Genomic DNA, 72,089 nt, shown 5'->3' on the forward strand with positions numbered 1-72,089 from the left:
GACTCAGAAAGAGGGAAGGGTGTAAATGAAGACAGAGAGGTAGTGTCGCGGGGAAGTAGTGGTGTAAAGGAGAGAGAGAGAGAGAGAGAGAGAGAGAGAAAAGAACTTAGCTGGTGGGGATTGTTACCTGGGACCCACGCTGTTACCTTGCGTGTGGTCTTGCTGGCGTGTGTGTGGGGTGTAAGAGATTGTGAGGGCTGTGGTGTGAGGAGAGGTAGGGTGTGTGTGTGAGGAGTAAGGGGTGTGTGTGTGTGAGGGGTGTAAGGGTGTGGGGCTGTGGTGTGAGGTGGGGTGTGTGTGTGGGGGGTGTGTGGGGTGTGAGGGGCTGTGGTGTGGGGAGTGTGGGGTGTGAGTGGGGTGTGTGTGTGAGGGGGTGTGGGGTGTGGGGCCTGTGGTGTGGGGTGTAACTGTGGGGAGCCAGGGTGTGAGGGGCTGTGTGGTGTGAGGGTAGGGTGTGAGAGTAGGGGTGTGTGTGTGAGGCCTGTGGTGTGAGGGGTGTAAGGGTGTGAGGGCTGTGGTGTGAGGGTAAGGGTGTGAGGGCTGTGGTGTGAGGGTAAGGGTGTGAGAGTAAGGGTGTGTGTGTGAGGGGTGTAAAGGTGTGTGTGCGGGGCTGGTAACATTGGTACACTGCCTCGTGTATTATTTACTACGAACAGTAATATTGGAGGTTCTACTGCTGCTGTTGACTACTGCTGCTGCCTGTACTGCTGCTGGGGGGAGCGTTGGCAAAAATAACCCTACATGTGCCACTAGTCAATACACACACACACACACACACACACACACACACACACACACACACACACCTTAAAGCTAGCAAGTATAAATATATCCAGTACTTGAGTGGGTCAGTAAAGACAGGAAGACCAGCAGTCAGTCACTCACTCACCTAATTTAGCAGCAGGCGCCCATCCCCGCCCCTCCCTCCCTTAGTGACCACACCGTGCCTGGGTGAAGCTCTTCATTCCCAGCTGACAGTGTGTCGGAGATATTATTGCTTGTTCTAGTGCAGCTGTTTTACTGACACGTGTCTGTTATGACCAGGAGATAAATATGTAATTTGTTTCTGAGTTCTAGCATCTTGAACGTCACTCATTTTTTATAAACAACTTATTTTATTTATACTCTGGGTATTCTTAAATTATACAGTAAAATATCTTATAATGTTATCGTACCTAAGTCCTTATATTTGCTTAATTCCGCTTCATTAGTCCCCCTCATGTGAAGGCTGGAGATATTTTACCAGCATATTATTTTCGTTTTCTCCGTCAAGTTTGTCTAAAATACATCTTTGAAATCGTCGCCTGATGCTCATGATATTTTCTCTACTTCTGCATCTTTATGACATAGTGTTCTGATTGTTGGCTATTTTTCTCTACGTTTTACAATGTTTTCAGCACAATGTGATTAGTGGACCAAACTTTATTATTTCGTTAACAGATGAGGAACAGACGAGGATAATTTTTTTTATACTGTACGCTTACAAATACGGTTTATATTATATTATGATTCATCTTTGAAACGTATACTGATGAATGCTAAACTATTTGCAATTTATTTATTTTTTTTTTAAATCTTTGTTTGGACAGTCATGTGCCAAAACATTCAGTACAGTATTGGCAAACGGTCCTCACTGTTGTGCTACCCGTTCAGTGTCAGTGACTCAAAGCTTTTTTCTATAATTTTTGGGTCAAAGGTCAGGAGTGACATGGAACAATCGAGACTGAAGAATGAGTGAAACAAGACTGGCAATGACTACAATTACCTAACCTCAAAGACAATTTCTACGGTATATTCCTATTTTTCATCCCTTTACACAACTTTTGATATTTTCTGTATTTTAGAAACTTATACAAATTTTAAAAGCTAACAAAGGACAATGGTAAATTTTAATTCTGCGTTTCTTGCATCACTTTCTAAGCCACAGAAATAACTCAGTGACCCCCATATGTGTGTTAATTATACCTCCCAAGACAGACTGAAAAAAAATATCCCATCTTATTTTACTAAGTTTTTTACCTAATAATATATTTTACTGTTTAATTTACATATTGGTATATTTTACAGTATAATCACTGGTATATATATTTTCCGTGTTAGCGCGAGTGTTATATTTATACCCGAGTCGCGTTGAATAGAGATTATTATTGTTTGTAAAGCTTGAACGACAATGGCTCCTAATTTAGCTTTCTATTGAGGAAAATAAAATTAGGGGGTGTGAATAAAGATGATTCACACGAGCTGTTGACAGAATATTAGTACATGTCACAACCCTACACGTCACAGTACACAACACTACACGTCACAGTACATATCACACTGCATATCACAGTACACGTCACAGCACTACACGTCATAGTACGTCACAACACCACACGTCATAGCACACGTCACAGCACTACACGTCATAGTACACAGCACAACACTACACGTCATAGTACACAGCACAATACTACACGTCACAGTACACATCACAACCCTACACGTCACAGTACACATCACAACCCTACACGTCACAGTACACATCACAACACTACACGTCACAGTACAGTTCACAACCCTACACGTCACAGTACACATCACAACCCTACACGTCACAGTACAGTTCACAACCCTACACGTCACAGTACACATCACAACCCTACACGTCACAGTACACATCACAACCCTACACGTCACAGTACACATCACAACCCTACACGTCACAGTACACATCACAACACTACACGTCACAGTACACATCACTACACGTCACAGTACACATCACAACACTACACGTCACAGTACACGTCACCTATCACATAATTTCATCACTAAGAAATGAATACGACAAAGCCATTATGAAAACAACTAAAATTTGATTAATTTATTATATAAAATTAAGGAACTAGAATCTATTCAATAGCGTAATTCTTGCCGATAATATATGATAAATACCCATAAATAAGCCGGTATATCGGTTTATACGGAATTTGATTTTTTTAGATTTGTAAAGTAATTTCATTGTGGTTATATATCTTTTCTGATTATAGGCGCCGTTATATAATGTTCATATAGGCAGTGAGGAGATTGACTAGCACTACCTGGAAACACGATCGTAGAGAGATTAAAGGAATTGATAAAAATACAACAAAATAACTATAAAATTATTTAATGCATATCCTTATACATAATACAAAAACAGAGGTACAGTAATTGGAATAAAGTACAAAAAAGTACGGTAATTTTCTTGGTATGTTTCCTGCTAAAAGATATTTAAATTATCCTAGTGACAATTGCATCGTTTGGTCACTATGCTAGACCAGAAGAAATGTATATGTGATTTTTTTTTATGGTAGATAATAATAGCCATAAATGATGCATATGTCATGGATTAGTTATTGAGAAAAAAATCTGGTTTCAGTTTTTAGAAATATGGAGTACACAAAAGGTTCATAAATTAGTGTGGTAATTAAACCTGACTACCTACCACACTTTACGTTATTCTGGAAACATATCTTGTAATTATCACCTTTTCTCTATTTTTATTTTCATGAATATTATGTATTTTGCCTATTTCCCATCATGTATTCTCTATGTTAGTTATACTTGTTAAGGTAATAAGTGTCCTCTCCACACAGTGATATGTCTGAAGGGTGAATGTGGTGTTGATAGTTGGTCTAATTGTTTCCTAAATAAACGCTTTAGAGTAATACTAACTGATATGGTATGTTGTTAGCATAATCATTTAATTAATATGATTTAAATTGGAGTATTTTTATATGGAAGTAATTCATTAACAGCGCTACTAATTGGCTCTTGAGCAGTAGTAAACATTAACATTATATATATATTTTTTTTAATATTAGGATGTCACTATATATATGATATATATTAATAAAGGTGTCAATTAACTTACGTGGATTATTAAAAACAATGTTCACTTGCGATGACTTCCACAATTTGTTTCCAATTTATGAATAAAATAAGATATTATTAAGCTTTAAAATTTATATACCATCATTATTTATGTATATATTGATAAGATATGTTTATTATATGGAATGTAGTTTATTGTGGGATGAATATATAAAGAGGAAACGAGGAATAAAGTAGTGACCTGTCATCCCCCGTTGACCCCTGGTAACCCAACGCGCACCTCTTGCCACGCGCATTTCCCACAAGAGAAAATAACTATTCTCTTTTTCCTATTTCTAGTTAATTTTAATCTTATAATACAAAATAATATTATTAATATTTATAAAATGTAATAAATATACTAACAAGAAAAAAAAATATATTGTGTTATATCAGTATCTCTTAAGAAATTCAATCCAAACAAAATTAATGGTTAAGAAGAGAGTCAGAAGGTCCCGTTAGAAGATGTTTGTGGAATAATCGATAACTTACTAGTATTAACCACCATTTACAGTATGTCGACACTAAAATTCACCTTTTAAATACTCCTTGCATACATAGAAGAAAAATAAAAGTTGGTTTTTCGGGGATGAATGTACAGAAATCAGTGAAGAGTTAGGGAGGGCGATCAGCAACGGGAAATGACAATTGACCGCCCGCATCATCATTGTCCCCTCGTCTTGTGATTTCTCTGGCTCCTGCCCCCTACTAACTCTACCAAAGATGGACAACAGTGAGTACCTGTTTTATACTTGTTGTTTCTCGTTGTCAGTACCAGGTGAGGACTGTCAATGTACCTCCTGCCATCTGTGCTGTCAATCAGGTACTTAGCGGGTCTGGTTCATCAATCAGGACCGCCCTAGTTAGGATGGTAGTTAGGGATGTAGGTGTACTGATCCATTCAGGTGAGGGAGAGTAATGATAGGAGGTTCATATAGAATTATTTCACTCAGATTTATTCCCGAGAAGGTTGACATAAGGGTCTTATTGTATAACATGATAAGCCACTGTTAACTATTTGTTCCTTATTGAGTTTTAAGCTGTAACTAAATTCTGTATGAAAAGTGATGTAAGAAATGTTACTTTAATCATCTTGTATCACAGGTAACAGGTTGTGTGCCATTATTATTATTTATTATTATAGTTTGAAAAAATTACTGACCAGGACTTAAGACTTAAAGTTGCTGGATGCAGCTCAGTGTTAATAATACATTTTACATTAAAGGAAAATATTGAATAAATTTATGGTAAAGGTATATTTCACGTCTGGTCCTTTTTTTTTTTTTAATTTGATCTTTACTGATACATTAGTTTTAACGTATAAAATGTAACTCGAGTGAAAGAACAAATGCAAAAAGGAGTGTTAGAAGATAAATTGGTTAAACTTTTTAAATTTGACATAATTGGTGATAAAAAAAATTACTTGGCAGTCGTACACGCAAAATATGCAAGTCACACTTCAGGTATTAATAGTTAGTAATACAAAGATTATATAGATCTGATATTAACAAAAATATTTCCCAGTTTTAATTCATTGACAGTCATGTTTGAGACAAAATGAAGAGTTGGTTTGTATTTTTATGTAATTATATTGTCCGAATTACCCAATTGAGTTGTTGAAAATAATCCTATCATGACTAAATTAAAAAATTCGGAAACTTAAGATAAATACCTGAACTTGTTGAGTTAGAGCGGTTCGAGTATAGTTATGGGTTAAATATACAGGGTGCTTCATTCACGTCTATTGGGTCTTCGTGCAGCTTTTCACAATCCTAAATTATTGTGTAAAGTTTATTAAGAGTATCTGCATCCTTCTATCCAAGACATCAAGAATTATATGCCTTCATACAGTAGCTTGAGTCCTTTGGAAAAAACTCATCGACCTGTACTTTTAAAGGCCTGGTCTCTTGCGGGGTGATTAAGCTACAGTATAGGAGAGAATGAAATTGTGTTGAGAAAATCAATCTTCTCTTTTTATAATGAGCTAGAACAATGTTATGAGCCTGGATGTGAAAATTTTTACTTGAAAACTGGTGATAAAATGCTGCCAATAAAGGTGACAGTTACCCCATTTGTTACTTGTGAAATATAACCTGATCATAATACCCGTTCAACAAATAGTAGTTATTATAAGACTGTATAAGATAACAATCACCAGGTTATCTCGGCGTGGAAGAGTGTTTGATATGACATGGCTGAGTAATATTTAAGGAAAAGAGTCGTGAGTTACCAGCTACTTCACAAAAAATATTATAGAAGAAAATTTATTTATTACCTCAAGAATATAGTAAATTGTGTAGAGGAAGAGCACTTTTTATATTCAAGTTTTGTACGGTAGTTACTTTTTCTTGTAAACATAGATGTAGCTGCGACCTGTCCGCACAAGGAGGACGATATCATCTTTGTTTATGTGACATTAATAATAATGCTGTTCTGTTTCGTGTTCTATGAGAAACAACAGTAGCAGCAACTTTAGAAAATTTTATATAGATGATAAATTATTCATTCTTACATTATGGAGAATAATAATATCCCCAAAAAAGGACAATAATTAATGATAGCAGGATTTGCAATTTTTGTAATAACACAGGTACAGGTATTCTTCGTTTGGCAGTACTAGTACATACGAGTGCAGAGGCAGCTTCCCAACAGCAGTCACATCATTGTTGCTCATTCCATACACACGATCACTTGCAGTGAATGTTGCTATGATAAATTATATATAATAATTTATCATTGATGAAATGATCCAACAAACCCTTCCTAATGTATCTATCCTGGGATGAAAGTTTATGGTTATTATTATTAATTTTATTTTAAAATAGGTTAAGTAGGTTAGGTTTGTATGGAAAGGAAGGAAGGAAAGTTTGTTGGTCATTTGCTGGCTGGGAAATGCTCATGGTCGATCAGTCAGCTGGTTGCTGTGCAGTATTTGGCACGTGCAAACATGGTGTTGTTTTGAAGCGGATGGGTGACAGCAGTGTCTTTATTACGAGAAAATCTGAGTACGAAAAGTGCTACCAGTATTCCTCCACTCAAATTATTTTAGTCTTGAGGTAGGAAATTTTTGTTAGTTGCTAGACGACCTGGACCCTTGTCCTTAGATGTTACCCGTGGTGGTAGTGGCTGTTTTATACGTTATTTTATTTTTGAAAAGTAAGGGAATATAATAATCTTTGATACCCAATGAAGAATTTTTAAACTAAAAAGTTTAATTTTTGCATATTACTCATCATTGATCGCTGATTGCTGTTTTGGATAAACAACTTCAGTTCAGTGGTTAGTAATCAAGCTGTTTTGTAAGTACAGTACTGTAGTCATCTTGTTTAGACTGCCTATAGATAAACCTTGTTAGTGGTGAGTTGTGACTAAATGCATGACATAGTGTCTTCCAGTGATGAGGTTATTTTTTATATCGTCGCAAATTCCCAAATTATTTATCATAAATAAATTACAGAGGAGACTGTACATATTTATAGATAATAAAGTGGTTTAAGCTCTATTGATGGAGCCTTAACACTGAGTCATCCCTCGGGTTAGGGTAGTGTTGATGCTTTGCCTGCCATCATGTCATTTGCTAGTCACAAGTTTCTTTATAGGATTTTGCTGTGTATATTTTAAATGGAATTGTAAATGAATCTCAAAATTAGCAATGACAAGGTTAGGTTAAAGACAATTAGTTTCTGTGTTACAAAATCAAGGACTGGGGACAGATGCCAAGATGACAGACAAAGCGTTGACTAAGCTGTATACCTCAGCACGGCCCAGCGTTTGGTCTTCATATAAGGGTGTAGGACTCTGTTCATGGAGCTATAACTACTGCCCGTAAATAATGTCTTGTACTGTACCACAACAAGGATGTAACATGACTTATCACTGAAAATGTGGCAATAAGAAATGGAAGCCTTTTTAAGAAGTGCACTTAGCTAGTTCTTGCAAAATAATTTTTTTCTTACTGTGAATATTGATGGAACATGAATCCTCACAGTTGGGCAGTTGCAGGATGTCTGATATGGTTTCAAAACACTTAAAAGCTGTGGGTTATAATCATAAATATAATTATGATATGGTATTTTGCTTGGGTAATATATATCATCTTTGGGTATAATTTATTTACTTTACCTTATGAGAGGGAAATAAATATAAAAGACTGTGTGTTACATTCTAAAAGACACTCCCATGTACTAAACTGGTAATGCATAATAATATTAATGATGTCTGAGGACTGCTGTATATAAATCTCCTCTTATGTATGTATGTACTGTACCTCTTAGACCCTTTTCAGAGATATACAGTACAGTAGCCATATTCTTTGATTATAACTTAGAAAATGTGTTTGTACCTGGTGTTGGATGTTCATTTATTGCTATTGTAAATACTTTACTATAAAAAAAAATAGTTTGAAGTTGGTATGTATAAGGTTGGTTAATGATCATCAATTTCACCTTACCTAATTGTTTATAAGTGGTTATGTCTAAGTTAAGAAATCTGTAATTAAATCACAAGCACCATCTAATCTTAAATACTCCTCTGGATTGAAAGACTTGGGCAGGGGATAAAAGCAATACTGAATAGCATTGCAATGGTAAAATATCATGGGGGATTTTAGTTTCTTGGCCGTAAGTTTGTGATTTAGTACAATAATTCATTAGAAATATAATTTTTTGTTAAGGCGTCGGGTAATTATCAAATATAAGACACCATGATATACTTGTTATAAGTTAATACTTACAGTGTACACATTTATAAACTGAATGCAAGTACGGTGATCTGATATACACTTTCCACTTTAGAAAAGAATATACTTTGAATAATTTAAAAGGAAAGAAAAAAGTGTTATCTGGTGATGACTTATAGTTAAATGTAGGTAAATTACTACCATACAGTATACAGTAGAGTACAGTACATTACGTACTCTGTTTCCAACTTCAATATGACATCATTCATAGTTGTACAGTATTATTTTTAGGGTAGAAACTAAAATTTTGCAAAAAGTCAAGTTTCTTATACAATTTCAACTTGTCAAAGAAAGTCCCGACCCACAGTGAGAATATTGTGGTATTTCTGGGTTGTTGGGCACATTTTTCTTCTGAATTAATGTCGTTAATATTGTGTTGAATTACACATTATTGTACTGAAGTTGTATCAACCATTTCTTATCATAATTTGCATTACAAAGTGCAACGTCTTATCCCCTGCTTGGTGCTTCAGTTTAAAGGAGGATATGGTACTATAGGTGCTGTCTGCATGTCCACCTGTGAACTAGTTTTTCTCAGAGAGGGCACATTGAACTGCTTTGAAATTTTGCATCAACAATCTTACACTTCCCATGAATGATGCACTTTATATAGCGATCATAATCTTGAAAATGTTTCTTTTTCAGCAGTTTTGAGTTCTGAACCATACTGTGTTATTTGGCAGGGGTTATTGAATTGTTATTACTTGTAGGTATTAAGCATTGAGATGGTGTTATTCCTGTAATTTGTGATAATTTTGTTTCCTTGTTGGCCCATGCCATTTAGCCAGGCAGGATTAATGATTAAAGCTGCTTACTGTGGGGTTGCTTGCACTAAGACAACCTCCCATTATGCCAGCTAGGGTTGATCTCTTGGTAGTTAACTATCCTATAGGTAAGTTAAGAATAGGTGGTACTGTATGAATTAAAGCAATTAGCAATACTGTACTCTCCTGTTACAACCATGCCCCTTGAAATGGAAAATTTGAAACAGATGATGTCTTCATATAGAAATAAGCACAAATATTTCAAATTGGTACAATACAGACAGTCTCCTGCTTATGAATCTTCAGACTTATGAACAATATACCGTTAAAATAAATTAAAAATCCTGACAAGTACAGTACAGTATAATCCAAGTTTTGAGTCCAGGGCTACAGACACTCCCCGGGTTATGGATGAAACTGTTCCTGGAGGCTATCTGTAAGATGGAAGTGACCCTTCCATAGGTAATTATTGAACACATGTGGTACTGGTACACATAATATACTGTAGACAGTTACCATACTTAAATGATACAATACTTTTTTTTAAATTAAAAATTATATTCTGTACTGTATACAGTAATAGCATCTCTTCCATATGCAGTGTCATTACGCCACACTACAGTACTTGATGTCTGTAACAATGGATACTCGTCCGCAACCCAAAAATTTTTTCAATGAGACTTATGGGAGAGTATCTGTAAAGTCGGAAATCCGTAACCCAAGTCATCTGTAACCTGGGGATTGTCCGTACAATTTTGGTGTGCTGCGGTGGAGGCCGGAGTGTGTTCGCTGCAACTTGTACCCGCGGCACAAAAAGTTCTTGAACAGCTGGACACGACAGATTTCCGAATGAGCACTATGGCTCGTGTCATCTAAGAATGTTTTGTATGCCTGATTGCGAAGTGTCTCTCAATATTTCGTAATAATGTATGTTACTCGACTTTATAGTACAGCATTTACAGGTGAAAAGAAATATTTTAATTTGCAATAAAACCTCTTCAGGGAGCAATGTTCATATTTATTTTTTGTTTCATATTTTATGACCTTTAGAAAGTAAAATTCAACTTGCAAACAAATTAACCTATGAACGGGGTCCAGGAACGTAACTCGTTTGTAAGTAGGAGACTGCGTGTAGTATATGTAATGATCGTCCCACATTCCCACCGTTGCTCCTGATGGTCTATTAGGGCACCATGTAAAGATGCTGTATACTACCGTTGCTACACGTTGGTAATCTCACTTGATGTATTATTGATGAACTAAAAAATATGAAATCTTTTGCTGATATCCAAGAAACTACTTTTGGGTGTATTCCCGGAGCATTATTTGACCGTGACTTTACCTGTTCTAAATTTATCTCATTGATCAGTAATTGCTAACTCCCCAAGATTAACTGCTTGTGTCAATGAGACTTCTTCTAAGTTTTATTCTTATTTTTGGATCTACTGTATATCATAGCTGATTTCCGCAAGGGTCAGTCGTTAGCTCTAAAATTTTCTGACCAAGATCTTCCCCCGTAATATGTCGTATGTAGATTGACATTTAACTTAGTGCAGTATATGTGGTATGTTGAAAGTGTGATTATAAGAAAATTATATAATTCATGGGAGACATTATGAAACAGGTTGATATAATAATTAATGATAATACAATATGCTGTAGGTGGGTAAAGAAGAATAGAAGATGATACAGTCTTCAGTTACATTCTTAGAAGGTATGACAGTACAGTACTGGTAACTACTTACTGTACATGAAGAGTATCGGTGTTCCTCATTTATTTACTTCTTTTCCTTTATCTTAGTGTTTAAAAGGCTGTAGCCAAGACTCCACAGACACCAGTAATAACATCCCTGTGTGGGGCGATGATCACCTTCCTTGTCCCTCCTCCATTTGACCTTTCTAAATTCTTGTCTGAAAATACAGAAATTAAATTAGCTAGAGTTCCAGTGATTTCAAAAGTTTGGAGACTTGGATAATTGATACATTACTGTATTGTACAGATTTCATATAAAAGCCTTCCAGTAATAGTGTTAATGTTTCAGTTATTAATTAGAGTATTTTAGGCATCTGAAATATTTTGTCCCTTCATTGTACGAGAATTGTCATTTGTACAATACCCTGTAGGTACAAGTTGATGATTTATTGTTCATTTATTTATGTACTGTACAGTATTTTATTCCATTAACATTTAGCTGACCCCATTATTAGAGCTGAGTTCTCATCAATGTTGGGTAATTCAAAACTTGTCCATTTTGTTCCTATAACTTTGAAACTAATCTAGTACAGGACATTATAAATTATGTCACTTTAATACCTATGCAAGGGGATGATGTTTTAGAAATTATTTACAATTATTTATATTTATTTTTCAGTAAAGCATCAAGTTATGGGAGTAATTGCCAGTGTTTACAGCTATCAAGGTCCAGTTTAATCATGGTTGTGTAATTGAACTAACAGTGTGTTGCTTAGAAACATGTCATATTAAATTTCCAGATTAAACTTATCCCTTCTTCCCTTGGGCCGAGCTACCTGAAGCTGTATGTAGTGTGTAGATCGAAATAGGTATTTGTTAATTTTTTTTTGCAGACTTCAGTACAGTACTGGTCATACAACAAGTGACCAGTGAGATTACCCTGTCTGAGTACCTCTTGGTGAGGACTCTGTCCTTTCATATCAGCATTAGTTATTGCATAAACACCTATTGTACTTGACCAGGTGAAATAAGGTGGCTGGAGGAGTCACTAACCCAGATCTGCTTGTACTTTGAAAATCTAGTGAGTCATCGTGCACACTACGATGTGCCCTCGGATTAGTTTGTTTCAGTAGAATCTCTATCATGCATTGTCTTTTGAACAGGTGTATACTGTATCTGTTTCATAAGAAAAATTTTTAGTGTATCCTTCTTTACAAAAAATAATGTGGTTTGGATAATTAGATGCTTCCTATAACAAGTGTGCTAACCCAAAACAACAATAAAATAAAAACACACTATTACCAGATGTTAACCTTAACTCTTTTCTCAACTGCATATACAGTACAGTATAAGTAAAAATCTTCAGAATTATTGAGTAGCCAGTGCTGTAATGGATCACTAAACATTATGCTCATACACTTGATAATTTTCTTTTTCCATGTCTTTCACTTTTGTCGAATATTACTCCTACGTCTTCAAGCCTTGCCCTTAGTTAGCATTTTCAAACCAGGTCCCACCCAACTCGCTCATTCTAAGAAAACGAATTACTCCCTCTTAATTTATTTCAACAGATTCCTAATGGATCTTTCTCCTCCTGCAATTAGGTTTTACCACATGCCTCATTACTATTCCTTTCATTTAGCCAGACTCATATTTTGATCATCTTGTTTAGCAAAGTTGGGATCCTCAACTTCATTCCACACTATTACTGACATTTTCACAACATGACTAGGTGCCTTCCTTTGGTCTGTGCTGAACTTTGTCCTGATAGATAATTGAAAAGACTGTCGTAACGTTAAATATTCTAAAATGTGTTCAGTGACTGGAATGTGTCAATACTCTACAGTCCATCAAAGTCATAAGCAAGTTAGTGGTCCGTAAGATATATTTGAGTGGCTTATTTATTATTATTATTATTTTTAGAATCAATAACAATAAGGAAAAAAATGATTTAAATGAAAAGAAAAAAATGCCTTCACTATGCCATCTACAGTATGTTTAGGTTTCAGGATTCCTTGTAAGTTATGGTTATGATAAAGATTTAATGGAGTTAAGTACAGTAGTTAAGTATTGACAGTTGAGTAATATTATTTAGAATCAGATATTTTTGAGGTTGAAGAATTAATTTGTATACTGTATAATAATTTGATAATTATTAAAACACAGCAGCAACAATCTTGGCTGTGCTTGATATTAAGAGATAGATTATGCTTAAATTACTGTATTTATTTGATTAATTTCTTAGTTATTATTGCTATATCATGACTATGCTGGATATGTACTGTATTGTATGTAATGCCTCCTTAATTCTTGTTTTGATGGATGTAGTGCGTCGTGTAATATGCTTACGCTTTATTAATGTAGCCCTGTATATTGCAGCAGACACAAGACAGTCGCCAGAACCCCAGGTTCCTAGTGAATCCAAAGATGAAACGCCACCCAGCACCAAAGATGATGTAGCCTCCCTGGCTGACCGGCTTTCCCTGCACAGCATTCCCAGTATAGACCGCAGTGATGGTGCTGCTAGTCCTGAGGCTTCTGCAAATGTGCCCAACCTAGCACATACTCCTCCAAACTCTCCTAAGACACCCATCCTCACCCACACTCCTCCGCCACAACCCGCTACCAACCCATCCTCCCGTCCACCATCCACCTCATCTGCCAAGCCCTCAATAGAAGCTATGGGTTCCAGTCAGAGTCAGAGTGAACCTCCGTCCCCAGGGCTATCAAGTCAACACTCCGGTCAGGATGACTCCCATGACACAGATGAGCCTCCTCCTCCTCCTGCACCTCCTCCACCCAGCTCTGATGCCACCCTACATGTTGCTTATGGCAGCAGTCCCCCATCGGTCTCTGGGATATATAGTGGTATAGGAGGGATCTACAGTGGCAGTCACCCATCGTCAGGCATCTATAGTGGCTCTGCCTCTCTTGGGAGTATATATGGGAGCACTGGACCACCACCTGTTCCTCCACCGCCTCATGAGGAAAGTGGGGCTGTTGGGGGAATCCACCACCGCAGAGAACACTCCCTCAATTCTATTCACTCCCTACATTCTGTCAATTCGTTCAAGGAGTTCTATGATAAATCAACACTCAACCAGTTTATCTGCACATCTCCCAAACTTTCTAATAGGTATGTAAAGTTTGCATTTTACTGAAGCTTTGTATTACAGTGTTGCTAGTCTTTCTCCCCTAATCATTACTTGTGCTTTATTACATGATTCCTGTTACTGATGTAGTATACCTAGTACAGTACTGTACTGTAATGTGTTTTCTTCATATTTACCATTAATTTTTTTACAGGTAATATGGAATGTAAAATGTGACCCATGTTATTCTCTTGTGTTTTGCAGGATTTATTTTTCTTCCACTATATACTGTAGTAGTGTTTTCTCACTATACTGCTGGGTGGCTAAAATCAAGAGTAGACTGGATGATGTACCATCAAACCAGTTGACAGAATTTGTCTCCCTGGGGTCACTTCCCCTAACTTCTTTGTACCCATTAGACCCAGCTCTTGCTAATCACAGGAAAATTCTAGAATGTAACCCCTGTGGTTGACGAGGGATTACTGTACAGAGATTTCTGAGTAACGAGATGACTCTCAAAGTGGGAAAAATTTCAACTTCGGAATTTACCTGATAACAGGAAAAATGTTCTCGGAAGTTACAGAATTATGCATTATTTCATCTCTCAAAGTGGGATAAAATCCCTCATCCCTGGAATTTTCCAGAAAATGTGCCATTCGGAAAATTGTTCTCAAATCCGTAATTTTCTGGAAAATTCCGGCTTTGAGAACGATTTTCCGAGAAAATTTCACATCCGGCTATTGGAGAGTTCCGGGTTTGAGAGATTCCGGCTAACGTACTTAAAGAGAATTAGGTGAGGCACATGAATGTGGTTGAGGATTTTGCCAGGCATGGGTATTACAGAGGTAATATTTATAGCCAGGTGACTACAAGGAAGGGGAGAAAGGTGTAGTTTGTGTTTGTAAACGTGGAGGAGGCATTGAATAGGGTAACTCATGAGGTAGAACAGTAGGCAGTGAGATTATTAGATGTGAAGATATGTCTTGTATGGTTGGTTATGGCATTTTATGATGGCTCAGTAACCTGTGTGAGTGTAAATGGTGAGGAAAATGGGGAATTTGAGGTGAAAGTTAGTGTCCTTGAAAGGTCTGTTGTGAACCTCTTTCTGAATATCTTGGTGTTGGAGACGCTGTTGTGAGAGTAGTTGTATGTTGATGACTTGAGGGTCTATTACATATGTGCATGTTTCCTCCGACCAGATTTATTGCGTCTGAAAACAGACCAATACGCACATATCTCGTGTACTGTATGTCCATCTCCGGCTTCAAACCATAACAATAAATATGGTATATGTGTAAGTAAACAAGATTCAAAGGACAGTTTAGTAATCTTCAGGTACATAGTAATTAAACCTTTAATATTCACCATAGTCCTTATTGTTTACCAATTATAGTAATATCTCCGTTAGCGGGAATCCCTCTAGCCTGGAACTCTCCGATAGCCGGAATTGAAATTTTCTCGGAAAATTTTTCCCAAATTCTGAATTTTCCGGAAAATTCCAATAAAATTTTCCTGATACCTGGAAATTTCTGGGGAAGGGCTAGATTTTTTCCGGGTTTGAAAGATGATAATCGGGCACATTTTCTGGAAATTCCGATAAAATTTTTCCGGTGCCTGGAAATTACCAGGTGGGGATATTTTTCTGGGTGTGAGAGATGATGTAATGGGGAATATCTGGAACTTCTGAGAACATTTTTTCCATTACCCGGAAATTTCCGGGATGGGAGATTTTTTCCGGCTTTGAGAGAATCGTCTCGTTACCCGGAAATCTCTCATTCCCGGAAGTGCTCTGCACCAATTGTTCCGTCTAACGGAGATATCACTGTACCAGGTTAAAGACAAAGGTTATCAAAACAGTTATTGAAAATCAGAGTTAGTAAAGAGTTTCACATGACCCCGGTTATATGTCAAGCTTAACTGGGGGAAATCCAAATGGACTGAGTTTTCCAACCCTCAGAAAAGGAGGTGGAGAATGGTGAAAATGAGTCGGAGGTTGGAGGAAAAATGCACAAGCGTGGGAACACTGCAGGATGCTGCTGAATTTGTGTTAAGACTGAACTGATGTTCTGCTCATTATAGGGGTTAGGGGTGCTAGATTATAGTAGTAAGCATACTGTATCCTGAAGTGGAGAGTTAGGGCTCCTTTAATGAATTGTGTGGTTGAACATTGTTTTTATACCTAGCTGCCCTCCACTAAGTGGCTTGAGTATGAATTTAGCACTGAACATATGGTCTAGACTCTAGAGTCTCTAGACCTAGGAGACCTGACAATAGTGGCTGGGATTGATCTTACAATTAGCATACTACTGTATACAGTACATGGTAAAAAAAAGTTTACCTATACTCGGTGTGAAACAATAGGATACCATGGACGATGGATATTGTGATAGTTTCATTGGTCCTCTCCCACGATGATAGACTTACTTTCATGAGGATGTCATATTATCGCGAGCTAGTGACATTTCCTATTAGTGTACAGTATATCCAAACTAGAATGGTGGTAACATGGTCACAGTTGCCACAGTTACTCATGAACAAATGGTAGTTATAGGTAATTCTGTAGGATTTATATTAGTGTTTAATTTATAGTGGGATCAACCAAGGAGATTGAAGTTACTGAGTGAGAAGCGCCGCCGTATTGGTCAAGGCATCAGTCACGGTGAATGACCTCACTTGAGGCAATGGATGCCGCCTCCATTTATTCAACCTCCTTGCTCTGAAAGGGACAACAGAAGCACAGGTTATCCTTCATGGACATTAGTGGGGGGATTAGATGAACATATGACATAACATCAGTGAGTGCACACCTCACACCTTCCGTTGAGCAGGTGGTTCCCTTGTTCTTTTCACTTTACCCAACTGTTCTTCATTCACTTGCATATGATTCAGGTTGTCTTAACTTGACCTTTGTACCTGTACTTACTGATGGTTTGGGAATACCTGATCCACCAGATGATCCTAATCCCAACTGGTTCCTGTCAATTTTCATATAATTGGCAGTTGGTGAAGGATCATATAATAATAGTTAAGGTGCAGGGGTCCTGTGTGTTGAAACACTTCAGCTTAATCCTGGACACTTAACAGAAGGAAGTTAGTTCATTGTTTGGATGTTGAGGTACATTCACAGAACTGAGGAATCTTCTCTTCAGTTGCTGTTACTGTATGGGAGACCCTGGCCAAAACCATAACAAGACTGTTGGAAGGTGTTTACTGAACACTTTCAAAACTTAACTGGTAGTATGGTGATAATCCAGAAGAGGGCTTGCTGGTGTGTCTTGTCTGCCCCACCTGTGATATCATTAAGGCGATTGTATAGGAGGAGGATTTTTTTAGTCTAATATAACTTAGAACCTTGGATTTCTCAGTGCTGGTTCCCTTTCTGTGAGACAGATTTATGACTTCTTTGAAGGATTCTGTCTCAGTTCTGGTGAACTGGGGGCTAATGTTTTATGTGCTCCAGGTGAATGTGGTCTGAGTTGTGAGCAAAATCATTTAGTTTTGCCCTCACTATGAATATTAGGTCATTAGGTGGTCTCTCCTATCACCAAACTTTTGGACCACTAACCATCAATACCACCAACCATCTGCACCACAAGTCATCTTCACCACCAATCAGTTGAATCATCAACCATTTTTACGATTGTCACGATTGTCTGTTCATTATGGAAATTTCAAATAGCCCCACCTTCTTTCTCTTGTCTTAGCTTGTAATTGGTCATCTTATCATCCTGGCCAGGCATGATGTTAGGGCGTCCCAATGGTCATGCACTTGTCTAGCAGGCACGAGCAAGTCTGGTGGAATGTGCTAGTCGTGAAATGCATTACTTCCACTATGTAAAATGTTTTCTTTGTGATTTTTTGTCATACATTCAATAGTTTTAAGCTTTATGACTGCAGAAATAAGCAAATTGATTTTCAACTGTAATAGCCAACATTAATACTGTAATGAGATCAATTATTTCTCATGCCGAAATAGGCTATGTTAGGTGAACAAACTATTTTCATGATGAGTTGTGCTTCATTATATTGTGTTAGGGTAGACTTGGTTTTCGTTTCCATAAGATAAATGTACTATTATTTCTTGTAATGCTCATAATTTTTATATTTTTCTATGACTATATATGATGATTTTACGGAACTTTAGGGACTTATGTAGTAATGTTCTTGTGATTTTTTATTAATTTTTTTTTATAAAGGTTTCATTTGATTCTTGAAGCTATCGTGGCTATTATAGGAATTGTGTGAATCATTCGTTATTAATTTCTGTTGTCTTTTATTCAGGGAGATGGAGATGAATCGAATGTCTGGATTATATGGAAGCATAGCCAGCACGGCCGATTATGCTGGCTTGACAGAGATGTTTACCGACCCAGTAGAGGAAGAGGTGAGTGCAATGATTTGTCTTCATATTATTGTTACAGGTTCTTCAGTACTATGAACTACCTACTGATGTTATTAAACTGTTTTATTGACACCACCTACATGGGTCTCTACTATGGCTGACTTTTATTGTTTTGATGGTGTCAGGTATTATATGAATGAAGAAGCTTATTTTATACCATCCAATGTCTGATTGTCTAAAACAGTTATTATCTCATTCTTGATTCTCAGTGTTGTTTTGTTTGTGGAGGTCTCTAGATCCCTCTGTTAAAGATACAAATTAAGTGTTGTCAACTGATAGACTGACTCCTGGTTCAAGTGATTCAAGTACGGACTGTTTATTCAGACAAGCCTATGGGATGAAAATCTTGGGTTTCCAGGACCAGACGTTGTTGACTAGATTTAATTAAAAAACTAGTTTGCCTTCTCATTCCATCTCAATTCTTTAATATAAAAGAGCTCTGGGAGGCTAAGGTTATCACACATGTACAGTATTTTCTAAAGAAAAGTTCCGAATCTGTGTTAAAATGAAGATGAATCACCGCTTTATTTACCAGTAACGCTGCGATTGTTCTGCCAGTTATCAGGAAGACTCATCAGTGTTCAGGAGTGTTTAGTGCTTTTGTTTGTTTTTAATACTGGTATTCATGTTGAACAGGCCAGCCTTTTGTAATGCGAAAAAGGTTTAAAAACAAATTATTAATATTTAGAGGCGGCAGGAATCTGGGTAAGGAAATCAGATAAAATTCGGGTGAGTTGCGGGTAAGGTCCTGGAGTTGAGGTGGCACAGTTGAGACAACAGTATCTCGGTCATACTGCTACTGTACTACCACAGCCTTAATGTTATTAGTTGGGGTTATTTTAACAACTTTTTTATATACAGTACTGGACTCAGGAGTTGTTACTGTATTTAATTTAAAACACATAAAACTTTGTATTATATTAATTTAATTGATGTAAAAAAGATATATAGAAAACACTTTTGTGACTGACTTTTTTTCTTCTTTTTTTGTGAAACAAAAAATAAAACGAAAAATATGAAAACATCAAAAATAATTTCAAATGTTGAGATTTCCCCCAAACTAAGCTGAAAAAATTGAACAGATCAACATGAAAACTTCTGAAATGATGTTAAACGTTGAGCCTAGGGCTCTAGTCATATCCATAGTTCATTCCTCCTTTTCAAAGCACCTTAATGCATTTATTTTCTCATTAGTATATGTACAGGCAGTCCCCGACTTATGAGAGGGATATGTTCCTGGACCCTGATTGTAAGTCAGTTTGTTTGTGAGAACAGTGTTAATTCCATAGTTTTTGTTAGGTTAAAGCACATCCCTGCCCATACAAAATAACAGTAATATCCCATACATAACAAATATTGTAAATACCTGTACTGATAATAAAGTGATGTTAAACAATATAGAATAATGTAAGTAATGTAAAAAATGGGATTTTCATTAAACAATTTTGTGATGAATGTATTGGGATCCCGTTCGTAAGTGTGCATGATTCCAAGTCGGACGGTCGTAACTCAGCAACTGCCTGTATTGTCCAGAAACTGGGAAAATCCAGAAACCAGCAATTCTAATTTCCTAAGGTTTCCAGTTTTTGGCCTTTGTACTGTACTGTGTACTGTATTTCTTTTAAGCCAGATATACAATATCAGGCCTCCCCTCTTTTCTCAGGAGGGTATGGAAGTGAGCTGTGTCTCTAGCTTTGAAGAACTTTTTTGGCACTTTCCTCCGAATAGAAATTTGAGGACAATTAACTAATGTTTGGGTGAGAGATAATTCTAGTTTATAATCGTTGAGGGATTTGCACGAAACTATCAGGAGTACCCGGGTAATTTGGGATTTGATCCATAAAGGATCCTCTGTGCCATCTGTCGTGATTGGCTGGTTGAACTATCGTATCTTGGGACGACTGCTTTGGGAATTTGGGATACTCTGTACAGTACTTAGTTAATGATAAGTATTCTTCTCTGGGCAGGTATCTTGGTGAATAAATATGTTAGGCTTTTACCTTGTCAGGGATTTAGGTGATTAGATTCAAAAGGAAATTGAATGAGTTGTTAAGCTTCTTCCAGAGAAGGTTAATTTTTGTTTGGAGAACTCACACCCTATAACCAGACTGAAGCCCTAGAATAAGAATGTACATTGTTCCTTTACCACAGAGACTTTGCTATGTGGTGAAGTGGAGACATGCAGACTAGTTAGATGAGAGCTACGGTTGGGCAGGCATTGTTTTGGTTGTAGATTTTAATTCTCCAAAGGAATCTCAATGAAAGAGAAGTGATTCCTCTCCTTACAACTCCTCCAGATTAATTTGTAATTCCTCTTTTTTCTTTCTCTGATACATGGGCGAAAATATTTGTGGGGGTACCTATTGTATTTGTGGACAATGCCTCTGCTGCTCCCTGTATACAAGTGGTCGCCTAGGTCGCTTCTGAAGGGGAAAAGTCATAGGGATGTGCTTGATGTTGGAAAGCATGTTGCTAGAATGTTGAATGATGGTGCAGATGCTTAGTTACGGTTAAGGTGTTACGTTATAAAAGATATTAGAATCACTCTGGGAGTTCTGTTTTTGATGGACATTTTTCCATTGAATGGCAATTACATTCTTGCAGGCTGTTTCAATGTCTACAGACTGCAAAAATTTCTTATCCAAAAATTCTTCAAAACTTAGGAGATATTGATGTAATAATTCTAGTTATAACTAATATACTGTATCAATAACAGAGTACAGTGTTAGAAAAATCTAGTTTCCTAATTTAAAAGTATGGTTTTATTATCTCATCAACAGGTTTGGGGTTCAGTACAGTGTAGTGGTTTTACATCTGTCAGCAGACAGTGCATGGTGGCTGGAGTGGTAGACCTTGCATGAAAATTGAGGTTTGCAATTTATTTAGAGTTTCTGAATTTCCCCCCACACCTAATGGAGATACAGCACAGTATAGTATTTTACTTTACCAATGTTCATAGTTTTTTTACTGTACTATATATGATTTAGCTGCAAACGAATACCTGTATATGTTTTTTATATACCCTGTACCTGTACTGTATTGTAGAATATAGTGTTTTGACCCAACTCTGCCATCCTTCATAGCTGAATTTTGAATTACAATTAGATTTTAACATTTGTCTATTGCCAAATTGTTTAAATAACAAAAACAAGATAAAATAAATAAAAGTTAATACTGTAGGTACATAGAGAAGTTGAGATAAGTGTGTGGTGAAATGGGAGCGATATTGTGGTTTGTGTGGTGAATTATAAACTTTCAGTGTAGTAAGGCATATATAATAAGTAGAATTTAGTTTCAGAAATTACGTAAAAAAACCACTTCATCTTGTCCAAACATTGCACAAATAAGGATAAGTAAAAGTATTCTGGTCTTGTAAATGAGCTGAGTATAGACTATGTCCTGTATGCACTCCAACAGACAACACAAACCAACCTAACTGGGGTTTGGTAGGTTCATTTGTCTGTCATAATAAAGGGTTTATACTCGCCTTATTTATGGGACCTTGGCACTTTTAAGAGTCAGGAGAGGAATCTGAGGACATACTTGACAGTATTGTTTTTAATTGTGGTCATGTACTGTTATTTTGACTGCTCATTTACATTAGAAGTGAACAAGGGCTAGTTACAGTACTTAAGTCTTTTAACTGAGTGAATTATAGCTCCTGTATCTATATAACAAACAAATGTTATCTAAAACTATAGTAAGATTTTCATACCTCTTTATAATTCTATATTGGAGACCAGCTGCACGAATTCTTTATTGGAGACCAGTTGCACGTTATGGTAGTACAGGTAATGCTTCCTATATCAGACTGGTACTGAGCACAGAGACTTAACATTTTCCAACAAAACATAAGAAAAAAATCGTCTACGTTAGGGGTGAAATTCCTCTTGAAGTTCATTACGGATGAGCTTTAAGGCTGAGTACTTTGTGGGGAGGATGTGATAAGATAAGAGAGGCGAGCTGTGTTACGTTCCTTCTCATAATGCTGTCAAATCAATATACTGTATATATGTAACATCTCTGTGGCATTGCATTTATTTTTATTGAGGAAATTTGATAGTTCATTGTAATTTGATGTGTATTTAACTTTTTTAAATGTTTAATACTATCCTCAGAGATAGATAGGACACAGTATAAATCTCATGAGACTTTATTTGTTGAGTACAAGAGGAATAATTTTTTTGAGTAAAATTGATAACATACTATTGAAAGTATTAAGATTAATTTACTTAACATTTAGAATTAATTATTTTGTTCCTGTACTGCATTGACATATTTATCTAAGTCCAGTTTTCATTTGATTAAAGATTCAGAAGTTTTGATTGGTGCCATTAGTGCCATGTTTACAAAATGTGTATGGTTTGCCTAGTGTTTTTTTTGTCATTCTTTTCAACATAGCCATTACATTTTCTTGGTAGACTTGTGGTAAAAATATATCCTGTAGATTTGTGGTAAGAAAGATATCCTGTAGATTTGTGGTAAGAATATATCCTGTAGATTTGTGGTAAGAATATATCATGTAGATTTGTGGTAAAAAAGATACCATGTAAATTAGTGCTTAAAAAGATATCCTGTTATGCTTGTACAGTACTTTGTTGAACTCTGTCATCTAGCAACAGAGAGTTATCCATCTCAACCCCCCATTTATTTTGGTTAACATTGTCTTATTGTTTAATTTCACACATTTGCCTGAGAAACATTCATCTAGTATAGAAGGATTTGACAAGTACTTAAAAACAACTTGAAATATCGTCAAAATTATTTCTGTCAGACATACAGTATATTTATTTAAGTATTTTTTCTTCATGTAATGGTGAATAAAATGGAAGTTAATATAGAGCAGTGATATTATTTGTAGTTGTAAATTTCAAGTGATTTTGTATTCAATTTACAATGAGGTGGAACAAGTATGTATATTGGCACATGTCTTTCACCACCTTCATGTTTTTATTTAGTCTCTTATAAGGTGCTTCCCTCGCTCCCTCCCCTTACATGTCCTTCTACTTATTTCCCAAGCTTATTTAAATATTCCTGCATGTTTTGTGTATTTTGTTTCTAAGGTTTTCTTGCCAGGACATATTCGGTACTTTTGCGGATTATTGGAGTAGGTCGGTACATCCCAGTTTCCCTCTCATTTTGATATTTTTTAGATATATATCATTACCTCAGTTTGGAACATCTTGTAAATATCCCTACTCAGGTTTTTAGGTGACTGATAGTTACACGAAGATCACTCACTCTTTTGATAAACATTACTCAGAATTAAAGATTAGAGGTCATAGTTTGCCTTAAGACTTGGGTGTGTAATAAATCATGACACTGAGCAGTTCATTCTTTCTCCTGCAGTAACAGCCCCTCTATCCATTTGTCAGCCTCCCTAAGAAAAGATGTATCAGTCCAATTCCTCGTATATTTAGAATAATATATGTTGAAGCTTCATTGACACTGAGGTTAAATTGAACCATGCAGTAACTGGTGTTGTATAAGGTAAGAGTGATTGATCTCTTACATTGTTTTAGAGATATTTATACATGTAATGAGAGAGTATCAATGAGGTGCTTTATGAGAACCTACTTACCTGGTATCATGGGTAACCAATCTGACATGACTATAGTTCAGTCTCTTATTTTTAAGGGTTATTTCTGGGTGGGAGGGGCCAGCCTAGGGTTTATGATATGATTATTGGTTAAATATGGGGTGGCATTGTTCAGGCCAGTGGTATGCATACAGTACTACTCGTGAGTGTGTTGAGACTAAAAAGTAATTATTAGTGGCATGCTTGAAGGATCTGTGGTGGAAAGTGGGGAATGGCCATGTGATGTCTGTATGAAGGTGTTGGCAGTAATTCAATAATGTACAGTGAGTGTGGGAGGGGGTTTCACAAGCAAAACTGCAATGTAAAAATGGCAGACTGTAGGATGTTGCTGATTTTAAGTGTGCCACATGTGCAAGTAAACATGTGGGTTTAGCAAAACTGGAGAAACTCAACATCGGAGGAGGTGCTGAAGCTAGCTAACTGAGAAGAAGTTTAAGAAACCATTGCTTTTATTGACAGTGAGATGAGAGAACCTTCTCATAGTATGAAAGGAAAGATGTATGTAGCCATTGTAAGAATTATGTTGCTGTATGGCAGTGAACATGAACATTGAAAGAGGATAGCATACATAGATTTGAGTTAGGTATCCTGCAGAAGTAAAGAAAATGGCCAGGGGATAGTGATGATTCTTGCAAGGAGTTATTGAAAGAAAAACACAGATACTCTGTATTGTACATCAAGTTTTGTAGTGCTGGGTAAAGAGGTCAGCAATCTTTTGGTTGAACCTGAGTACAGCATATAGCGCAAAAGATGTAAAGAGAACTTTGAAACATTACTAAATTTGGGGGAAGGGCATGAAAATATTGATATAGAGTAAGATGATGAGAATAGAAATGAAGACCCATGAAAGGAAATAAGTTATGAGGAAGTTGAGAAGGCATTCCAAGAAATGAAAAATTGAAAGACACCGGTGAATGATGAGCTATTGTTAGAAATGTTTTAAGCAGAAATCACTGAATGTATTATACTTGGTTGGAACCAAGAGAAGGTCCCACTATATTGGCAAAAAGCAATTGTCTGTCCAGGATTTAAGAAAGCAGTTGGAATACAGTCAACATGGGGGTTAAAAACTCCATATTAATGAAATTTGTGCTCTTGGAGGCTAAAACTTCACTAATGCACTTCCAGAAACACTAGACATTTAGAACAGCTTAATATTTACCTCTGGAGTGAGGCGATCGAGTGGATACAGCCCTCGGCTCCTGTTCTAGGGGTCGGTGGTTCGATCCCTGGACACTCTTAGTTCACCCAGCTGTAAATGGGTACCTAAGTTTAAAACTTGGGAAAGTGAATGTGGTCGAGTGCAGTACCAACCATACTGCCTTTGTGTACCGAAGGCCTAGTATACTGTGTGCTGTATCTACACTGTCCATAATGGGCAGTCATGCCTATGGGACCCATGGGTACCATACTACAGTATGGGTCAGTAGTGCCATCTCCTTATTATATTCAAGACCAAGTGCAACTTGCCAACTCATCCCACACTGTTACTACCGACCACATGTAGAATAGATGAAAAAAAGGTTAAAACATACAATATCATACTAAAATTTTTTTACTTGTGACAGACTAAACTATGTCAGTGATTGGCTGGCAGCTACATATACTGTATTATTGTTTATTTAAAATACTATTAACCTTACTATTACCAACCTAATTTGCTTCTGTTGTGTAAGTGCTATGTATGACAACCGGCATTGTTTTATGAAGAATTAACCACTTGTGTATTGAGTCTCCTCTCTGCTGAATAAAATTGTCTGGCAATAGCCAAATAAAATGGAAAAAGTAGTGTCCCTGTAGGTTATGTCAGTGTTTGGTAATTGGTTACACACCTAAAAGTCTATGCACAATTGCTACAGTATTAACTTTGCTATTATTGTATTTGCTGGTGTATAAGATGCATTTTTCCTCAGAAATATCCTTCAAAGTCAGTCCTAGGCTTATACACCAAAGTTATAATGTTAAGTACTGTGATGGTTGGTTGGCTATATGAGCCCTGATGCCACCAGGAACTTGAAGTCAAAATCTGTAACTCTTAGCCTCCCATTGAAGGATTAGTGTTTATCTACTGGTAGTTGTATGAAAATTTTTATTGTCTTTGTAATTTGTAAAATAATTGATAATATAGTGGATAAAGCCAATGAATAAGAACATATTCTCTGAGATGGTAACAGTGAGGAAGTAACTGTCTTCTGTGTATCCAACCATAAGTGCTATTTTTAACTTGTTGACTCTTGCCACATATACAGGTAGTTCTGCAATAACGCGATAATTGTGTTCTTGTAAAATATCGTGTTATAGAAAATCGCGTAATAGAAATAACAGGGCTTATGGAGAAAATAGGGTTAGGTGCAGATTACTCGAAATCGAAAAAATTTAGTAGTTAGCCTAACACAAAGGATAGCACAGTCTAAATAAATGTTACATTCATATCTAATAATGAAATCATACAGTAAATGTAACACTTTACCTTGAAAAAATATGAATGTAACTTGATGGGGGAGAAGGGTGATTTTGAGGTTGATAACATCGAGCTTCTCTTCAAGTGTTATATCCTTTCTTTTACGATCATCACCGGGAATTCTATCACCAGAACGCTTCTTGGAGATATTCTTCTTTACCATATTCACAATTAATACCACAAAATTGGAGAAATAGTAAGCAAAAATCGCGTAATAGCAAACAAGCGTTCGCGTTATACAAATATCGTTCCTAATTCATAAATCGCGTTAGAGCAAATTCGCGTTATCAAAACACGCGTTATAGCAGAACTCACTGTACTTTGCACTGTAACCCTAATTTTGAATCAATTTGATAATGGCGTTTGGAAAATTTCTCCTTTTTCTTCATTGGCTGCAGAAACTTTAATATTAGGTAACTTACATTGCTTCTTAAATCTATCAAACCTTCCATGGCTTGCTTGTATTGTTATCACCTCACTCTTACTGTTGTCTTACTTCAGGACATTATACAGCTTTAAACCTTTATTTTGTACTACTTGTTAACTTAATGTTTTGATGTGATTGGTGTTCAATCCACATGCTTAACAGCTTTTCCATTGATTCCATAATCAAATTGTGAGGACAACTATGTTGCATTTACAGTAATATAGGAACACTTTTATGGTTAGCTTATGCTGTATTTTGTATGGATTAGTATGAATTGTTCAGCATGTTCCTTCACTTCAGCTGAGAGTACACGTAATGTTTATCAGATGTTAACCAACAAATAGATTTTCTTTTTCTCTTGGGTGTAGAGGCACTGCTCTCACCGGCTAAACATTTTTAACTCAGAGTCATTAAGGAAAGATGCATTTATCAGGATAAACAATACAGTTCACCCAGATACATGAACACAATGGCAACTACACTGAGAGAGAGTAGATGCTGCCATAGAGGAATAACATATCAGGTGTTGCAAATGGCATCTCAGGGACTAGTGTAAACTGTTCCTATACTGTATTGACAAATTGTGTTAAGTGAAATTTTGTAAAATGAGGAGTGACTGTATAAACTTCATGCACAAATTTCTCCTGAGGTTGAATGATCTAGAGATTGACTGACATTCAAAGATGTTCTAGAATCCTGGTTCAGTCCCTCAAAGATAATATTGAGGTGTACTTTATGTATAATTGTTTGCAAGAAGAATTAAGGCTTTGTGGTGAAAGAAATATATTAAACCCCTATATGACTTTCCCAGTTGGTTGAGTGTATTTTGTCTCTTAATTGCTGGTAAATCCATTGTGGGATGGGGGTTAGAGGGGGTCGGCGTGGAATTAGAACAAGGATGAGGCTTTGAAAGATAGTAAAGAAAGATGGTCAGTTGAGTCTAGGCAATTATTGAATAGTGTTCCAGTAGAGTAAGATAGATCAAAGTTAGACCATACTAGAACTATATTAGAACAGGTTTGAATAAGTTGATTAAGCTATACTGTAATAGATTTTTGGTAAGATGAGAATAGGGGTAAAGTTGAGTTAAAATAAGGTTGGAAGAGGTTTTGATTAAGAACTAGGGTTTGATAATGTGGATTAGGCATGAATATGATGGTGTTAAGTCAGGAAAATATTGTGTTTGACTCGGTGAAATTGGAACGAGGATAGACGAGGAGGGAATGGGATAGGGAGTGTCACAACGAGACATTTAATATAGAAGATCTGAAGTTATTGCTGGGGGTAGTGATGAGATGAATAGCTAGTGGTAGATGAAGTTGTGTTGGGGTAAGGTTCTGCCTTGGGTAAGGGTAGGGGTAAGTTGGGGTTATAACAGTCAACAGTTTGGTGTTGATAGCAAAGTAGCACCACCACCACCACCTGTTAGTTTACTATTGCTGGTGTGGAGGGGTAGATAACGTGTTGCAATTAGCGAGGGCTAGCGGTAGGGGTGAAATTCCGCGGATTTTTTTTATTTTTTTTTTATTTATTTTTAACAAATGTGATACATAGGATGAATAGGTTACAGTTTATCAAATATTGAGAACTTTGTTTATTAAAAGAAGTAATGTTATTTGGATTTAATTGATGGCTTAATTTTATTGAAGCCTTGCCTTTAAAAAGAGAAGATATTAACAAGTGAACTACACATCTATTTTGGTGCCTAGCTGGTTGAAAGTTTCACCCATGGCTAGTGAGCAGTGGTGGATTATGCATTTAGCCACAATAATCACATGCCTACGAAGCCCCTAAAGTTAGGGCTTTGAGCATGTAGACCCATGTTGTAAATGATAAAACTAAATATTTATGATATTGTTATTTTTATTACCTTAAAAAGATGTTGCAACAACTAAAAAAAAAATAGCACAAAGTGAAGTAGAGGGCCTCAAAATCTTGGTCTAGAGGCCCCAGACACTATTAATCCACCACTGCTACTGAGTCACACATTATAGTGTTTTGGGGGGGGGGGGTAAAGGAAGTTGTAAATACGAAGATTGAGAATGTGAAATTGGGAGAAGCAAAGGTGTGTTATTTATTAGTGGGCAAAGGAAAGTATAATTTGTACGTAGGGAATGAATACAAAGATTTGTGAAAGAATAAAGAGACATTATAGGGAGAGTTGATTGGCGTATATCATAGGCGTACCGAAGGGGGGAGGGGGGCGTCCCCCCTTGAGCTAATAAGTTATACCAAATAACGCATTTTTAACTATATTTAAATATCACTAACAACGTCAAAAACAAAAGTAAAACAAAATTTTTAATCGTATTTCAACAAAACCTCGGTATGTTTAGTTTAAAGTTCGCCCCCCCCCTCTCTGTTAAATTTCTGGGTACGACACTGTAGTATAGGTCCGCCGAGTGGCACCAGCTGTCATCAGAGCCTCATGGGAGCGCCAGAGTTCAGCCCGACAGTCACATAATAACCGACGTGACACACTAGGCTAGGCATTGTACTGCGTCGTATTACAGCTGGTCCTCAGCATGACCTCTGTTGTGGGACGTGATAGGGGTCACTCACAGAGGACTAAAGCCCACTCTTAAGGCCGTCGACCGTATAGAAGCTTGGCTTAAAGTTCAAAATTAATGTGATGTTTGTGGATTGAATCTGGCAGTTGGTTCAGAGCTCACAGCTGTCCTGTCTCAACACACTGTATATTTTGGCTGCCCGTAATAGCTTTGTTTTGTACTTTTTTGATGGAAGCAAACAATTTTTGTTCTGGTTATACTGTACATGTACTGTATATTTTTAAGATTATATTACGATGAAGCTCTACAATTGTCGTACTATTAATACCATACAGGCATATACCACACAGCTGTAGTCAACAAAAAACACTTCCATATAAACAGGTCGTATGGCAGGCGACTAGGGTAGGTTAGGTTGAACTGTGTTATAATGGGATATTGTCAGAAAAATGTAATGATACACATACAGAGGATACCCAGGATACCCCACCCAAAATATCATTAGTGGTCATCCTGATAAGAGGTACATGTCTGTGTATGACCCCAGGAACAAGCTTAGTCGCTGGCCTCCTGCTGACCACTGAGCTATTTATTTGGTGTGCATGATTAAACTCCCTTAAGTAAATACAAAACTCATTGATTTTCGACGTCATTTTAACCGCCATCATTGTACCGTAGTATAGTTCCTCGGTTGGTCTGGGGAAGCTTGCAAAACCCAAGGCATCATTTGTCCTGTTAATCTGTTGTATGATGCAAGAATTATATTATTGCTTTTCTTTATTTGGTCTTTTAGAGGTTGTCAGGTAGCTTTAATTGTTCTGTTGTTTAATGAAGTTAGTGTTACAATGTAGATGTTTTGTTTATTGGCTCAGTAAAGTGTTGATAATATATACCATAATTACGTCAGATTTCTAGAACAGTAGAGTTAAGATTTCGGCTATAATATTAATATATCAGTTGTAGCTGCAGTATATATTTCATGCCTTTTGGTCACTATTTTGTGAAAGATAATTAACATGTCAGACAGGTGATGCCATATAATAATGCAGGTGACTTGTGGAACTGCTGTGTTGGTGCAGAATACATTTATATTTTGCTGAATAGCCGTTGATATACAATGTGCACCTTCCTTCCTCTTGTTGTTGTTGTTAGGTGTGTGTGATATGCACGGAAAATATAACATTAGCTTATAAAAAAGTTAAATTGAATAAAACATAAGAACATAGAGAAATAGACAAAATCATGGTGTTGACGAAAAGTGTCCAGCGTGGTGGTGGTGTAACGTCAACTATGATTCGCGGGACAAAAAAAAGACGAAGCCTTTAACTCAATCATTATGACAGTCTAGGTGTGTGGCAGTCACGTATGTCATACAACCACCAAATTCACACTTGTAGGACATCCCTATCTTATGAGTGTCAATGAAGGGAGGATGGATGAGTGGATGTCGTGTGGTAGAGTCGCCTCCTCCCTTCCGTCATCTGCCTTCATATTATTATTATTATTATTATTATTATTATTATTATTTATTTTTTATTATTATTATTATTATTTATTTTATTATTATTATTATTATTATTATTATTATTATTATTATTATTATTATTATTATTATTATTATTATGGTGTGCAATGACAAAGTAAAACAACATCTTAACTATGACAAAATTCGTGTGTATTAGTTTGGAATCCACTGAAATCACTTGTGGTAGTTATTAAATCAGTGAAATACAGTACATCTACGAACATAATTATCTAGTTCATTAGCGCCAGTCAGACTCGTTACTGCTATTACTATTATTATTGACAATAGCAAGAGGAATTTATTTGAAAGAGAATAAAGTTTACTGGTTGCAATGATGTATACATGTACAGGACTATATAGTTTAATTGAGGTTTTGTGGATATTGTTATGCTGTAGGAAGAGTGGATGTCATGGTGGGTGTGTGGCGGGCGGGTGTATGTTGTGGCGGGTGTGTGGAAGCTGGGTGTATATACTGTGTAGACTGTCGGGTGTGTGGCGGCTGGGTGTAAGGCGAGTAGCCCCAGGAGGGAGGTGCCCGCTGGTATGTGTTAGAAATGTTTGTGTTCGTTACTGGCGGAGGGAAGGGAGGGGGGTACAGGAACGGGGAGGGGGAGAGAAAGGTGAGGGTAGGGAAAGGGAAGTAGGGGTAGAGAATGAGGGAGTTAAGGGAGGAGTAGAGATTGAGGGAGTTAAGGGAGGAGTAGAGATTGAGGGAGTTTTAGGGAAGAAGAAACCAGCTGGCGGGGCAGTAGGTGAACCATAACCAGCTGTGTAAGATCTAGCGGGGCAGTTATGAACCTTTACGAGGGATCACCCGAGCCAGATGTAAGTGATAAGGTGATAACATGGGTAGAGAGCAGCTGTGTATTTATTAGAAGGGAAGGAGGGGTAGGAAGGGATGAATGAAGAATGTAAAGAGAGAGGAAGAGAGGGAAGGAGGGGTAGGAAGGAAGGGAGGAAGAAAGAAGGTAAACAAAGGAAGGGAGGGAGGGAGAGAAGTTGGAAGAAGGAAGGGAGGGAGGAAGGGGTAGGAAGGAAGGAAGAAGGGAGGGGGGAGTTAAGTCATCTGGTGAGAGATAGATGGGTAGACCTCAGCTGGGTGTGTGGGTAGAACATAAATTATCACGAGTAATTAGGAGGAAGATCAGCCAGTAGGGATCAGGGGGGCAGGGATCAGCAGCAGCAGGGCGGTTCCAGCTCCAGTATCGAGTGTGTCAGGTGTTGGCTAGATCCACACTCACTCTAGGTTAGGTTAGGTTTGGATTAGATTAGATTAGGTTAGGTTAGGTTAGACGGATGTAGGTGTTGTTGGGCATCGAGTTTCAGTAGTAACTTAATTGATGGTTTTATGTGTATATGAATATCTCAGTTTTTATGCGATTAATTTATTTTTTTCTTCACTTTTCTTGTACCTGATTCTGTTTCCAGTTAATTAATAGACAGTTTCATCACCAACATCCCACATAAGTTACGTAGACAAATGACATGTTAAACGGTGGCATTTTGTTGGAATCTCTAGTTTAAGTTTGTAGAGTCTCACCTTTGGTTACTGAGGAAGAATATACCTCAGACACAGTGGAAGACCTGATAATGTAGGTAATATCAGTGAAATTATTCCAGTTGCTCCGGTTTCACTAGGTTCCCCGGTTAGGTTAGGTTAGTAAACTTCCGTGGCTCCAAAATTTTACCGTCGTTGGATACGGAATTGCGCTATTATTCACAAGGTACACGAGTCATTGGTCAGCACTTGAATACATCGGCGGGTGTAAGATGATTAGCTGCTGTGGGCGTCCGATCATTGCTGTAAAGGTGATGTGATCAAGACAGTGGTATTAGACGATTATTGGTCAGCCACACAGCCAAGTATCGTGTTCTTGTATCGTATTTCTCGTAACTGTTCCCGTGTGAAGTCTCCCGAACCCAAAATTTAAGAACGCCAAATGATCTAGATGTTTACGATAATTTCCCTGACCGACTCTGAAATAACCAGACTCGGTGTTACAGTCAGATGTTAATTTCTATGTTTATGTTAGGAATTAGAGTAGTGTTTTTAATGTTAACTCTGCAATAAATACACCCGATAGCCTATGGCATAATGAGTATTGTAGTCTATTATTGTTGGTAAAAAGTAAGTTACGTTTTTGTCGAATATATAAAGATAAATTTTAGGTTATGGTAAAAGACGATCTCCTGTGTTTTGTGGGAGGGGTTATCGAGGTCGCGAGTGGGCTGGGTGTAATCTTAGTTAAAGCGCCGCCCCGTCCCGCGACCTGCCACTCACCACGCAGGACCTGTTGAACCACCCACACTGGTTCACACCCGGTCATATATTTTTTTTTAACCCTTAGAATTATAAAAGATAGATACAGGGTTATTTAAAGACTGTATAAGCGTATTTCTTAACCAGATCAGTGGGGGTATTGAACACTGCGTATGTACTTTCGTCTTTATCAGGAAAGTATAAGGACTTCTCTATCAGGAAAGTATAAGTATTTTCTTCTCTCAGGAAAGTATAAGGACTTTGTTTATATATATTTTTAAGAAAGCAGTAGTCCAGGAGGAGGAGGTGGGTCAGGTGTGAAGGGCTGTGTTTTAGAAAGGTAGTGTGTTGGTGCTAGTAGTGGTGAAAGGGGTGGGGGGGCAGGGGTGTATACAGACCAGGTAGGAGGGTCAGGGGTAAAGGGTGGTGGGGTGGTAGGAAAGGGGTGGGGGGCAGGGTGTATTATGACCAGGTAGGAGGGCCAGGGGGTAAAGGGTGGAATAGTGTGCCAGTCTTGTGTGCTTCAGGTAGTGCCATTGGGAAATTAGTTTTGGTATTTTAAGAGTATGTGTGTGTGTGTGTGTGTGTGTGTGTGTGTGTGTGTGTGTGTGTGTGAACGTATGTGTATGTGTTTGTATTTTTTCTTTTTATACTCATTTGGTATTTTTAGCGTTCTGTTACTATATATTTTCCCTTTACTCTTCTTAGTCAGAAATTCTGGTGACCAAACGAATGAACTGTTTGATGTGCGTGAGTGTCCGTGCGTTCGTAAACTTCAGCTAGTTAGTGTGTTGGCTTGAGCTTGTGGTTAGAGAACCCTTATCAAGATTTCACATTCATGATTTCACCGCTGGACTAACATACATAATGACTCGGGTGTTGAAGATTGCCCGATATTTTTTTTTTCCAGCCGATATACTTTTTTTTAATATTTTTCAGCCGATATACTTTTCTCAGCCTATGGGTTTTTATAATATTTTTCAGTGTTATATATTTTTTAATATTATTTCAACCGATTTACCTTTTTTTTTTAGATAATTTTTTCAGTCATAATACGTCGCCATGGATGATTAACCACCACATTGACCTGACTCACTCCACCCACCCACCCACCCACCACCCACCACCCCACCACCCACCTCCACCCACCATAGTAGAAGGCCTATACCTCTAGAACATATGCTTGTGTTGGCCTCGAGGGAGAGAGAGATAAGATGACGTTCTTGTCTCATAGTCTTGCAGTTTGTGTATCTGTGTCTCACGGTAAAGGCTTGCAATGTGGGAAATATTCCCAGTGACTATGGAGGTGTAGCAACTATTGTAATGGTGTGTGTGTGTGTGTGATATAGTACTTGGGGGGAATAGTTAAAGTAGGAGAGAGGGGAGGCTGGGGGGTGAATGAGGGTTGTGAGGTGAAGGAGGAGGAGGTGTCGATGGGTGAAGGAGGGTGTCGAGGGGGAAGGGGAGGGGGGGTGTCGGAGGTGTGAGGGATGGAGGTGTCGAGGGGTGGTTGGAGGGAGGAGTGTCGAGGGGTGAAGGAGGGAGAGTGGAGGCACTGGATGGAGGTGAGGTTCCACAGGGATCGAGACTGCCGGGGGGGCACTGCCCGATCCTGCCCTGACGACGGATCCTGTCACCATTTATCTTCCCTCTCTACTACACCTCTCTCTACTACACCTCCTCTCTCTACTACACCTCCCCACTTTCCTCTCTATCCCCCTCTCTCTACTACACCTCTCTACTACACCTCCCCTCTCTCTACTACACCTCTCTACACACCTCTCTCTACTACACCTCCTCTCTCTACTCTTCCCCTCTCTACTACACCTCCTCCCTCTCTACTACACTCTCCTCTCTCTCTTCCACACACCTCTCTCTCTACACCTCTCTCTCACACTCTCTCTACTACACCTCTCTCACACCTCTCTCTCTACTACACACCCCTCTCTCTACTACACCTCTCTCTCTACTACACCTCCTCCTCTCTATAACTCCCCCTCTACACCTCTCTACTACACCTCTCTCAACCTCACTACACCTCTCTGCACCCCCTCTACTACCCTCTACTACACCCCCCTCTACACACCTCCCTCCCCACACACACCTCTCCCCACACACACCTCTCTCACACCTCCCTCACTACACCCCCCACCTCTCCCCCACCTCACCTCTCACTACACCTCCTCTCTACTTTCACACCTCCTCTCTACTACACCTCTCTACCACACCTCTCTCTCATGACTCTCTACTACACCTCTCACTACACCTCTACTACACCTCTCTCTACTACACCCTCTCTCCCCCACCTCCCCCCCCTCACACCTCCCCCTCACACCCCCCACACACCTCCCCCCCTCTACACACCTCTCTCTCCACCTCACCCCCCTCTACACCCCCCACTCACCTCTACCACACCCCCTCACCAACCTCTCCCCACTACACCTCCACCCTCTCTACTACACCTCCCCCCTCTCTACTCCCCTCTCTTACACCTCACCACCCCCCCCCACCACACCTCCCTCCTCTACTACACCCCTCCCCCCCTCCCTCTCTACACACTTCTCTCTACTACACCTCCCCTCTCTCTCTACTACCTCCCCCCTCTCTCTCCTACCACCCCCCCCTCTCTCTCTACACCTCCCCCTCTCTCTACTACCCACCTCCCCCCCTCTCTCTACTACACCTCCCCCCCTCTCTCTACTACACCTCCCCCCCTCTCTCTCACTACCTCCCCCCTCTCTACTACCTCCCCCCTCTCTACTACCTCCCCCTCTCTCTTCCACCTCCCCCCCTCTCCCTACCTCCCCCTCTCTACCTCCCCTCTCTCTCTTACCTCACCCCCTCTCTCTCTACCTCTCCCCCTCTCTCTACTACCTCCCCTCTCTCTACTACCTCCCCTCTCTACTACACCTCTCCCCCTCTCTCTACTACACCTCCCCCCCCTCTCTCTACACACCTCCCCCCTCTCTACTACACCTCCCCCTCTCTACCTCCCCCTCTCTCTACTTCCCCCTCCCCCCTCTCTCTGCTTCACCTCCCCCCCTCTCTCATTACACCTCCCCTCTCTCTCCCCACCTCCCCCCTCTCTCTACTACACCTCCCCCTCTCTACTACACCTCCCCCTCTCTCTACTACACCTCCCCTCTCCTACTACCTCCCCCCCCCTCTCTACTACACCTCCCCCTCTCTACTACACCTCCTCCTTCCCCTCTCTACTACACCTCCCCCTCTCTACCCACCTCCCCTCTCTCCTCCCCCCACCTCTCTCCCCTCTCCCCTCTCTCTACTACACCTCCCCTCTCTACTACCTCCCCCCTCTCTCTACTACACACCTCCCCTCTCTCTCCCCACACCTCCCCCTCTCTCCTACACCTCCCCTCCTCTCTACTACCTCCCCTCTCTCTCCTACCTCCCCTCCTCTCTACCTCCCCTCTCTCTACTACCTCCCCTCCCTCTACCCCACACCTCCCCCCTCTCTCTACTACACCTCCCTCCCTCTCTACTACACCTCCCCCTCTCTACTACACCTCCCTCCCTCTCTACTACACCTCCCCCCTCTCTCTACTACACCTCCTCCCTCTCTCCTCTCTCTACTACACCTCCCCTCTCTCTCTACTACACCTCCCCTCCCTCTCTACTACACCTCCCCCTCTCTCTCACCCCACCCTCCCCTCTCTCTTCCACCTCCCCCCTCTCTCTACACCTCCCCCTCCTCTCTACTACACCTCCCCCCTCTCTCTACCTACACCTCCCCTCCCTCTCCCCACCTCCCCCTCTCTCCCCCCCACCTCCCACTCCCCTCTCTCTACCACCTCCCTCTCTCTACTACCTCCTCCTCTCCCCTCTCTCACTACCTCCCCCTCCTCTCTACTACCTCCCTCCTCTCTCTACTACACCTCTCCTCTCTACTACCTCCCCTCCCTCTCTACTACACCTCCTCCCTCTCTACACCTCCTCCCTCTCCCCTCCTCTCTACTACACCTCCCTCCCCTCTCTACTACACCTCCTCCTCTCTCTACTACACCTCCTCCTCTCTACTACACCTCCCACTCCCTCTCTCTACACCTCCTCCTCTCTCTACTACACCTCCTCCCTCTCCCTCTCTCTACTACACCTCTCCCTCTCCTCTCTCTACTACACCTCCCCCCTATGTAAATTTAAAAATCTTATTTAAATAGAAAAATCCAGCTAGGGAGTAGCAACAACACCACCACCTCCACCACCCCACTACCTCCCACCAACACCACCTCCTGCACCTCCACCTCCACCAACACCTCCACCTGTCTGAGCCTAGTGTTGGAGCTCTGTTGAAGGCGCCTCATAATTACTGTACAATTATCACCAGAAGGTAATTAAATAACAATAGTATCACCTGGGGTTATATTACATTGTGTGAGTAAAAGTATATAATTATAACTGTTATCTCGCTTTTACTTATGTTTATATAGTATATGAATTTATATTTTTTTATTAATTTTTTATTTTATTTTTATTATTTTTATATATTTTTATTTTATTTATTATTTAATATATATTTTTGTTTTTATTTTTCATGTATTTTTATTTCATTTGTTTTTTATGTATATTATTATTTTATGTATATTATTATTTTATGTATATTATTTTATTTATTTTTATATATATTTATTATTTTGTGTATTTTTATTTTATTATTTTTATATATATTTTAATGTTATTTACTTTTAAATTGTTTAGTATAGTTATTGGTTGTGTAAGTTGATAGTGAAACAAAAATGGTGACTCATTATCAATACACTATGACATTATATTATCACGTAAATGCAAAACATTAAAACAGTCTTAGTCAGGATAAAATTACCTTCCGATGACTTAATATATTGAGTACCATGAGATGACCCTCTGAATACGATGACTTATTCCTTTGACTGTATCGACGGTGGGCAGTAGAGTGTTGAGCTCCAAAGACAGGGTCAACAGATGGCCGAGAGAACCTGTCCCAAGTGGTATCAGAGAGAGAGGGAAAGTGGGTGACTTGGGTGGCGATCGACGAGGAGTTATGTACTGGCTTCGACTCCATGTTCGAATCCTTAGACTTATGAACCTATGAATCCGGGACTGTTCGAATCCTGAGACAAATGAATATGTGAATCCGAGACTGTTCGAACCCTAAGACTCGTGATGCCGTGAATCCGAGACGTCATACAGTGCACTATCTATGAACCCAACCATATGTGATGTCTCGGATTCGTAAGGTTCATGAGTCTCGGGGTTCGAACATGGGACGAGGTATGACAGGGCTTTTTTCCCCGTAATTGGCCATTTACTGTTGTTGGGTGGGAATAACGAGGTCACCAGATGAGAGACACAGGAGGTGCACATGAGAAAAGTTTAAACACGAAAAGGACTTTGTGTCGAACTTTGTCAAGGCTTTTCAGATACCAAGACGACTGAGGAGGGATCCACTCTTAAGTTATCAAGTGCAGAGTCAACAGTTGAGAGAGAGAGAGAGAGATCTCCTACATATTGCCCTCTCTGTTTTTTTTTATTTCAATGATGTATGACGCTAGGCTCGCATGACTGACTCTGAAGCATGACTCGTTAATGTTTCCGGCTCGAGCATTTGAATGGCAGGAGTTTACTGTTTGAATTCCGTGTCCAGTCGAGTAAAGGTTTGTAGTGGTGTAGTGAGTGTCTCAATGTTTACACTTGTGATGGGATAATTGTATGTCGTGTGGGTGTAGTGTATTGAAGCTTTATGTCACCTGTGGAATGATAGAGTCGGTGTATTGGGTGTAAGGAGGTGTAGTGGTTTGTCGTCACCTCATGCTTGTTGCGTAATGATGAAGGTAATATGTGGGTGTAAGCAAAGGTTAGTGAAGCAGGGTGTAGTGGTGTAAGATGATCCAAGTGGGGCGGTGGTGGTGAGTGTTATGCGCACAGCTCACAACATCGGGAGGAGGAGGAGGAACTGCACCAGCGCCCGGGGCCAGTTGGACGCCACCCACTCACCCGGCATACACCAGGGCCACACGTTGACGCCCCCGCCACTAGTCCTCCTGCTGGGGACCCGACACTACCCCTGTCCGACCTCTCGCGTGTACACCAGACCGCTGTTAGTATCATCCCTACACCCAGAGTGAATCATCAGGGTTGATACACTTCCGTTACGTGGGTGGGATACAGTACTGGTAAACTGACCGCTGGTGGTGGACCATAAACTGTGCTTCTAAGCGCTACCAGTACTCGAATTTTGTATTTATTTATTAATTTATTTTAACGTAATTTTTTAGACAATGGCACCGTGGATTCTCTGGAATATTGTTGACACAGATTACATACACACCGTATATTGCGTTTCTTGGAGTTGTACTTCTGTGTTGATGTTGGTGTGACCACATTGTGATTTATTCACTTACCAGTGTTGGTATAGATGAACATATACTATACAGTATGTGTGTGTGACGAGAAGATGGAGAGACAGCGAGAGACACTTGTTCAATTATAGAGTGGAGGGTGGACAACCTCTACCTGTACAGTACTGGAGGTGAGGTGCTCTACCACCCCGTGTCTCCCGTCATCGCCACCATCAGTTGGGTGGTTCAGTGCGCGCCGACACTTCACCATCGGACCTGTAGTGTTTACGACCTGGGTGGTGGTGAAGTGAGTGTTGAGGACAGTAGCGCGAGGAACCTCTCAGGAGGGATAAACACTGTGATATACTCTGTGGTTTTATAAATAAAGGAAATATTAGAGGTGTGTTATGTGTTGTGGGCAAGAAATATACTGACGGTTTGTGGTTCATGAACGATGTTGTGTTGAGAGGTTACTGTGAGTGTTGTGGACGGATGTGTTGCGGAGGACCCTACAGTACCAGTGTGTCAAGACAAGGAATCTGACGCCCACGTGCGGTCATCAGCTGGTGACTGATAGACTGCCGTGTGGAGCGTTAGTGTTTGGATAAGACATTGCAGGGATAAGAGTTTCACCTCCAACCAACTTTACAATTATCAGCTTGGCGGGAGCAGTGAAATATTGATCAAGTGGAAACAGCAGCTTTGTTGATTAGTGTGTGTGTGTGTGTGTAATATAAAATTTATTCCTATAATATTTTTAACGTGACGCCGGTCTATATTTGGACACGTCGACAATGTGTAAAATATTTGTGTTTTTAGCTTGACGAAGTGTTGTCATATTATTGTGTCGTAATAATTTATTCAGAACTTTCACCAGTAAGCTACATGTATGGTGGCGTGGCGTGGCGTGGTGATGTAAAACTTGGGGAAACATTTGGTCCCCAGAACGTATGTATCTCTGGAGTGTCCCCGATAAATAATAAAAAAAAATCATTGTAATTGGTAACAAAATCATTCCTGAGTGATACATCTTTATTGTAAGTTACTGCCCGAGACATAGACCAGTTCGATATTACGCGAGTTATTACTATTGGTGAAGCAGGTGTGGGCGTGGGCGTGACACACCTCGCTGACGGAGGATGTGTGTTTTGTGTTGGTCTCGTAAATAGTTTTGTTGTTCTCGGCTGATCGTGTGTACTGTTGTTTTCTCCGTCAGCCGTTCCTTTGTCAATCGTTCATCTGTCAGTCGTTTATCTGTCAGTCGTTCCCCTGCCAGTCGTCTCTCCGCCTCAGTAGATGAAGGTCGACTGAGGATGGACTGACTCTTCACCTGTCTCAAGATTTCTTTCCTCACCCACCTGTAAACCCTCCCCCCCCTCCCTCCCCTCCCTCCCTCCCTCCCTCCCGCGACCTCCTTATCAGATGGCAGTGAGGGCCGGAGAGTGGGAGGAGTATAGAGGCTGATCAGGGCGGGAGGGAGTGTGACGATCTTCAGGTAGCGGATGTATCGCCGTGTTTATAACAGTGTGGGTGAGCGAGAGGAGCGCCTCCCGAGGTCCATCAAGCGCACTCTTTGACGCCAGGATGATTAGGGGGGGGGGGCCGAAGGAAGATGATGATGCGGAGATGTAGTGAGTTGATGATGATAGTGATGGGAGATAATGAAGGAAGATGGGGGGAGGAGGCTGAGAGATGATGATTAGTTTGGTCTGGTAAGAGGTGATTGTGTGTGTTTTGCATCTTGGTGAATTTGATGATGATGATAGTGTAGAAGGGTGACGGTGGAGGTAAGATTTTTAGTACTGAAGTAACGTAAATTAAATCAGGTTTGAGATATGAATTAGTGTGAATTAATTTAAGTAGAGTGAATTATCTGTGGTGTATTCTGATATTAAGTGAATTGTTGGATTGTTATTCCTAGGCTTAAAGTGATTTTGTCTGTCTACCCGTCCATTCATCCGTCCGTCTGTTTGTCACCCATTTGGTTTCCACATTATAACTTTTCATAGACCAAGTAGAATGATTTCAGTTTTGGTGTGAAAGGTCATTAAAGGTCATAATGGCTTGAATATGTCGGGTGGTGTGCTGCAAGGTCAGATGATTCACGAATTAGAACCATTTTAGTTGGTTGTGGGTTATACGTAATTAACCAAAAATACTTTCGTTCACTACCAATGAGAATATTTTCGTTTCTCCAATTCCATGAGAGTTGTAGGCAAAGAAAAATGGTAGAGACGGTGGTTGTGGTGGAAAGTGCAAGGGGGGGGGGTGCAAATGATGGGTAGTGGAGGTATAAGGCTTTGTAATATGTGTGTGTGTGTGTGTGTGTGTGTGTGTGTGTATGGATGGGTGTACGAGTGTCTGCCCGCGCTTACGTTGACACACCCTAACAGTACTCAATGTGGGGGGGGGGGGTGAAGGCCAGTGAGTGATAAGATGGGATAAATGGCATTAATAAATACGTGTAAGGTTAGGTTAGTTTTGTGACCCAGTTGAGTACACTAGAGATTCAATATATTTTTTACTTTCTTGTCTCAGTTAGTGGATGTGTTGCGTTCCATTGTCTTAAAAATAGTAGCCGGTAGTCTTCCCCAATAATAATAATGATAATAATAATAATAATAAATAAATAAAATATCTAAAAAAAAAGCTTGTGACGGTGTGGCTGTTGTGTTGTCAGTCTAACCTGTGACCATTGCACGTTCAGTAACCGTCCTGTCCGTAACGTCAACCAACACTCGACAACAGAAATCACATGACCAACTTAGTCATTTTATTTAACATGGTATAGGTATTCCTCATGACATAGGTTAAATCGTTGTATTATGAAACAAAACACTAATATATTTTTTTATCATTAGCCTTTAGACAGCAATATTAATTTACTGATGATACAACATAGCGTAGATTATTATATATTTAAATTCATTAATACTTCCTGACAGCACCGTGTATTTATTATGTGGTAATTTGTAAAGTATAATATTGTAAAGGTTGTCAACTGGACCAACTAAGCATGTATATTTTTCACAGTCCCGATTTGTCACTATCATCAGTCTGTCAGTAGGCAGAGTGATACCAGTTACTCGACGCTCCCTTTCAGGCATCACTATCTAGTATGGGTTGAGTATTAGAGTAGGGGGCACGCATTAACCTCGTTCTTGGTAATTTATTGTCATACAACGTAGATTAAGTAGATTGTAGGATTTAAGGCAGACCGTAGGATTTTAGGTAGACCGTAGGATTTTAGGCAAGTTGTTGGAATTTTTGGTAGATTATAGGATTTTAGGTCAGTTGTAGGATTTAAGGCAACTTGTGTAAGGTCCTAGTGGTGTTCATCCTGCCACAACACGGACTAGCTTCATACCTCGTGTTTATCCTGTGACTAGAATGTTGCGTGACTCCGCCTGCTAGTGTGACAAGAAGGTGAGACAGTTATGCTGTGGGCGTGGGTGTAACGGTGGCGAGTCGCGTGCGGCCGTGTAAGTATTGGCCGCAAGCGGTGTGTTAAGTGGTGGTGTGGGAGGGATTGGTGGCAGACGGTGCAGCACTGGAGGTGTTGCGGTAATGACGGCCACGCGAGTTGCGGTTACTGCGGCACCCATCCCCCCCTCTCCCTCCTCCCCCCCTCTCTCACACCTTTCCTCTCTCCCCGACATGTGTGACGGAGATGTGCACCGGATGTGTGTGTGTGATTTACGATGTTGCGTAATACACATATGTGGAGGTATCACACACACACACGAAAACAAGGTAAACAGTAATGTGGTGTCCGGAGCCGTAATGAATCACCTAACATGACGTCATAGTCAACAAACTACCATAATTGGGCCATTGGTTTCATGGTCATTAATGGGTCCTCTCTTCTGATTTATTCCATCACTTGATATTGCCTAATGTATTGTGGCTGATTTATCGACACAACGAGTCAACACGGCTTGTATCGGAGCCTGTTGTGTCCACCCCACCCACCCGACCCCACCCGTCCCCACCCACCCCCTCCCCACCCACTTTTTTTAGTAGATTAAACCAACAAATTAACGATAACGTAAACATCTCACATAACGAGTGAACGGTTATACCACTGCCAGGTAGCGGTACGTGTTTTGACTGTAGACACACTGCCGCCGACACTACTACTACAGGTTGGTGGTGGTGTGTAAAAATCCAAGAACCCCGAGTAAACTGATGACTACGTTCTCCCTCTTCCCGGCGGCAGACACACCACATAGTTCCATATATGTTTTGAGGCACACACAACAACTGCTCTTATTAACGGTGAATAGTTTGTTAAATAACCCTCTGGCCACGGAACGGTATAAATTTTATGCTGTAGAAAAAACGAATGTATGAATCTCGTTGCAGCACAGAATGACATGGGGTTATTTATTCACTTTGAGTTTGTAAATTTAACGATTTTATATATTATGAACCTGTGTCTCCATCTTTGTCATGTCGTCAGCTGATAACATAAGCGGGGTTTATAATTAGAAGCAGTAATTATTAAACCTGCGGTGTTTTCTGGTCAAACCAACGACTGGCCGCCAGCACGAAGCCTGCACAATGTGAGGAACAATTGGCCTCCCCTGGGTGTAAATATTAGTGTAGTGAGTGTTACAACGCTATAAATAAGTGGGTTACCTATATTCTTTGAGGCACTTGTAACCAGGACGTATTATGGGTAATGACAGGAAGTTGGGTGACCCATGCCACTCACTACACCAGGCTCGACCTCTTGACGCGTTTGTTAGTTAAAATGGCCAACCGAACTCATCGCTGGCAATTGTTATTTGTTTTTCTACTTTTCTATATTTGTTTCGTCTTTTTTCTCTTCCTAAACCTCCATGTGTTGTGTCTGACTCACCCCCACCCACCCCCTTACACACACACACACACACACACACACACACACTATCGCCTCTCTAGCGCGAATCAAGTCGACGCATCGTTTTCAAACACAAATTACTGGATTGTGTGAATACTTGTGCTGTTCGTCTAGGGAAATTTATTATACCTTAGTGATAAATAAGATAATTATCGATAAAAAATAAGTCTGAAATTCTTATAAAAAATATTATCTTCGTTAGTATAGAAATTCAAATATACTTTAAATGATTTCCCGTTTTCTTTGTTTCGTTCATTGTTCTATGGACAATAAATTAAATATATCACTTCGAATTATTTATGTATTTGATTACATATACAGTATTTGATTATTAATTATATTACTGTATAAAATGTTTGTAGCGCAATTACTAACCTTTATACGTGCTGAAAAGACCTTAGTTGTTGAAGCGTAGTAATAACATAGCAAAATTGAATCGTCATCGTGTGTCGTTTTTTACTACACATTTTTCACTACAGAATGATATATTGTTTACACTGTTTTGTAAATGACTGTAGTTTATATTAATTGTATAGTTGACGGCGTGTAAAACAGATTCTTCCGTAGCGACAATTTTTAATGATCGGTGTTTTCGTATATTGAGAATGTGTGTTTATATATGTATCCTAGTCATATTCGTGTGTGTGTGTGTGTGTGTGTGTGTGTGTGCCCCCGTCAGTCCAGTCCAGTATAACATGACTAGTCGGTGGTGGTGTAGGAGTGACGACGGCTTCTTCAGTGGTGATTTGTCGTGGTGTTGTTGGAGTGCTAAAAAATGGAAAAGAGATTTACTCCCTGACCGTTTTTCACACACACACACACACACACTGGTGACGTCATGTTAGGGTGTACGTGAGTATTATTCAACCAAGTGTTGTGTTGGGGGCCTAGCTTTAATAGGAAGGTGTTTTAGAGGAGCACGCTTGTGTGTGTCAAGTGTGATGGAGTGGTGCTTGTGTGGCGCTGCTCTCACTCCACTGTTCTATCATGTTTTATCCCTCCAGGGTCTCTTAAAGTTATAAATAGTCGTAGTTGTATGTTCGTGGAGTCACTTTTATAATAACTGATACATTACTGGTTATGAGGAGAACGACATGACAGTACCAAGCTTGTGAAATAAAATATAAACTCGGAGGAAAAACAGCTGAATCATATCACGAGGATTTACGGTAGACAATATTTTGTAGATTGTGACGAAAGTGTAAAAAATACCGGTTCTCCGCACGTGTACCAGAAACCACCACCAAAAGAAAAAAAAACTGTACTAAGATTTGACGTGGACTAGTGGCGTGTGGGAGACATAGTGGTAGTTGTAGTGGAGCAGGATAAGCCGGGGTGACGCCAGTATCGTGGATTGAGATATTAGTGATCGTACCCCAGGCCATTACCTCACTACCTCTCACCAAAATACACACACATCAGCAACAACCTGTCCATCACCCCGCCCACTGTAGGAAATCTGAGGGAAGCATTGGACACCTACTGCATCATCCAAGCTCACACCTTTTAGTTTCCAAGGGCGGGATTAGTAGCTTTAATTGACCAGACGCTTCTGTAGCCGCGACAGGAAGACAGTTACTCCTGAAGTAGAGGTGGTGTGCCCCTGCTGTCTGCCTCCGCTCCCTGACCTGTTCAGTGAGCCTCCAAGCTGTGGTCACGCAAGAAAATGCTTGTTGAGAGTCGCCGTTCCACCCGCCGGAGTCGCAGCCGCAGCAGCCAGCGTTCCTCTCGCAGCCACCGCAGTGCACGCCGCAAGAAGGTATGTGATGTTGTACCCCTGAGAAGTATAGGGGACATTTACCATAGGAAAAAACATACTAAAATGTGTGGGCATCTCGCAATCTTTATTCTTGGATCACCTTTATGATAAATTATATATGTAGCTGTTCTGAAAGTCTTGCCGCTTTTGTTGATTCTAAGTAATTGCTGCCCCGTTTAGTGTACCACCTAGCGTTAAAATTTTCTACTACAGTCAGCCGTGTTTATAACCCCGAGAGTAATAACCCTGTGTCAAGTGCGAGGTGCAGCATTTGCTTTATTGGTTACCCTATTATTTTTGCGTCTCTAGTACTGTCGTTATCACTTTCTCCCTCTTTATTCCTTGACTTTATGGAGCTTTACTCGTAGCAACGGATGATTTCGTTCTTTCTTTCTCTGTAAACCTTTGGAGGAGTTCGTGCCTTTAGAGAGTGTGGGCGGGAGTGATACCTTTTTTGTACCAGTGCTCTTGTTCTTCTTTAGGGAGTGGAGTAGGGGTGACGGGACGACGAAGGAGGTAATGATTAAGCTATATACCAAACATCCACCTCCTGAAAACTTGGAACTCAGCGGAAATGACTTTCTTTTGCACCCTGTTTTAACGCTTGACTTAATGACCAACATAAATGAGACCGGCGACTCTAATGCCCTATATTCATGTGTGATTTTACCTCGTACCTTGATGAAGAGAACTGTGAGCTATATATGTAAACAATGACGTGGGAGGGAGTTTTCCACTGGCGGGAGAAGCAAGGAGTACCGTAGAGGAGTAGGAGGAGGAGTACTGTTGCTGTGGAGTTTCGACAGTGTATCATTATCAAGTCGTGGAGTATTTAGTTGAATATCGTGGTGTACAGCGGCTTGATTGAGATAGATTGCATTACTTGAGAGAACTAGAGTGTCAAGTTTTATGGTAGAGGGAGGGTTACTGGGGGCGGTGGGTGGGTGTGTATACGACGATGAGGCTATGTGGGTAGGAGTGAGAGGCTGTGTGGGTAGGAGTGAGGTTGTGTGGGTAGGACTGGGAGGCTGTGTAGATGGGGGAGAGACAGACGCTACAGGTTGTATGTAATGAATATACGCTGTTATTATTGTTGTAGATTCACTTGGACTTAAAATACCCCCAAAATATACCTTCGTTGATCCATCACTGGTCACATGTTTCCCTTATTCTCTCTCTCTTGGTATTGACTAGATTTTCCCTGATACGTAATATGTTAATTTAAATTGGCTCAGTGTCTGTTTTATATGAAGGTAACATGGTGGAACTCTTGTCTGTCTGTATGTATCTGTATGTATATGTCTGTGTATCTGTATGTATATGTTTGTGTATGTGTCTGTGTATGTGTCGTGTGTCTGTATGTGTGTATCTCCATTTGGGTTATCATTGAGTCCTGTATATTGAACACTGATCTGTTGTCTTTGAACCCGAACTTCGACTCTGAACCTCGATTTTGAATCTCATCATGAACCTCAACTATGAACCCCCCCAAACCTGAACCTCATCCAGAGAATCACTGCTGAAGGAGACGTGGCAGAGGTCATGGAAGGGGGGGGGGTCACTTTAGCCTGAGGGAGTGATTGTCGAGGTGTAATATTGCACCAGCACCACGACACCCCTACCAGTACGACCCTGACCATCACAGACTCACATCACGACCAACTTGAAGAGCACGACTCACCCGGGGGGGCTTGATAGTGTCCACCACCACGACATCTGAAGCACCTGTGTTGTCTGCCTGTCTGTCTGTCTGTCTGTCTGTCTCTATATTGTGATGGACTTTTGTTTTGTTTACATGATACCTTATGATATCTCTCTTGTACACAATATATATATATACATATATATATAAAAAGATACCAAGATTATAACCACCATCTGAGACCGTGAGCCTCTGTTGGTCCCTGGGAGAATCTGTATAAGTTAAGGGGAAGGTAGTAACCGGGATCTTGATTACTTGTTGAGAAGTCGCTGGTAGGCTGGAGGTTAGTTTGAGATGGTCCTTGACTTGGGGAGTATTGGAGGCAGGCAGGGAAGGAGTGAGGTAGCCAGGGAGGGGGTGAGGTAGCCAGGGAGGGAGTGAGGTAGCCAGGGAGGGTGAGGTAGCTAGGAGGGAGTGAGGTGGCCAGGAGAGGGACAAAATATACACATGAAAGGATCTGAGTATAGATAAAGAGAGAGAGAGAGAGAGAGAGAGAGAGAGAGAGAGAGAGAGAGAGAGAGATTTACACACAGTATTTAGTCAAGCGTCGCACCGTTTCAAGTTTTTCCTAAAGGTAAACTTATTGAACATTAGATCTGTTAACAAATTCTCAACCTATTTAAGTGTACCTTATTTCACGCCATCCCAGAGATCTTTAATGAATCAGAAAAAAAAAGCCTTCAGATATCCCACCATGGTTAGTACATCTGGGTAGCAAAACATAAGAGGCTGGTTTGTTTGTTTACATTCATCAGTGTTAGATCCAATATGGCGTCGTTGCTATGGTGATTTCCAGGCGCAATAGACTTGACATATTTTGCATCCTCACCTTACACAACCAGGTCTTTGATACGAATAATTATTACATCAGTCGAGGGGAGTTAGACACAGGCAGAGGAACACTCAGTATGTATGTATGTACCAGAGCCGCCGTTACGCTTGCCTCCACAGGTCCTGGGTAATGTGTGCAGGGTTGATGGGAGGGGGGAGGAGGCCATGTTAAAGTCTATGGGTATATTTCACTAATGTTCAGCTTGTCGCCTCCTCCACCTCTACTGTGGTGGGGGGGAGGGGAGGGTATTTCTTTCTTACGCTATTAGAATATTTTATGTATATTGTCCAGGTATAAAATATGATCACACTTACCCTTCTTTTCTTCTTCCTCCATACCCAGAAAAGGACTCTCTCTTCTCTCTCACACACACACACACACACACACACACACACACATTGACACACACACACACACACACACACCCTCACGACCAGTTGCCAGGGCGCGGGGTTGCGTGACTTTGTGGTATTTACTTACGTATATTGGACTACCAGCACGCAGTGTGTGTGTAAGTGCTTGTGTACATTCGTGTATGTGTGTGTGTGTCGGTGACGTAGTAGAGCCTGGGGTCAACCTAGAGGGGTCGAGGGTGGTCTTAGCCAAGATGACGACCACTTGAGAGCGATCACTGAACCTCTTTAAGTAGGATGGTTCTGACCCCATTGAGTGTGACGGCATAAACCCTTGAGGACACCCATGGCTTAAACCACTGTGTATGAATTTAATCTCTTCAATATGACGATTTAATCCTTTGACTACGATACTTTACTCTTTCAATGTGATCGTTTAAACCCATCCCTCCACCACAGGTAAAATACAGGTAAACTTGTCCCTGATAATAACCTGGTGATGGTTAATGCCTATACAGCTCGTCAACTCTCCTGAAACACTTTAATATGACATCCGTTCCCCCTTGATAAAATTTCCGTTCTTATTTACCTTAAAAACTCAATAATCGGTCCTAACTCAGAGCTACAACGTGTACACAGAACTTCACTAGGAATCATATCTCTCATCCTTTGTGTCTCATTGATGTTCTGTTGTGTAGTATGAGAATCTAGGAACCTAACCACGTAAAGTTTTCCATTAATTCTTCAGTGTTCCAACTTCTGCTTCCTGTTAGTTACCATCGATGCTACGAATAACAACAACATTATTTTATACAAGCCAGCCATAGGTATCCAAGAACATTTAAGTCGGGTTTTATTCCTCATTCATATTTCGTTACAGCCATCCACCATGACAACGCCGCTCACAGTGATACAGTTTTATTTGATACGGTTTTTTTATGAATTCAAGTAACTGTGAGAAAGTTATACTGTGTTCAAGCTTAGTAGTGTGGAAATACATATAGTTACAGGGAATATTATGTGCATAGTGACTTAAATAATATGAAAACTGTCCCAATAATGTTTTTTATTTACTGTGATGATGTGTATTTGAGGTATCCGACGTAACTTGTTCTATGCTTTTGATCCAGTCGAATGTTGTACCTGGGTTTTGATATGACTAGCCAAGCTTATTTCCCTTACTGGGTTTACTATATAACCTATAATAGTGCAGTATAATTCTTAAGAAATGTATGTATGTATGTATGTATGTCCCGGTATGTATGTATGTACCGGTATGTATGTATGGTAGGACACGAGTTAAACATCTAAATAATGAAAAAAAAAAAACATTAGACCTTTAACATGCATTCAACATAGGACCAGATCGAGGCCTGTGAAATCCAAGCAGTTTCCTCACCATTTACAGTGTCAGATATTGATATTGCCTCACTCTGTCAGCTGTAGTCGAGCCGTTTTCTCTGGTGTGCTATAAAGAAAACGTGACAGATATAAAGGGTAACTTCAGAAATACGAGGTGCTCACTGACACCCTGGTGTGTTATAAACTTGAATGTATATACTGTTTATATTAAAAATTTTATAGTTATTTCATCCAGTACGATTATTTTATTGATTGGAGTGTGATAATAAACGGTTTTAAGAGCGATGTGTTGATTCATTGAAAATAAAAATAGAATAATTAAGTTCTTTTTTGTTTCCATGGCGTTTTGGCTATTTCCCAAAATATTGGAATGAACCAGTAAGCTTTAGTCTGTTACCAATCAAATCGTAGTTCTGTTGTTTTATATATTTATTTATTTATTTATTTATTTATTTGTTTATTTAGTTTTAATTTACAAAGTCGTTGAAGATACTTAGGCAGTAGGGAAGGGAATATGATATGGGAAAATGTAATGATATGCAGAGGGCGGGTGCTGGTACACACACACACACACACACACACACACACACACACACACACACAAACACACACACAGCGGATAATCTAGATTTATGGTAATGAATTCATCATTTATTGTCGAAGTAGAACCATTTTTTTTTATTTGCCCTTTAGTGAACACGATGGTATTTGTGTTTTCAATGAATGGTACAACTTGATTTCTCTGATCTAAAATATTAATGAGTTACTAGGTGCATGAACAGTATACTCTCTCTCTCTCTATACATACATACATACATACATACATACATACTAGCAATCAATACCTACCTCACTACATCATTAAAAACATCAAATAAACGCTCCGGATCTCTCTCTCTCTCTCTCTCCAGGTGCTTCTACCAACTCCTTTATAGCTATACGAGTACTAACAGCGTATTCCAATATGTATTTCCATCAACTGTGCCGTATGAGGTATCCATGCCTATTAAAATCTCTGTTTACGTCTCTCTAAGTGTTGGAGATATTTAAATTTACCTTCTTCTAGTGTTGGAGATATTAAACTTGACTGGTGTTGGAGATATTTAAATTGACTGGTGTTGGAGATATTTAAATTTACCTTCTTCTAGTGTTGGAGATATTAAAATTGACTGGTGTTGGAGATATTTAAATTCGATCTAGTGTTGGAGATATTTAAATTGACTGGTGTTGGAGATATTAAACTTGACTGGTGTTGGAGATATTTAAATTGACTGGTGTTGGAGATATTTAAATTGACTGGTGTTGGATATATTTAAATTGGCTAGTGTTGGAGATATTAAAACTTACGTTCCTCTTCATCTCGCCAACACACTACTACCATCCATGAACCTACATTAAATATCTCCTATAATTCTGTTGTCTTGAGTTGTCTAATAATACAGTAACACATTAAGAACATTATCCTTCATACGCCCACACAGTCTATAAGAGGCCATACACACGCCCACAGGCTATAAGTGGCCATACACGCACACAGTCTATAAGTAACCATACATACGCCCACACAGGCTATGGAAGACCGACCAATCACCGGAAGAGAGAGCCAAGGAAGGCGATATACTGAGGGAACGGGAGAGTAAGACTGGGGAGGAATGACGGAGGTGGGAGGAGAAGGAAGGAAGAGAGGGGGAGATAAGAGGGGAGGGAGGAAAGATAGGGGAGAAAGAAGGAAAGAGAGGGTGGGAGATAAGACGAGAGAGATGAGAGGGAAGAAAGAAGGAAAGAGGGGGGGAGAGATGAGAGGGGAGAAAGAAGGAAAGATAGGGGAAGAGAAAAGGAAAGAAATGGAGAAGAGCGATTTAAAGAGAGGGAGAGAAAATGGGAGAAGAGAAGGAATGGGGAAAGAAGAGAACAGAAGGTGGAAAGAATAGAGGAGAGAGGAAAGATGGGTAAGGGGTTAAAGGGGGAGATGGTTGGGCTATATATATATTCAGTATATACAGTAGGTCATGGTCAGTGGCACTAGTATGGCTTCTGGCTCTCTCTCTCTCTCTCTCTCTCTCTCTCTCTCTCTCTCTCTCTCTCGTTCGTTTTTTCCTGTTTTGTTCATCTCTTCTCTTTTTGTTTTCCTTTTTTCTTTTTTTATAATTATTTTTGTTTCTCTTCCATTTCTCCTCTTCGTCTTGTTCACTTTAACACAAAAAAGTCTTAAAATTACACCTTAACACCAAAAAAGTTTTAATATTACACCTTAGCGCCAAAAAAGTCTTAAAATTACACCTTAATACCAGAAAAGTCTTAAAATTACACCTTAACACCAAAAAAGTTTCAAAATTACACCTCGACTCGTCACTCGATATTTTCTCCGATAACCCAATTCACAGGAAATATTTTTCTTGTAGGAATCTTTGAAACTCCGAAGCTACGACGGTCTTTGAAGAGCTCTTTGAGGTCTGCTGTATAGTGTTCTGTGCGATTCTCTGTATTTTATTTGTGTGTAGTGGTGGTGGGTGGGCAGTGTGTGGTGGAGAGGGCGAGAGGTCAGTGTGTAGTGGTGGTGGTAGAGAGGACAGTGTCTGGTGTTGGTGGTAGAGAGGGCAGTGTGTGGTGGAGAGGGCGAGAGGTCAGTGTGTGGTGGTGGTAGAGAGGGCAGTGTGTTTTGGTGGAGAGGGCGAGAGGTCATGTGTGGTGGGAGGGAGGGCGAGAGGTCAGTGTGTGGTGGTGGTGTAGAGAGGGGCAGTGTGTGGTGAGAGGGCGAGAGGTCAGTGTGTGGTGGTGGTGGTAGAGAGGACAGTGTGTGTGGTGTTGGTAGTAGAGAGGGCAGTGTGTGGTGGGAGAGGGCGAGGAGGTCAGTGTGTGTGGTGGTGGGTGGTGGTAGAGAGGGCAGTGTGTGGTGGGAGAGGGCGAGAGGTCTGTGGTGGTGGTGGTAGAGAGAACAGTGTCTGTGGTGGTGGTAGAGAGGGCAGTGTCTGGTGGAGAGGGCGAGAGGTCAGTGTGTGGTGGTGGTGGTAGAGAGGACAGTATCTGATGATGGTGGAGAGGTGAATGTGTTGTCGGGATGGTGCAGCTGGTGAAGGAAAGGGGACAGTGTGTTATTGTGGTGAAGGTGTGTGTGTGTGTGTGGACGTTCCCTGAGGTGGTGTGTGTGTGTGTGTGTGTGTGTGTGTGTGTGTGTGTGTGTGTGTGTGTGTGTGTGTGTGTGTGTGTGTGTCCCAATACACTGACGGTGGGTGATGAAGCAGCCAAATTGTCATCACTGAGACCTCTTGCTGGCGGCCTTCGTCACCTCACGAGCCCAAACAAAACCTTTGACCATTTCTGTTCCTTCCTATCATTTATTTTTCTCCTTTCTTCTGTTTTTTCTTCCTATTCGTCTTAATTTCTTTCATTTCTGACTCCTTTTTCTTTCATTCTTTCCACCATCTTCTTTTTCCTCTTTTTCAAATTCTTCTTTCACTATACATTCCATCGTTCGTCGTCTTCTATTGGCTAAGAGGTAATCCTAATCCAGTTGTGATGTAATCCTAATTCTAATCCTGTTGTGATTTAATCCTATTGAAACTATTACTTATACAGAAGACCTATACAAGATAATCCACTACTAAGCCAGTCTCTCGAAGTTCAGAAACACACCTGGAGGTTCAGAAAAAACACCTTGAAGTTCAGAAACACACATGGAAGTTCAGAAACACACTTGGAAGTTCAGAAACACATCTGGGAGTTCAGAACCACACATGGAAGTTCAGAACCACACCTGGAAGTTCAGAAACACACTTGGAAGTTCAGAAACACACCTGGGAGTTCAGAAACACACCTTGAAGTTCAGAAACACACCTTGAAGTTCAGAAACACACCTGGAAGTTCAGAAACATACGTGGGAGTTCAGAAGCACACCTGGAGAAACACACCTTGAAGTTCAGAACCACACCTGGAAGTTCAGAAACACACCTTGAAGTTCAGAACCACACCTTGAAGCTCAGAAACACACCTGGAAGTTCAGAACCACACCTGGAAGCTCAGAAACGCACCTGGAAGTTCAGAAACACACCTTGAAGTTCAGAACCACACCTGGAAGCTCAGAAACGCACCTTGAAGTATTGCCTCAACTCTTATAGATATATTGTATTAGAATTAGTGTAGCCGAGGTTCCGTTGATCAGACAACCAGGCCACAGTGTAATGGCTAGGTTAGGTTATTTTTAGAATTTGTTAGGTTAGAACAGAGGTCACAATGGGTGTGTATAACTAACCCCCGTGGTCAGGATATTATTTAATTGAATTTTACAGAGTACTTCAGATACATTCTTTGTTTAGTTCTATACATAGAGGGTGACTTATCCACACCTGCGTGAGTACAGGAGTGTGAGGCAGTGTGTCTGGCTGAACACTTTGTTATTCACATTTGCGTGAGAGATATTGAACCACTTTGTGTGTTTGGTCCTATACATGGGAACTGATACAGCTACTGAGTGCAAAGAAGTGGGTACAATCTTAATACGTCAGCTGTCTTGCCATTAGAGATAACGCGACTTCAAGGTGTTGGTGGTGCGTCAAGGTGTTGGTGGTGATGTCAGGGTGGTGGTAGTGATGACGGCGACACAGCAGAAGCCATGTTGGGTGAAGCAGACACTGGGGAAGGGAGGAAGGAAGGAGGGGAGGGAGGGAGGGGATGGGAGGAAGAGAGAGAAGGCATAAGGAAGGGAGGGAGGGGTAAGGTAGGGAGGGAGTGAGAGAGATGAGCGAAGGGAAGGAGAGGGTGAGGAAAGAAGGGAGGTGAAGAGAAAAAGAGGGAGTGGGAGAAAGGGAGGGAGTGGGAGAGAGAAAGGGAGGGAGGGAGAGAGGGTGAGGAAGGAACGTGAAGCTTAAGAGTCTTACTGTCGGATGTACCTGTGTTGAGTGGATTGACTTACCTGTTGACTCACCAGCACTACCTCCTGACTCACCAGCACCACCTCCTGACTCACCAGCACCTCCTGACTCCTGACTCACCAGCACCACCTCCTGCACCACCTCCTGATAGCACCACCTCCTGACTCACTGCAGCCACCTCCTGACTCACCAGCACCACATTCCTGATTCACCAGCACCACCTCTGCTCACCAGCAGCCACCTCCTGACTCACCAGCACCACCTCTGACTCACCAGCACCACATTCCTGATTCACAGCCTCCTCCACCTGGCTCACCAGCACCACCTTTTGACTCACCAGCACCACCACCTGACTCACCAGCACCACCTCCTAGCAGACTCCCCTGAATCTTCTTTGTTGGTCTCCTGATTCAGTTGCCAAGCACACACACACACACACACACATTCTCTCTCTCTCTCTCTCTCTCTCTCTCTCTCTCTCTCTCTCATAAGCACTTTACTTTGCTCTTGGAGACGAATGAAACACAATTACACAAGAGTGACAAATTCAACTCTTAGACGGAAACTGACGCCATTGAACAACAAATTACTCGTCCCTTTGTAGGTGAGGGAGGAATAGTGGTGGAGAGGTGAGGGAATAGTGGTGGAGAGGTGAGGGAATAGTGGTGGAGAGGTGAGGGAATAGTGGTGGAGAGGTGAGGGAATAGTGGTGGAGAGGTGAGGGAATAGTGGTGGAGAGGTGAGGGAATGTGAGGGTATTTTATATATATATTTAATCAGAGAGAGAGAGAGAGAGAGACCCTATACCCCCCTCCCACACCCACACATCTCTCACTCTGATTAAAGGTTTATCTTTACCTAATGATGATTGGTTGAGGATGTACAGGTTCTCGGTGTTGATTGGTTGATGGGGTCGCCTTTTATGGCTATAGACTTTCTTGTCTTGATGGTAGCACACTCCTCCGTCTGACTATTTATTTTATGTTGGTATTTCACACACACACACACATACAGACACACCTCTCTCTCTCTCTCTCTCAGGTAAAGTCGAGAGAGTCTCCAAGCATCGGTCTGCTTTAAAAGTCTTAACATTAGACTTAGCTGGGTGGAAGAGCTGCAAGTGTGGAGGACTTTTCTTAGTGTTGAAAATTCTTACACAGATTGGGGCTGAGCTGAGTACCTTGGGGCTTATTGAATACTGGTGTGGGAGGTCTTGAGAGGAGGATATTGTAGGTGACTTGGAGGTGGCGGGGGGGGGGGTACAATTAACACTCGTGGTTAATGTTTTGGGGTGTGGGGGGACCTCTGTTAAATATTATAACACATTAGTTGACTGTTAATGATATGTGAAAACCGGATCTATTAGTGTTTTAGTATAAGGTGATTGGTGGTATTAGGTAACTGGCAGGATAAAAAAAAATAACTTAGCATCAGCAACAACATTATACATACCCTTAAATAACGGTCTAAAATTGCTCTGGTCATCATTATCGTTGGATTAAACAAAGGACAAGATTTTAATGTTTTTGTTTTTATATTTCAATATTGTTTTTGTTTTTGGTCAGGCATTCCAACAACTCCTCACCCAGTTAATTTGATTGTAGCCAGCAGGTGAGTCTCTTTGTCTTCAGTCGACTCTTGCGTTTGTGATTGGGCAGTGAGGCTGGGTTGGGGCTGGACTGGGCTGGGTGGAGCGGGTGCGGTGCTGGACTAGATGGGTTGGGACTGGGCTGGGTGGAGTGGAATTGGGCGGGGGTGAACTGGGTGGGGTGGGTTGGGGCGGGAAATTATTCATCCCAAACTTACAGCAAAGTATTAACCAAAACATCTACTGTACTTTAAACTACCCCCTAAAACATTACATCACACGGAAATAATTACACAATAACAAAATAACTCCTTTTTTTTATATAATATGCTATACTTAAACCCCAAACATGTAAATATTATCGTGTCCACTCGAGTCCAAACGGCAATTGAATTCTCTCGCAGAAATTGCAACATTCACTAACCTCTTTCTGTTGAGTTTCTCGCTTAACTGGTATCGGTGAACGCCCTCCACTCAGTACCTCACTCCAACCATGTTTAAAAGCCCCGGGTGTAGTGTGTTGAGCTAATTACACTTAGTTTGGGTAATGAGGGGCCGTGGTTGTATACTGAGGCACTTATTTGGGTGTGGTGCCATGTGTGTTGGGTGTGGTGCCATGTGTGTTGGGTGGAGTGCCACTTCTGTTGGGTGTAGTGCCTTGTGTCTTGAGTGTAGCGCCATGTGTCCTGCTTGGGTGTAGCGCCATGTGTCCTGCTTGGGTGTAGTGTCACGTATCTTGTTTGGGTGTGTTTTATACGTCACAAGTTGTTTACATTTTCTCGTGGATGATGAGGTGAGGTTACGTTACGGCAATACCTGTAATTATATCAAGGTTATAATATATTAATCTGTCCATAATTGAGGGTAGTATTGTCTTCGTTTCTTTCATATAAAAATAAGTATTGTTTCTATATTAAGGACTGAGTGAAAAGAAAATTGAAAAACCATCCCCTTTGAGATTACATGTGAAACCCGTCTGTATATTATTCAGATGTTAATGTGAATGTTGAAATGAGTGATTTTAACCTGTGAATTATCTTGTTAAAAATACATTTCCACCTTAATCTGAGTATATGTAAGCAACATGTTTAAGTATTTGAGTTAGATCATTGATAAACGGCGCAAATAGAGAAATAAAAACATATATTTAAACGCATAACTAACAGGTGAACATGGCTGGAGTCCACACAAGGTGAATAGAAAGTGCAGTGATATATTCTTTGTTGGGGGGATCGCGTGCCAATGGCGGTCTTTGATAATATCAGATTGGCTGTGTTTACTAGTGAAGCCCGCCCTGGTCGCCTGTGTGTGTGTGTGTGTGTGTCAGGCCCTGCTGCTATTGACTTTGCTGTTCGTGCTATGAATATAACTCTGCTGCCGCTACTTCTGCTACTGCTGTCGTTACTCATGCTATTACTATCGATATATTGTGTGTGTGTGTGTGTGTACATTCTAGTTGCCTTTGAGACTACAGTTGTTGTGACGGCGGGGAACGAACTGTGGCGCCACACACGGTATACAGTACAGTGCTAGGAATACCGATATGCCATCCAGTCGTTCTTTGTGAGGTGAGGTGAGATGTTGTGAGGTGAGGTGAGGTGAAGTGAAGTGAGGTAAACCAGACAGGTGTTGATACTGGTGTCATATTCTCAGTAAAATAGTGACATAGTGATAGTGAAGACAGTAACTATTAACAAGGACTGACTGGTGTACTGATCTGCCTTATTGACCACTAAGCAACGATCAAACCTCACTAATTCCTCTCTGGGTGAACAATGTCTCAGGAAACACGTGTGTACAGACTGTCAACGGTAGAAAGGGTAATGTGTGATTATTTTGTTGTTTGATCTTCCTTCACGACTGGTTACAAAGACAGACAGACAGACAGACAGACAGGGAAACAGAGAGACAGACAGACAGACAGAAAGATAAAGAGACAAAGACAGACAGAAATATGCATAGAGAGAGTGATAAACAGTGATAAAAAGTGAGACAGACAAACAGGCAGACAGACAGAGACCACCAAGAATAATAATATGAAAACCGTGAGGTGTCATAAGAACTTCATGTTGTGGGTGAATGTCCAAGGACTTGTCGCTAGTCCAAGATGATACCAGGAAATTATGACGCAGGACATGGCAATTTGAGGTGGGAACGGCGCCGTGAGTCCTGGGTGGCTCCTGGGTGGTGGGGAGGTGGGGGTGGGTCGAGGGAAGGTGGGTGAGGGGAGGTGGGTAAGGGGTGGTGGGTGGGGGGTGTTGATAAATGTTAGATGTGGCTCTTAGGTTAGGCTGGGTTAGGTTAGGTTAAGTGTAATTGGATTAGGTTAGGTTAAGTTGAGCTGGTTAAGTTTACAGTAAGTTAGTTTAGGTTAGTTAAAATAAAATTCACTTGGATAATATAAAATAAGGTTATGTTAATTTGCTGAAGTTTCACATAACAAATTACACCAACCTTGACTACAATATGACCAATTACATCAACCTTGACTACAATATTACCTATAAGATCAAACAGTTGTCTATAATTTATTAGTGGGGGTCGTGATTATATACTAAGTATCATTAGCTCTTGTTCCACTGTGATAATTAGGCGGTAGTTATGCATCCCGTGCGTGTCCTTGTCTTATGCAGCAGTAATTGCGGTTTTGATACAGTGACCAATATAATCTATGTTGATGTGTCATGTTTATAGTAAAGATTAATTATTTTTGTTGTTGTCTTGTTAAACCACCGTCCTTGGCTAGTTAAAACCATCATCTTGAACGTGTTAAATCACCGTCCTTGGCTAGTTTAAACCATCCTTGGCTAGTTAAAACCATCATCTTGAACGTGTTAAATCACCGTCCTTGGCTAGTTAAAACCATCATCTTGAACGTGTTAAATCACCGTCCTTAGCTAGTTAAAACCATCATCTTGAACGTGTTAAACCAGTGTCCTGTTAAACCACCGTCGTCTCAGGGTTAAAGGTTTAGGGTAGAGGCAGATGGTTAACTCTGTAGTAAACATTCCTCGTGCTTAAAGGTAGAGAAGGAGGAGGAGGAGGAAGAGGAGAATCATTTAGGAGGAAGAGGGTCGAGGAGGAGGAGGAGGGGGTCGAGGAGGAGGAGGAGGAGGGGGGGTCGAGGAGGAGGAGGAGGGGGTCGAGGAAGACTAGAAGCGGGGAGCAATCAGTGTTGGGGCCACTACAAGATAGGACATTTCGAATCAGGAATGTGGGAGTGGTGTTTAGGAATGGCCAAGCTCGTCGGGGGTGTGCGGAACAGTGATTGTGTGTGTGGAGAACAGGTAAGTCCCTTTACCTTGGATATAGTGAGTGTGTGGTGTTGGTGGTAGGTGATAATGAGTGTGGTGTTAGGGGTAGGTGATAGTGAGTATAGTGTGTTAGGGGTAGGAGACAGTGAGATAATGATGCGATAAACAACAACAACATAAGCAAAACAATAACGGTGAGGGAAGGTGAACAGAAAGGGGAGGGGGGGAGGGTGATGGAGAGGGGAAGGAGAGAGGGGGGTGATAGGGAGGGGGAGGGGGAGTGTGAGAGAGGGGAGGGGTGTGAGGGGGAAGGAATTACTCCCACCGCCCACCATTATGGCACTGCCCACACCTGCCCTACCACACTGAGTGCCAATTAGCAAATGACTGTGGATGGAACAGCGTCAGGTGGCCCTCGTGTGGCACTGTGTTGATTATCCTACCGGTGTAATGGTTGATTTGGGTCGCTCTTTATTTGGTTGGTTGGTTGACAAAGAGGTGGTTGGGTGTTTGTTTGCGTGGTTAGGGTGGTTGAGATGGTTTGGGTGGTTATGTTTGGTGAGGTGGTTGAGTGGTTAATGTAGTTTGGATGAAGTGGTTGTGTTGTTAAGGGTGTTTGGGTAAAATGGTTGGCTGGTTAATAATGTTTTTATGCCAACAAGCAGATTAGATAGTTGAACAAATTGGTTGTTTGGTTACTTGATGCAATTGTATGGAAGAAAAAAAAAAGTACAGTTACGGTCAAAATTCCCTGGGCACCTTTGACACTATCACCCTTAACCTAACCCTGAAATAGACATTAACCAAGTGTCCAGGTAATTCTGTCCGCAACTGTACATTATTACTGCCATTGTAACTTAAAGGACACTGAGTTGAGGTTAATGTAGGGTTGTGTTGTCGATACGCACGTGTTGTAGTACAGTGTGACCTCTATTTAGCGGACTGATAGCGAGTGTAGTCCAGTATATCGAGGTTTATACTGTTTGATGTCCGTTAAATAAAGGTTTTAGTGTACCTAGGAGCTACCACGGTATATATATGAAATGGATAAATGTTTGTGTGTGTGTTTTTTTAGTCCATTGTGTGTGTGTGTGTGTGTGTCTGTTTGTTTCACCTCTCCTCACGCCGACTTGAATCTGTTCCACTTGAGAAAAAACTTTGGGACTCGCTCAGCATTTCAACAAATATATTTCGGCGGAGTGAGAGTGGAGCGAGTGAAGGGACGCGATAATTTATTCTGGGTAAAAGTTTGCATTGTGATTTTTGTTTTGAAAGGGGGGGGGGGAGGTTAGTTGTTATCCGTATGTTTTGGTTTGGATAATATTGAAATTTATGGGTATTATTCTTGTTGTTTTGTGTGTGTGTGTGTGTGTGTGTGTGTGTGTGTGTGTGTGTGTGTGTGTGTGTGTGTGTGTGTCCAACTTGTAACTCTTCATCCAAAATACAAATGGAAAAAATAATACCCCAATTAACCCTCAACAATAACTAACATTTTGTAAGTACTTGAGTGTCCTGCTAAAGGTACACCTACACCTGGTATTAATTACACAGGTAACCATCCTAAAAGGAGATTAATTACCCTCAACATTTTTATATAATTAGCATATATATATATATTGGCAAGGTCAACTTACATATAGATAGGTAACCAGCCAACTAAAAATATAACCTGGGCATTTTAATATAATTAGCATAAAAGATGTGTTTGTAAGGGAGATAAATTAGACAAGCGACATAACACGGTAATTAATCAGCTGGTGTGGTATTGGTGCCTCCATTACCCCCCCCCTCCTCATTCCCCCTCTCATCCCCCCTCATCCCCCCTCCTGCGGTCATTCTCATGTCCACCACGTACTGTTCTCTCTCTCTCCATCATAGGCTGTGTTGTGTGGTCGGGTGGGTGTTGCGTGTGGGTGTATTGTGTTATGTGGGTGTGTTGTGTTAGGTAGGTGTATTATGTTGTGTCCTAACTCACACCTGACTGTCCTAACTCACACCTGACTGTCCTAACTCACACCTGACTGTATATATGTTATGAAATGAGTTACATATTCAGCTAAAGTATCGTGTGTTATGTCTCTAAATACCATGATGTGTGTGTGTGTTGATAGCGAGGTTCAGGTGTCATCTGATGTGTCACTTAAGAGTCACTCGGGGGAAGGGGATCATTTATTTACCGTCGGGGCTTGTCGTTTACCGTCGGGGCGTGTCGTTTACCGTCGGGGCGTGTCGTTTACCGTCGGAGCGTGTCGTTTACCGTCGGGGCTTTGTTGCTTACTGTCGGGCGTAAGCCGTTTTACCGTCGGGGCTTGGTTGCTTACTGGGTCGGGGGCGTGCCGTTTACTGTCGGGGCGGCCGTTTACCGTCGGATGCAAGCCGTTTACTGTCGGGGCGGGCCGTTTCATCAGTCGGAGCGTGCCGTTTACCGTCGGGGCTTGTCGTTTACCGTCGGGGCGTGTCGTTTACCGTCGGGGCGTGTCGTTTACCGTCGGAGCGTGTCGTTTACCGTCGGGGCGTGTCGGAAATGGCGGAGGATCTGTTTTTATTTATTTATTTATTTGTTTATTTATGAATTTATATTGAAAGGGATATTTTTTATTTTGTTTTTAGAGTTTGAAGTAATGATGTAATGTAAATATATCTTGAGATGTCGTCAGTTTATCCTTAAAGAATTGATTTATTATATGGTATCACTGTAGTTTTGGTATAGTGACGGGTACAAATAACTATAGTTTGATATAAGGAACATATCACCTTTGTTAGATCTGATTGTTAATTGTTACTTATGATAAATTACAATATTAACTGTTACTTATGTTAAATTACAATATTAACAATGGCTTTTATTTCTATTACAGGTGAGTGCACATGGGTGATGTTGGTGAAGCATGTGAGTACATTATGTTGTGTGTGTGTGGGGGGGGCATTGATAACACGTATTCGGCCAACAGTATTTTAGGTTATATATTAAGTATTTTAGGTTATATATTAAGGTGAGGTGCGGCAGGTAAGGTGGGAGGAAAGTGGCAGGTTAGGTGAGGTGTATGGGCAGGTTAGGGGTGAGGTGTGCAGGTTAGGGGTGAGGTGTGGCAGGTAAGGTGGGAGGTGCAGGTAAGGTGAGGTGTGGGTAGGGGTTAGGGGTGGGGAGGTGTGGTGGTAAGGTGGAGGTGCGGTGTAAGGTGGGTGTGGCAGGTAAGGGGTGAGGTGAGGTGGTGGGTAAGGTGGGAGGTGTGACAGGTGGAGGTGTGACAGGTGAGGGTGTGGCAGGTAAGGTGGGGTGCAGGTAAGGTGAGGTGTGGAGCAGGTGAGGTTAGTGAGGTGTGACAGGTGGGTGTGGTGGCAGGTAAGGTGGGGTGCGGCAGGTAAGGTGGAGGTGTGACAGGTGAGGTGGGGTGTGGCAGGTAAGGTGAGGTGCGGCAGGTTAGGTGAGGTGTGACAGGTGAGGTGGGGTGGGAAAAAAGTGGCAGGTTAGGGCAGAGGTGTGACAGGTGAGGTGCAGGTGAGGGACCTGACACATACCACTGCATCGCCAATTTAGCATCACCTGTTTGCTTTTTTTTTCCGTGTGACGATTTTATTTTTTAGCCTCTGCCAGTTGGGCCATGATAAATGACTTTTTATACATACAGCGTGTGTGGGGTGTGTGTGTGTGTGTGTGGGCGTGTGTGTGTGTGTGTGGGCGTGTGTGTGTGTGTATGGGCGTGTGTGTGGGCGTGTGTGTGTGTGCGTGTGTGTGTGGGTGGGCGTGTGTGTGTGTGTGAGGACTTTTGTGCTCTCAGATAAGTGCGAGTAGAAGAAAATATGTTACCATTATTATTATCATTACTATTATCATCATCATCATCATCATCATTATTATTACTATTATTATTATTATTATCATTATTGTTATTATTAGTCAAGTATGTAATGGTGGTGTAAACGCTCCCCTAACGACTGTATCTCACACTAACAAGGCTTATGGTCGTTCATAGTGTGAGAACGTTTCATTTTCATTTAGGGGAGATAGAGGGGCTGGTGGTCCTATCTCCCCCTCCCTTCTAGCCTCATCCCCCTAGCCTCCCCTTCCCCCAAACTCCCCCTTACCCCTTCACAGCCACACCCAACACACACACACACACACACACACACACACACACTCAAGGATATATATATAGAGTATTATAAGTCGTGGCAAGTTGGGTGTGTGTGTGTGGTGGTGTTGTGTTGTAATGGTGTTAATGGTGTGATGATGGTGTTAGTGGTGTGTGTGATGGTTAGTGATGATGGTGGTAATAGTGATGATGGTGATAGTGGTAGTATGGAGATAGTTTTCATCAGCCCAGGGACCATCGTTTGGGTGGAATGGTCGTGGTTGGCTGGACCTTAGTAGTGTGACCTGACCTTACAACATGTTTTATATAGTTGTAATAATAATAATAATAACGAAATGAATTAAGGATATTTTAATTTTTTTATATATATATAATTCCTTCAGTGGGTGGGAGGGTTACAGCCTCTTCCTCCTCTTCCTTCTCCTCCTTCTCTTCTCCTCCTTCTCTTCCTCCTCCTCCCACCAGATTTTTAATTTGGTGTTATCTTTCCTGGGAGATTCTGTTAGTGAAAATCAAGTGTATGTATGTATGTATGTATGTATGTATGTATGTATGTCAGTCAGTCAGTCAGTCATAGTCCAGATATCCTTGTCATCACCCCACCTCACCACACCCTCACGCCTTTATACGTTCACATTCATTTATTTATTTAATTTATTTAGGTGAAAATATTAAGAGAATTTATTTCCTATACGAAATTATGAGTTTGATTTGCTTTGATTTTTCTTACGTTTTAGTACCGGGTTATATAGCGTCATGTGTCTGTATGTGTAGTAGTGAAGATGAAGGAAAGGTGATTGAGACAGTTTGTAAAGGAAAGAGAAAAGGGTGAAATAATTTGATAAGAAATTGATGAATAGGAAGAGTGAAAATTGATAAAAATGGTGATAATAATAACGCCTTGTGTCTTATTCTGATGGGTGGGTGTGATGAAGGAGGGTGTGGCTTTATGAGTGTGGCTGAGGAGCAAGAGCGAGCCACACTACCTCCTTCCCACCCACCCACCCACCCACCGTATACACCCAGAAGTAAAAACCAACAGCGTAACCATACACCACCTAGATGGTTACTGGTCTGCTCTAATCAGCTTTAACCTGTGGTGAGGCTTCTGAGAGAGGTGATATAGGTTCTGGTACGACACGGGGAATGAAGTGGTTCGGTAATGCGCTTACAAGAATCACGGGTCTGGCTGCCTGGGTGGGTGGGTGGGTGGGTGACTGACTGGTTGACTCAGTTGAGGATATTTTACAGTGGTTTATGGTGTTACTTTTGATGGTGTGAGAAGCTCCATTGTGTGGTGCGTTAGTCCCTCCTTCTAGTGAGAGAGAGAGAGAGAGAGAGAGAGAGATTATAGTGTGTGTGTGTGTGTGTGTGTGTGTGTGTGTGTGTGTGTGTGTGTGTGTGTGTGTGTGTGTGTGTGTGTGTGTGTCTGCTTTTGTATGCATATTAGAGAGAGTGAAGAGGATGTATAGGGGTGATGTTACTGACGTGTTGTGTTGCGTTGTGTTGCCCCGCGTGTTTGATCACCAGCACATTAACTAAATGAAACACACACACACACACACACCAGCACCACACCCTCCCACCCTACCATCCTTACCTCACAGCCACGCCTCCGGTAAATGGATTAAATATTTTTTTTTTCTTCTCGTTTTTGCTCGTGTTGAGGGTGCAGAAGCCGTATGGGGAGTAAGGTCAGTTACTAAACAACTACCGAAGGAGTGAGTGTGTGTGTGTGTGTCTGGGGGTAGACGAAGCAGGAGCAGTTCATTTCTGTTTCTGAATTCCTGATAGTGTTACTTTTTTGTGGATTTTGATACTGATACTTAATGAACAGTGGTGTGTGTGTGTGTGTGTGTGTGTGTGTGTGTGTAGTGTAGTGTATAGTTACTTCGTGGTTGTGGTTCAGTGATCGTCCTTGTGAAGACCAAGATCGTGGTTATTGATTTTATTTGTGGATAAATATTTTGATTTGGATGTAAACAATAATATGATGTGTAACTTCTGGTGGATGTGAACGAGACGAAGTTAGCATAAGAATGGAGGAAACTACAGAGGGTCTATTGGTCCATACTGGGCAGTCCCGTTTACACCCAACCCCTATTGCTCATATATCCATCCGACCTATGTTTGAAGCTATCCAGCGTATTCCAGTTAATGATGATATTTGGTAAACGAGACGATGTTTGAGATTGAGAGTTGATTAATATAGCAATTGTACAATATCATAGCTATCGTATTTGGTAATATATTTCCTTGTTATAATCCTCAGTAGTGTTTGGGGTGTGGTTAGGTTAATATTACAGTATGTCGTTACCTCACACATCTTGTCATCTTTAATTGGTTGTTGAGTGTTACAAAGATCAGGGAAGTGAAATTAGGCAGCGTGTGTCCGCAGAGTGTGTGTGTGTGTGTGTGTGCGTGTGCGTGTGTGTGTGTGTGTGTGTCCTCTTCTCAGCTGACTCTTGTTGATATTAACCAGTCCACGTAGTATTAGTTGGTTAGGTCAAGTTAGGTTAGGTTAGATTAGGTAATGCTAGGTTAGGTTAGATTAGGTAATGCTAGGTTAGGTTAGGTTGTTGTGTTGACAGTGACGATTGCATCAGTTGTTTTGTCCACATTCCGCTAAACAGATAAAAACATCACAAAGTTGGAATTCTCAAAAACTGGCCAGTGAAGTCTTGTGAATTTTTAGGTTAAGTGGTGAGTTCTTTCATTTTTTTATACTGTCAGAGAACCACAGCTGAAAGGTGAATTTTTTTGAAATTTTTTAATACGTGAAGTGTATATCTGAAGTGTGTACCTGAAGGGATTAGGTAAGGTTTCAGTATTTTTTGCATTTCAGGAGTTTTTATTTTTAGTATATATGTGGGTGATATGAAATGGTTAAAGTGTGGGTAGTTTGAAGGGGCTGAAGTGTAGGTGGCAGTAGTATGTGGGTGGTTTGACCTGCCTGAATTGTGGGGGTGACTTAAGTGGGTAGTTTGAAGGGGCTGAAGTGTAGGTGGCAATACTCTATGGATGGTTTGACTTGCCTGAAGTTTGGGGGTGTCTATATTTTTGTACTATAGACCTAGAAATTAACTGACAATCAAATATTGTGTACGGAATGTCACTTCGAAATACACCAAGGGATTACCCCTGCCGTGTTGTGGTCGTGGGAGTGACTTCGTTATATCAGGTTAGGTTAGGTTAATGTCAGATGGCTTTAAGTATTTTCGTTATGGGTTTTATATACAATAAGCCCGTCTTGGTGATTAGTTGGCCTGTTGTGTTCAGTATTGTTGTTATTGATACAGAACTCCTATGGCTCTGTGGTCATTTTTACTCTTCACCTGAATCAACACTGCAGTTCATATACTTTTTACAGGTCACTCTCCTGGCCCATAGTTCACTTTCTTGGGCTATAGTTTAATCCTTGGCCCATGGTTCACTCTTCTGGGCCATAGTTTTCTCTCCTGGCCCACACTTCATCCCCTGGCCCACACTTCATCCCCTGGCCCACATCTCACCCCTTAACCCACACCTCACCCCCTAACCCACACCTCACCCCCTAACCCACACCTCACCCCCAACCCACACCCACCCCCAACCCACACCCTTAACCCACACCTTACCCCCTAACCCACACCTGCCAGCACAGTGAGCGGCAGACCATGTCACCCCCTTTTCCCTGGACACACTTTACCACTTTGGATTTTCCCACAGTCATGAGTTAATTTTAGTGAGAATCTTTAATGTCGTTTGTTGTCATTATTAGGTGAGAGAGAGAGAGAGAGAGAGAGAGAGAGAGAGAGAGAGAGAGAGAGAGAGAGAGAGAGAGAGAGAGAGAGAGAGTCGTTTGGTTGCATCGCCACACATCGACATATTAAACCATTTCCTTCACCGTGCCACTATATTCTAACCACAATGGCACTATAACTTAACCACAGTGGCACCATCACACCACTTCCTCCCTTCACGGTGGCATCTAGAGACTAGTATTGCGAGTGACGGTGTGAGAGAGAATGTGGAGCACCGACCCGTGATTGTGGTGACAGTTAGGGGCGGCCAACACACAGCTGACACACTCGGTTGAACGACGTGCATAGCGTTGTAGTGGAGTCGGTGGCCAGTGTGTGTGTGTGTGTGGCCAGTGTGTGTGTGTGTGTGTGTGTGTGTGTGTGTGTGTGTGTGTTGACTAGTGATGAGCTGAAGAGAAATAAAGGGAGAGAGGATTGCACTAGGAGGGAGGGATTGGTACACTAGGGAGGGAGGAGATTGGTGCACTAGGAGGGAGGAGATTGGGTGCACTAGGGAGGGAGGGAGATTGGCACACTAGGGAGGGAGATTGCACACTAGGGAGGGAGGGATTGGTGCAAATTAGGGAGGAGGGAGATTGCGCACTAGGAGGGAGGGAGATTGCACTAGGGAGGAGGGAGATTGGCACGGAGGAGTGGGAGGGAGATTGGTGCACTAGGGAGGGAGGGAGACGGTGCACGAGGAGGGAGATTGCGCACTAGGAGGAGGGAGATTGGCACCAGGAGGGGAGGGAGATTGGTGCACGAGGGAGGGAGGGAGATTGCACCCTGCAACCTGGGGGAAAGAGGAGGGAAGTGCACACCCACCATAAGGGACGGTAATGGGGTGTTATGGCTTCCTGGATCTGATGAGGGTCATGTGACCTTGACTTCATCACTAGCTGACCACACCTCCTCACCTCCCTAAATCCCTTCCCTCCATCCTCTTCCCTCCATCCTCTACTCCCCTTCCCTCTCCCTCCTCTCTTCCTCCTCCCCTCCTCTTTCTCCCTCCCCCTCCTCTTTTCCCCTCTACCCTCCTTTGTGCTTGGTTTTTCCTCTCCAGCTATATAATAAAATACAGTTTATCTAAATATAACTGAGCTTAATAAATAATAAAAAAAACCCACATCATTTACCAGACTCAACAAATTCCAGAGTATTGTAGCAAATTGTAGTTATTTTATATACGTTAATATACGATACCCTCCAAGATAGGGTATCGTATTCTGGTGGTATCGTGTAAGTGGGTTTTATTGTTTATATTGGTATAAGGGGGGTTGCCATATAGCTTAATGGAGCTCTCTATTCCTCCCTCTGTGCTGTAGGTCGTGGCTGACACTCTTAGTTTCCTGGAAGTCGTGGTTTGGAGGCCGACCTCTTGTGCCATCTCCTCCTCCTCCTCCTTTTCCGTTTCCTCTTTCTTCTCCACCTTTTCCTCCTCCTCATCACCACCACCTATTCCCTTTCCTTCCACCTCCTCTTCCCCCTCCTTACCTCTCCTCCTCCTCCTCCCTCACACCTCTACGGGCCTATTGAACAAGTCTTACAGGTATAAAATTAATCTCCTTTGTAGTGCCGCCTTAATTACCTGGACACGTCACCATACCTGTTGGAGAGGGTGGGTGGATAGGTGTTTTAATCAAATATAAATAAACACGATCGTTCACTTCTCGTTTGTTTTAAGTGTGTTTTGGCTTAATTGTCCAGGTGTTGTGTAGCAAAGGTAAAATTAAGGTGTTAAAATAAATTAGATTATGTTAAATTGTAAAATGTCATTATCACCTGAAGATTACCCCCCTCCCTTCTCCTATGCTACTAGTTTATTTTAACTTCAGATTAGTTAACTTAACCTAACCCAGCATAGTCTAACTGCTTAGTTTAACCTAACTTACCGGGAGTGTCGAAGTACCGGGAGTGACGTAGTACTGGTGGTGATGTACCGGGAATGACGTAATACTGAATGACGTAATACCGGGAGTGACGTAATACCGGGAGTGTCGTACCGGGAGTGACATAGTACTGGGTGTGTCGATGTACTGGGGTGGGTATGTGTGATGGTCAGTGATGAGGAAGACTAGAGGGAGGGTGTGAATGAGGAGGAGGAGGAGAGAGGAGGAAGGAAGAGGAGGAGGAGAGAGGAGGAAGGAAGAGGAGAGAGGGTTAGTGTGGCGGAGGAAGGTGAAGAGAGAGTAGGGAGGAGAAGGAGGGAGTAAAGGAGAATGAGTGATAAAGAGAGGGAGTAAGGGAGATTGAATGATAATAAGGGAGAAGAAGGGGAATGTAAATGATAAAGAGGGGGGGGAGAAGGAGAGAGTGAGGGAGAGTAAAGGATAATGAGGGAGAAGAGGAAGAGAGTCATTGGAACTACTAGCCACTTCCGGTGTGGGTCATGTGGTCTTGTTATTGTGTTTCACCTTTGTTGTGTTGGCCAGTAGCTCTCTCAACCATCCTTTTACCTTATTGCACCTCCTGCCCCCACCATCCCCCTCTAGGTGTGGGTGTGTAGGGGGTAGCGTGCCCTTGGGGAGGTGGTACGTGAGTGTCCTACATGCCTGACCCCACCACATCCCCACCACATCCCCGCCACACCCCCGCCATGAGTGAGGGGGAGACGGGGGGTGTGAGTGATTGAAGACTCTTGAGTTTTGTCGCTCTTAACAGAATATATTTAGAGAGGAAGGACTTCAATATGTTTCCTTACTTCGCTTCCTTTATGTCACGAAATTGCTGAGTCAAACGGTAAAACGGTAAAACGGTAAACGGTAAAGCATTCGAACTCCAATTATTCGTGATTTTTGTTGTGGAGGGGGAGGGGAGGAGGGAGGAGGGAGGGAGGAGGGAGGGAGGGGGAGGGAGGGTTGAAAGCAGCAGTAATAGCAGAAGCAGGAACGACACAAGCGGGTATTTATCGCCACACGTGACAACACAGCGTAATATTACAGTAATGGTTATGACCGTGGACTCGACATGCAGCCATTGTGTGTGTGTGTGTGTGTGTGTGTGTGTGTGTGTGTGTGTGTGTGTGTGAATATCTCCGGTGTTTCGGACTGTTGACTGTGTGTGTGTGTGTGTGTGTGTGTGGTGAAACTTACCTGTGTCAGCAAGGACTTAGCAGAACGCCAAGGTTCTGTGTACACCTTAATAGTCAGCCCCCCTCCCCATCCTCTTCTTCATACGCCACTACGCCCAAACTTGTGGTGATTATGATGATGGTGGTGGTGGTGGTAGTGGTAGTGGTGGTGGTAGTGGTGATGATAGTGGTAGTAGTGGTATTCTTGCTTGTACTTCTGTTATAGTGCTCATAATGTAGACGTTATAGGTGATAGTACTGCTGTTGATGGTGCTTCGGTGTTACCTGAAGGTGTGTGTGGTGGTGTGGTGGTGAGAGAGAGTTGTGGTAGTGTTGACGCTGTGTGGTGCTGAAGGTGATCACGGAGGGGGAGTGGCGGAGGTAAAGTAGGGGAGAGGAGGAGGGGGTGAAGAGAGGGAAGGAGGAGGGGTAGGTGAAGAGAGGAAGGAGGAGGGTAGGTGAAGAGAGGGAGAGGAGGAGGGGAAGGTAAAGAGAGGGGGGGAGGAGAGAATGAGGGCCGACGTTTGCAACACCACGACCCCACACAAAACCTGGGAGGACCACCACGCGTGTTTCCTTCCTCACGCACTGTTGAAATTTCCTCCCGTCAGGTGCTAGTTTGGAGGCAGTTACTGGTGGTATGTGGGAGTATTGCCTCACCTGGTAACCATTAACTACCAGGTATTGTTCCACGCGCGCCTCACATCTCATTATCAGGCCCTGCTCTACCTCACACGTCTATATACCGTTTGATGTATTATAAAATTCCTCTGTGTTTTTATTCATATATTTTTTATAATAAGATTGATCTGATTATGAATGTTTAGTTATATATAA

At 41.2% G+C, this 72,089-nt stretch overlaps 1 protein-coding gene and 1 long non-coding RNA gene across 3 annotated transcripts; one reads left to right on the forward strand and one right to left on the reverse strand.

The window, feature by feature from the left end:
• Nucleotides 1–3,135: 3,135 nt before the first annotated feature.
• On the reverse strand, nucleotides 3,136–22,437 carry LOC121870076. 2 transcript variants are annotated; one of them, XR_006089632.1, is made up of 3 exons: nucleotides 22,302–22,437; nucleotides 11,145–11,310; nucleotides 3,136–9,833 (listed from the first exon to the last, which is right to left on the reverse strand). It is a non-coding gene; the product is annotated as an uncharacterized LOC121870076 (long non-coding RNA). The 2 variants fall into 2 exon arrangements; XR_006089631.1 differs by having other exon boundaries at nucleotides 3,136–11,310.
• LOC121870075 (leucine-rich repeat extensin-like protein 5) lies at nucleotides 4,492–22,316 on the forward strand. The gene is made up of 4 exons (XM_042371844.1): nucleotides 4,492–4,630; nucleotides 13,472–14,228; nucleotides 18,466–18,568; nucleotides 21,367–22,316. Exons 1-4 carry the CDS (start codon nucleotides 4,621–4,623, stop codon nucleotides 21,445–21,447), a joined length of 951 nt encoding a protein of 316 aa, XP_042227778.1. The 5' UTR covers nucleotides 4,492–4,620; the 3' UTR covers nucleotides 21,448–22,316.
• Nucleotides 22,438–72,089: the final 49,652 nt, after the last annotated feature.

This window comes from Homarus americanus, unplaced genomic scaffold (assembly GCF_018991925.1).
Source record: "Homarus americanus isolate GMGI-L3 unplaced genomic scaffold, GMGI_Hamer_2.0 scaffold27875, whole genome shotgun sequence".
Classification (NCBI taxonomy): domain Eukaryota; kingdom Metazoa; phylum Arthropoda; class Malacostraca; order Decapoda; family Nephropidae; genus Homarus; species Homarus americanus.

Bases quoted from the DNA above. Each gene is read 5' to 3' on its own strand.
- LOC121870075 (XM_042371844.1), top strand. The intron at 14,229-18,465 runs GTATGTAAAGTT...TCTTTTATTCAG, and splicing joins TCTCCCAAACTTTCTAATAG to GGAGATGGAGATGAATCGAA. The intron at 18,569-21,366 runs GTGAGTGCAATG...TCTCATCAACAG, and splicing joins CCGACCCAGTAGAGGAAGAG to GTTTGGGGTTCAGTACAGTG.